Genomic DNA, 72,089 nt, shown 5'->3' with positions numbered 1-72,089 from the left:
GTATCAAAATTTGCCTCCATGGAAAAAAAACTTGTTGCGTGAAATCTATTTGCACTGTATATGAGAAATGTTAGTATGCTAATAGAAACCAAATTTAAATAAAGCTTCTACAAACTAAACAAAATTCATAAACTTCAAGATAGACTAAGATGAGCTCTCAATTGAGAATATGAGCCATTAATGGGCTCTCTCAATGAGAAGCTCTCTTGTCGAGTAGCTTTGTCTAAATAGATAGGATGTATGCTCAAGCTTATGCTTCAAAAAGGGCTTCAAATGGAGTTGGAATTTGGGTGTGAGTGTATGGTTTTGATGTAAAATGGCTTCTCAAAATGGCATTATGACTTTACTTCATGGATTCTGTTATAATGACTTGGGAGAGGATTCAATTTATAGGCAAGAGGCTTGAGGGATTGAGGGCTAAGATGCAAGGATGGGAAAAAGCTCATGGAGGGCTCAGATTGCATGAGAAGAGAGCACATGGATTGTGCTTCCTTATAGCCAATCAAGGAGTGACACATGTCACATGGTGAGAGGATGGAGGAAAGGGGAAGAATGAGTCAACAAAGGAGGCTCAAGGGATAAAATCTTCATAAAGACCCTCATAATGACTTGTAAGAACCATAAAAGGGCTTGTAAGAGTCATTTATGACCTAGTGGACTTCATAAAGTTTTATGGTTGAGATATTTTGAGGGTGATGAGAGCAATTTTGACTTGGACTTGATTAGGAAGGTTTTAAGCTTGTTTAGGCTTGTGGAAATGATTAGAGGATGGATTAGGATGATTTAGGATTAGCTTAGGGATAGGCAAGTGGATGGCATTTAATGAGGGTGGGTGAAGGAGGAGATATTTTGTTAACTTTGGCTTGCGTTAGTAAGTTTTAACCCATGTTTAGGGAATGTGACAAGGTTAGGACGGGATTAGGATTAGTTTTAAAGACATCTTCTAGAAGAGTCTAGACTTTGGATGAGGATAAAAACTTTCTAGAATAGTCTAGAATTTCCTAGGATGAGGATGAAGACTTTCTAGAAGAGTCTAGAACTTCTTAGGGTGAGGATAAATTAGATTTTAGGAAATAAATAAAGTTTTATTTATTTCAAGGGTTTGGGTTGAAGAGATATTTATTAAAACTTTTTTAATAAACATGAGGATTAATATTTAATCTTAATTAAATATTTTGAGTTGGGATTAGGGGTAGGAAATGATGGGATTAGCCTTTAATTAAAATTAAAGAAGGATTAGAAGATTTTGGAAGAGGTTAGTGGTCTTAAGGAAATTGGCCAAGTTTTGGGCAAAAAATAAATTTTTTATTTATTTTAGGATTTTTGGTCAATTTATTAATTAAATAATTAATAAATAAGGAAATAATGTTTAAATAAGATTTAAACATTTTTGGGAGGGATTCCTTAATTAAATATTTTTAATTAAGATAAAGGGATTTAATGGCATAAAATTAATTAATTAATTAATTAATTAATTAATTAATAAATGATGATGTCATCAGGACTTTTTCAGAAAATAAAAATACTTTATTTTCTAAAGGTTTTTAGGTGTCTACATGCACAATTTCATAATTCCACAAGAAATAGAGTGGAATCCCCTGCTTTACATAGGGGATGCTCACTTGAGAGCCCTAATGTCATGGATGCATAATGAAACAAATTATGATAGACAACTGAATACCTATAGAGACCTTGAAAAGTCTAAATCACTACCACTATGGGTTGAATCCCATAAGCCTTATGATCTCTTGAGAGATTGGTTCAAATTAATTTGTGGAAGGCCAAAACTAGAAATCAGAGAGAAAGTGTTCAAAGAAAGGGAAAAAGTTTATAGAGAGTATTAGAAAATTCCTAATTTCACACATCAGTGAGAAATTGTAGGGCTTAGAAATAGATGGAGTTAATTTCCATAATCTTTCAAGAAGGCTAAACCACACAACCCTATTAATTTTGAGGTAGCAATAAATAGAGTGGCTAAATATATGAAATTATGAAGGAAAGTCAAGAAAGAGTTATGGATGCCACTAACCTTCCAACCTCCTACCCTTCTCTAGCCCCTATATGAAAGTAATGCTACCAGGTTAGATCCATTAGTTGAAGAACACTTGGGTGAGCATTGGAGATGATCTAGAGGATATTTCCACACCTTTAGAAGTGGGAAATGGAAGATAATCGTAAGAGATTACAGAGCAATAAAAAAGAAATACAATGCTTGAGGACAAGCATTTGCATAGTGGGGGCCAGATGATGAGGCATATTAATGTCTCAAATTTGATGTAGTTTTTACATAGTTTGGACTTACTCTTTGAGCCATGTGGAAAAAACATTTCCAATTTATTTGTTTTAAATGTCTTATGAACTTATGCTGAATGTAGCTAGAACCTATTAAACATATAGATAGTGGATATAAAATATCTTGCTTAATATTATATATAAAGTGCAGTATTTCATATGTTTTAAGCTATGTTTTAATATTTGAATGAGAGTAGACATTTTTTTGTGCATATAGTTCAAATGTTTCTAATCTTCAGGAAACGGAGAAGTGGCACAAAGAGTGGAGAGCACCGTATTAAAAAGGAGTAATGAAGACTGGTCATAGCATGAGAAGTATAGGTTAGTTCCAGGTGATAAGCCATGTCTACAAGGGGAGTTATTCCAGGAGACCCAACTTGTTACATTATTTCCAGACCATTATTCTATGGCTTAATAATCAATGTTCTAAAGTCATGGTTGACATTCTGCCTTTTTCTTCTGACAAAGTTTGCTCCCAATTTCTTTTATGTTATGTTTGTAATAAGTTCCAATCCTCTATATATATGAGAGAAAAAGGAAAAAGTTGAGAGTTAGTTGAAGAAAAGGATTTTGAAGTTTTTTTTTTCTTTTTCTATTCTCTACAAATTATTTAGTCATGTAGCAAAAGAAGAATTTTAATGAAAGAGTGATTTTGGACTACCTATTGTGTTCTTAGGTAGCTAAAGCCAACCAAGGAGGGCCACTTGGGAGGTGGAATAGATTTAGGTAGAGTAGATTCATTTATTGCAATTTCCTATTTAAGATAGATTTATTGTATTAGTCCTACAAAATAACTACTATGAAAGTTCCTACAACACTTTTGGAAAATGATCATAGTGCATGTTTGAATTGTTAATTAGTTTAGAATTCTCTTTTTTGTAGTTTTCATAGTTCTTTGTAGATAGCCTAAGTGTGTTTACTATTTTTTGTTAGTAGTATAGATTCCTTTCATGCATTTTACTTTCCTATAGCATAGGTGTTAAGATTCTTAAATGAACTTAATGCACATACTGTGCTGACCCATTTCAAGTCTTGTGTCCTTGGTTTGACAATTCAAATGTATTTTCATAATGGAATAGATAGTCCTTAAAATGGATATAGTATCCTTGTGAGAAGAATAGTGGTGTTATTATCTTGGCCTATTGTGGAAACCTACCAGTATTAACCAAGTTCAACTTGTGTTAGTAATAACCAATAGTGTTAACTAAGTTCCAGTGTTAACTAAGTTGTCCAGTATTGACTAAGTGTTCCTTCATGTGTCGAGTGAATCTATTATTTGTTGATGCTCGGGTCCTTCTTTGACTGAGTTTATTTGTGTTGATTCTTATTTTGAGCTCACTCATGTATTTAATTTGGATCATGAAATTAATGATATGATCTTGTCTTAGGATTAGTACAAACCATTTTGGGGTTGGCCTTTCTACTATGTAATGTTCTAGAATCTTCTGTAAGTTATTTTTGGCAAGTATAAGTAGAGGTACATTTGGTTTAGTTTAGAGGTAGATCGAGAAAGTTAGAGAGGATGTTTTTGGAATTACAAATTTGAAGTTGGATTGTAGATCTTGAAGTTGTTTTTTTATCTAGTCATACCTATAGAAGTTGTGAAAACTAACTTCATAGATTGCCAAGAACACCTACATGCAAATAACCTATACTAAAGAGAAACTAGAAAAGAAAAAAGTAGAGCTTGGAAAATCTCAACAGTGTGAGAGAAAAATTGTATTCCAAGTTATGAAAACAAAAAGTACAAAATTTCAACCTTAAAGGTGTAAAAAACCCTAAAGGAAAAGAAAAATAGGTTTGCACATTATAATTAATATAAAATATTAATTATATACACCTAAGAGAAAGCTTAAGTAGACTAGAGTAATGGATGACTTAATTAATTAAATCAACATGATTTAATTAATAAGTGTAAATAAATAATTACTCTAACACCCCCCTTAAGTGAAGCTCAGAAGGTAAGCTAACCTAGCAAAGCTATGAAAGTAGGAAAATGGGTTCCAACAACAAGGCCTAATCAAGTACCCAAAACAAGGAAATCTTTGTAAACTACAGACAAAGGAGAAAACCTACTGGGAAAAACCCCTGTCCAAAAAGAGATAAAAAAAACATGCTGAAAAAAAATGAAGGAAAGAAGGCCTCAAAAAGACTTGCCAAGGACAACTTCTATAACCCCAAGCATAGACCAAAACTAAAGATAGCAAGGTGATGCAAACGACTTGGTGAAGATGTCGGAAATCTAGGCATCAATGGAAATATACTCCAAAGAGATAAAACCATGCTAGATTAACTAACAAATGAAATGCATATGAAGCTCAATGTGTTTAGTGCACTAATGATCCACCAGATTGCGAGAAATGTGAATAGCACTCTGATTATCACACCACAAAATAGTGGGACGATCAGGAGGAAAACCAAACTCAGTCATCAACTATCGAAGCCATAAAATCTCCTAACAAGCAAGCATTGCTGCTCTATACTCAGCCTTTGTAGATGAAAGTGTGTGACCATGCTACTTCTTACATGACCATGTGATAGGACTAGAGCCAAGACAGAAAAAAAGAAGCTAGAAATAGACTTCCAATCATCAACATTACCAACCCAATTTGAGTTAGTTTAGTCAACAATGTGAGGAGTCCTTGATGTGTAATGAATGCCATACATAAGGGTGCCTTGAATGTATGTCAAAATATGCTTGGAAACTTGCAAATGACTCTCATGATGCTCATGTGAAAACTAAGAGACAAGACCAACTACAAAGGAGAGATCAAGACGAGTGTGGGTCAAGTACAACAAGCTGCCAACCAATTGTCAATACAATGTGGGATCCACTGAAAGTGAAGTGCAAGAGGTAGACAAAATAACACCTAAATGAAAAGGTGTCGGAGCAAGCTTGCAATCAAGCATGCCAAATCATTAAAACATGTCAAAAGCATACTTTTGTTGGTAAACAAAGATTCCAGAAGAGGAATAAACAATCTATAGACCAAGAAAATAGTGTAAAAGACCAAGATCAATCATCTCAAATTGTTCCATCAATGCTTGCTAAAAATCTTGAATATAGAGGACAAGCTATTTGTGAGAAGAAGGTCATCAACATAGAGCACAAGTATCAAAACCTCAACCTCAAAATGTTGAATGTAGATTGTAGGATCATAATGGCAATGGCTGAAGCCTATAGAAAGCAGAAAGGATTCCATCTTCTCATACCAAGCCTGAGGGGCCTCTTTGAGACCATACAATAAGAATCAAAGTCTACAAACCAAGGAGGAATCATACACAAAATCCTAAGGTTGTTCCATGAAAATCTCCTCAATGAGATCACCATGCAAGAATACACTCTTCACATCCATTTGAAAAATGGGCCATCCCTGTGAAGTTGTGAGGGATAAGACAAGGTGAATAAAGTTCATCTTGGTGATAGGGGCAAATGTCTCAGTGTAATCAATACCCTCAACCTATGAAAAACCCTTCACAATCAGACAAGCCTTGTACTTATCAATTGAACCATCAACAATAAACTTAGTATGATACAATTATTTGCATCGCACTAACTTTCTTTCCTTAGGAAGAGAACAAATATCCCAAGTATGATTCTTCATCAAAGAAAAATAATCCTCCTCCATTTCGCTATCCTACTCAAAATATCTTTTCACTATTGTAAGTGTTTGAGGATCATCACAAATAGCATGACTGAGAAGACTAGAACCCGTAGTATGAGATTGGGTGCGACGAGAACTGGAAGGGTCACCAACTAGAGATCATGTAGCCTCAACTATAGCTCAAGCCCATTTAGGCATTTGGGGAGGATCCTATGGTGGAGGTAAATAGGGATCACCAAGATCATTATTCTCATCATCCAAAAAAGAGACTAGAAAGGATGCGGGAGTAGTGGTAAGTGAAGTAGACTCTAGAGATAGGGTATCTACTGTAGGAAGGCGCTCATCAAATTGGACATCCTGTAGAAATAGGACCTCTTTAGAATTAGGATCAGACAACCTATAGACCTTAATATCCTTATAGTAGCCAACTAAAATGAGGTGTCATATCTTTCACTTTATTTCTCTCCTCTAAGCATCAGGTACAAATGCCCATGCTTCACTACCAAAAACTCAAAATGATGATACATCAAGATTGACATGAGATGAAGCCTCCTTAGGAGTCATATGTCGAACAACCTTATGAGATATCTAATTCAAAATATAGTTGGCATAATTGACTACCTCTACCCAAAAAGATGAATCCATGGACCTAGATTGAATGATACAATTAGCCATCTCCTAAAGTGTTATGTTCTATCTCTTTGCCACACCATTTTGTTGAGGGGTGTAGGGCTAGAAACTGATGCTGAAGACCATGTTCAAAGAAAAAATCCCTGAAATCTTGGTTCATATACTTTCCCCCATTATCTGTGTATATCTGCCAAATAAAATGACCAGATTACTTCTCTACAAATGTCTTAAAGACTCAAAATGAATCAAAGACATCAAACTTGTACTTCAAAAAGTACACCCATGTATGTCTGGAGAAGTAATCAATGAAAGTAAGAACATATCTGGCACTAAAAAAAGAAAGAGTGGGAAATGACATGAGGTCACTATGAATCAACTCCAATGGTGCCAAAGCATGAGTGGCTTGTCCATGTGGAGAAGGATCCCTATGTTGTTTTCCAAGAGCGCAACTTTGACAAACACCATCTATGCAGGAAATTTGGGGAAGCCTAAGAACAAGTGACTATGTGCTCATCTACTAAAGATATCTATAATTGACATGGCCTAAATTCTCATGCCAAAGTGTACTTATTGAATCTGCAAATGCTACAAGATAGGAACCTATGTCATCAAAGGACTCAAATCCATCAAATCTGTAAAGATGAGATGCAAAGTCAACACTCTTAGTAGCCAAGATCAACTCAAAATCAAGTAAGTCCTAAATAACCACATCATGTCATGAGAACTCAACTATCTTACTAGAGCTAGAGTGAAAAATTTAATAAATAGAAAATAGGTTCATCAAGATGTCAGGGACAAAAAGAACATCTTGAAGAGAAGCCCCATCTAATGCAACATAACCAGAACCCATGATTGAAAGATGTGATGAGTTCCCAAAAGCAATCTGTGAAGTAACACAAGGGGCAAGTGAGGTGACCAACTACTGAGTGTTTTTCATATGGTGAGAGGCACCAAAATCAAGAATCCAATTAGGCATAGAAGTCATAGCTCATGCAGTAAAAATGCGACTTTTCCCTATAGTGGGGGATGAAGACTTAGGAGCTGAAATATGATGCTCCTGCATGGCTTCCTCTAAAGCCTCAAAATGTTTCTGACACCTAGAAATGGAATGTCCATCCTTTCCACAAAAATTGCAGGTCTCAGTTGAATGGTTCTTAGTCTTGGAGGTAGACTTAGTAGACTTTGAAGCAGATTTACCTTGGAAGGGTTAGCTAGAGGTTTGGAATCAATTTTTAGTATATCTTTTTTCAGTTTGGCTTTCTGTTTTAGTTTCCCCTAAGAAATTTGAGAAAACAATGCTTGGCTAGAAGAGCCAAAGGCATCCACCTATTAGATCTCTACCTGTTCCTATGTCAACCAATCACAAAATGTCTCAAAAGAAGGCATCCATAGTTGAGTAGAAAGTGGAAGAAAAGATCTCATACTATCCTCGCAACATTGAGAGTATCAAAAAAATATACTCATCATCTATTTTATTTTTTCTACATCCCTGCAAAATTGTACGCAAAGATTTGAACTTCATCAAGGAGTCCTCAATGGTGGGGAAGCTAGTAGGTGTCAAAAAAGTCAACTCTGCATCAAGATGTAGTGCTCAGAACTCATTTATTGTGCCAAACAAGTTCTAAAACTTGGTCTAAATAGCATGAGGAGTGGTCAAACCATTCAAGTAAAATAGTAGACTATCAGAGATCTTTAGTGCAATCAATCCCATGGCTTCATCCATTTTGTTCCTATGCTAACTGCTATAGGATAGGAAAGTGGCAAAAAGTGGAAGTGTTTTTCCTATTTTTGAATTTTTTTGTCAATTGATGTCAAAATTTGAGGCATTTAGAGATTGAATATAAAAAAGCTATAGAAATAAAAAATTTAGTGTTTGAAATCTAGTTTATGAATATGTAATTTATTTGTGTACCCATATGATATATTTTATTTGTGGTATGGATCTTTAAAAACTACTTTTTCAAAATGCCTATTTCAAGACCATACCACACATGTGTACAGACACCATAATTTGACACAAATAAATAAATTTTTGTAAATCATTTTAAAGGGTGTTACCTAATACACATAAGATTGATGATAATATTTTTCCTTAATTTTTTATTGAATAATTTTATTATTATTAATTATTAATTGGCTATAAATGTAAATTTTAAAACCTCTCGTGTACAGACACCATAATTTGATCAAAATTTCATTTTTTTCAAAAATTATTTTTCTTAATCTCAAAAGAATTGTATGTAGATTGATAGAATATAAATTAATTTAAGAAAAATTATAAAATAAAAAAGTTATTAAATTTTAGTGAACTTCACTATTTTAAATTTAGGTACCACCTTTCATTTAAACATAATGCAAAAATAGTAAATAAAATCATAGCACCATAAAATTTATATTTATGAAATAAAGACAATGAGAGCTCTATGGGTTTTTGTTTCATAAAAAAAATTGATTAGGAAGACCCTCTATAAATTATGGCATGTCATGAATTTGTTAGTTCAATGCCTTAGCCAAATCTTGCGAGGACGAGGCATAGGTTGGTCTCACCAAGCCTATCTCAAAAAAAAATTTGAGGTGGGAAAAAAAAATCCTACCCAATGTTGTAAGAAATGGGCACCTATTATTTGAATTTCAAAAAATGGGTAGCCATTTTGAAAATGTCAAATCAGCATAATGTAAGGCCTTGCCTCAAACCATCATAGCATAATTGATACATTATTATTTTCATACTCATGACTTGATATGCTTAGACATTGTTAGATACACTAGACATTATTATGTTATTTTATGTCATGTGATGTTTTACTTTGAGATGTTTAATTATGTTATTTAATGTTTCATGAACATGTATATTGATGATGTAGTGCAGAAAATGAATATAGAATTAACACTTTGATTATGCAATTTTAGTGGTTAAGTATATGAGTAGAAATGAGATAAATAGTTAATTATTTGAAAGATTTATGTTTTGAGTTATGTGATTATCCTAATGAGTTATATATACGTATGTGATTTTTTGAGCTATTGATGTGTGCAATGAGTGTGCAAGATATTTTAGCCAAGAAATCTAATAGAGAATTGAAACTAAACCCTATGTACCATTTGTGAAAACTAGGGTTGAGTCTAATAAAAGATGCAGAACCCATAGTTCATATTTTATTTGTATTGTGAATTTGAATAAATGTATCATTCTGTAATCATTAAGTGTTAATGTTTTGTAACAGTAATTTTATAATGTCACTTGACACCCGTGATTTCTATATGCATTTCAGCATGATAGTTAGGGTTAAGTGAGTAACCTAAAGATCTAAGTGGACTAGATTAGTGACCTAATGCTAATATGTGAGTAATTGAGGTTAATTACCCTAATCAAGGTTTAGTGATAATTTTGCATTTTTTAAAGAGTTTTAAAAAGTGAAAAATTTTCAAGCATTTTATTAGGTCACTAAATAGTCCTAGAGGCCAAAAATAATGAAAACTAAGTACCCAAGGGTTATGTATATATGGGTTGGGGGCATTTTCCACCCCTCTAGCCCCTTTTGTTGACTTTGGTGACCACTCAAATATTCCATTTTTTCTTTATTGCAAAAATTGAAGTTCCATCATGAGTTTGATAAGTTAAACTCCACCTTGAGGTTAGCCTTAATGTCAGGATTGGGTTAGAAGTCTCTACAAGCCCTTGGTCAAGTGGGGGAGTTATTGCATTTTGAAGGTGGTTGAGTTGGGATATTATTTAGGGTCAGATTTGAGGATGGAGGAGTGTTCACCCAACCTCTAGTTTTAGAGAGAAATTCAAGATTGAAGGAGAAGGAAAGGAAGCTCATCTCAAATTTTAGTTGTCATGACCTTATTGTGAAGGTAGGAACCCTTCAAGCTCATGTGTCCATGTTGTATTCATTCTTAAATAGTTTTCTTTGCATATGTATGTTTGTGTGTTTGATAAATATGTTTGGAAGGGATTGAAATGAGTTTTCCTTAAATTTTTCCTTTGTTTGTTTTTTCACTTTTGATTTCAAAGGGATTGTATGGGTTGTATTGGCATTACTCACCTTCAGATAGGAAAGAAGTGGCCATGTATAGGAGGAGGTCTTTAGTTGGACTCCGACAGTGCATAGTCTCTCCTCAAGATGAGGAGAGGGAGAGAGTAAGGTGTTGTGGCCCTCTAGTCGTTAGCACAAACCATGTTTTGAGTTTTGGAATTTAATAAATGGAAGAAAGAAAGTTCTTGTAATTATAGCCCTAAGAGGGCACCTATTATGGTGTTGAGACCGATGTCTCTTGTTGAAAAAATCCACCTTCTCCCTAGTCTGGTTCAATGACAAACCTATTGTGCAATCTTGGATGGGAGTAAATGTTTGAATTTGTCTTCATGTTAAAATTGTTTGTCTCTTGGTTAGTTTCATAATGACTACTCTATTGTGGAGCCAAATAGAAAATTTAGAGCTGTTATTTAAATTCAAATGTATTTGGGAGTTTTCCCCTCGGGATTAAGATCCTATTGTTAAAACATTTTTTGTTAAATGTATTGTTGAAATGACTATGATCTTGGGTTTTCTTCCCTAGTTCTTTCCCAAGGGACTCCTCGAATCAGATGAATGAATTAAAATGGAGTACTTTCTATTCTTATGATATTCTATGTGATTAAATTTTTATATGCATAAGTTACTAAAAACTAGATGCGTTGATGTTTTACCCTTTTTATGACATTCTTAAAGTTGGAATTTTATTCATGGATTAAATCGTAATTTAAGGAAATAATGATAAATAGAGATATGCAAAATTGATCCCAAATTATGTTAAGGAAATTTGATTACTTGAATGTTAGATTATCTAGCATTTTCATAATTATTAGGAAGCATTATAATATTATTTGAACACTCAAACATAATATTTAATCTCTATGTTATATTCAATTTTTTTAAAAAATGTTTTCCTTACTATGTAAATTTAATTTGGAATCTAACACGTTGAAAAAAAATATAGACTCAAAAAAAAAATTTATTCCCTTGGCAAATTATGTAAATTGGAAATTTCCAACACTTACAAAAAAAATTTGCATCCTAAGAGTGAATGCTCTCTATATTTTGTATGGAGAAAAATAATCCCATTGTTGAAACAGAGAATATTCTTGTTGGATTCTCTTTGAAAATTCATTGCTAAATTTAATTAATATCAAAAAAATTATAAACAAAAAGAAAAAACAAAAAATAAATATCTAAATATCCTACCCTATGTCTATCCTAGCCACCCACTAAACTTTACATAGTCAATGCATTTAAGTGGGTGATGTCACCCCCTCACCCTCCAAAGTCATTGCATTTTCTTTTCTTATAAACCACCCACATTACATGGCAAGGAATGGGGGAAAAAATTCAATTTTGTGTTGAAAGGTTGTAAAGTGAGTGTAAATGCCTCCTCCTCATTATTGCAAAAGCCTTCAACAAATTCATGCATACCTTCCTTGGAGTAAAGGCTAAGATGACCTTGGACCATGTGCAACCCCCTTTCTCATGCGCTTGGGAAGCACCCAATTTTGGGGAAATAGAATCCCACTTGGTCACGCAGCCTAGGGAATAGGGGGTTAAGTCGGGTAAGGTTAGAAGTAGGGGTAGTAAATGTTTTTCTTGAAATTAGATTTTTTAGTAAATTTTGTTAGTAGGAAGTTTTAATGATTAGAATTAGTTTATTTATTAGATAACGTTTATAGTTTAGTTTTAAAATGTGTTTAAAAAAAGACAGCTTTAAAGTTAATATCAATTGTTAGTAAAGTCAGTTTGTATATTATATGTTAGATTTTATTTAGAATTAGTGAAGTTTAGTTAGTTAGTTAAAGTTAGATAGTTATTAGTGTTAGAGTATGTTAGATATTAGAAATTAGATAATATGTTATTTTGTTTACATATTTTAGTAAAATTTAAAGTTAGGATTTGTTAATTTAATGTTAAGTTAGTAAGTTAAAGCTAAATTAGTTAGTTAATTTCTTTGAAGAATTGTCATTTAGTTTTATTTAATTCTAACTATATTGTTATTGTTAGATATGTTTTATTTTAGAATAGATTGTAGATTTAAATATAATTTGTTTAGAATAAAGGTGAATAGTTGTGTTAGTTTTAAATAATGTTTAGTTGTTTGTATATTAGATGTTATATTAGTTAGTTAGTTCTTTGATTTCAATGTTTCAAAATAATTAGATTTATATTTATTTGAATTGTTATTCAAATAATTTAAATATATTGTTCATTAATATGTTGCTTAATTAATGTTATAGTGGTTAACGTTAATAGGTTTTAAATTAGTTGTAAATTATGTTTTCTAGTAGATTTAACAATTTGTTGGTTTAGTCGAGATAGTGACGTTGGATGCCATGAAGATGACGTTAGGCTAAGTAGTGGTGGCCAAGTGGCAGGTTGGTTATGCTCCATGGCAATGTTAGTTTGTGGTGACTGATCAACAAAGTACTATACATACTCCATAAATTCTTTGGGGAATTTTTTTTTGGGCCCTATTTTATCGAGATTTTAGGTTGACATGTAATTATTGATTATAACCCTAAAGTGGTAAAAATACTTGTATAAAAGAGCTTAGGGTTAGGGATTGTTTCATAGGTGATGCAAAATTGGTTCTTGCAGTGATATTGAGTTGTAAGGGATTATGGATTTTAATAAGGTTGTAATCACTAGATCATAAAATATTGGACTTTCTGTTTGGTGGACGTAGCCCAGGGTTTGGGTGAACCATGTTAAATCTTGGTGTCTTGTGTTCTTTTCTGTGTGATCTATTTTTTTTTCTGATATTGGTTATATTTTCATGTAATTGTTATTTCTATCTGTGGTTTAATCCTAACAAGTGGTACCAGAGAGAGGCTATTTTTTAGTTATCCTCTATAGGAAAGTCTCATGGTTGATTGGGAGTGATGGCAGATGAGGGTAAGCTGAGGTTTGACATGATTAATGGTTAGAACTTTTAGTTATGGAAGATACAAATGGAAGACTATCTTTATCAAAAGGATTTATGTAAGTCATTAGAAGGCAAAACCAAGAATCAAGGATCTATGTCAAATGATGAATGGCATATTTTGGATAGAAAGGCACTTGGAAGCATTTGATTATGCCTAGCACCATCGGTGTCCAGAGTAAATAATTATTTATTCTTTTACTTAAGTTTACTTAGGTTAATGCATTTATTTAATAGTTGTAGTTGATGAGTTGTTGACAACACGAGAGTTTGCTCCTATCTAGTCATACTTATCCTCTCACCTTGATCGAGGATATTTCACCTTTTGTGGATGTATGCTTAGTTGTCATCGTTATCTTCTAACACTTTCCAGTTTGTTGTACAAGCTTCCTTGAGGCCCTTATATTTGGTCTCTCTCATTGTAAATTCACATCATTCACATAGAAATTTTATTTTCTTATTGTGAAATATCTTTTCTTGCTTTTTTGAATTGCTCCAAGCTCTTGTTCCTTCTTCTTTAGTTTCTTTTTACCAAGCTATTTGCATGCAGGTGATCTTGGTGCACTGTGAAGTTGGCTTTCATCAACTTCTACACGATATCAGAGCCTCCCTGCTGCTTTTTGGTTTGAAGGATTTTTGAAGCTGCGATTTAGAGACACAAACCCTAGTTTGTTTGAGATTTTTTTCTTGAATCAAGAGGAAGTGCATTTATTTGGGGCAAATTTTTTAAAAAATAAAAAAGTTTTGTATTTATACTTTTTTTGTGAAAATTTTGTATATATATATATAGTTCATTAATATGTTGCTTAATTAATGTTATAGTGGTTAATGTTAATAGGTTTTGAATTAGTTGCAAATTATGTTTTCTAATAGATTTAACAAGTTGTTGGTTTACGTATGGGTTATTGAAAGGTAATTGAAAAATAATATATTGTTTTAAAATTAATGTAATACAAAACAAATGTTAAAATCAAATTAATAATGAATATTCAAAATTATGAGTGGACCCACATGTTGGTTATAAACTTAAATGGAATGTCAGGATATTGTTAGGAGAACCCGTATCTGTCTTACATTATACCTTTACTTTAACTTGTGAAAACAAACATATCTAAATTAGTGGATTTAATTAATTTTAAAAAAAACAAAAATTTGCCCTGTATTTTGGGCATGAAAATTTGATATCAGAGCCTGTGTTTTGACACTAGGAACCTAAATCCATTATGCTTCTGAAACTTAATTTAAACTTTAAACTGTGTAGGATGCCTCCCATCACATGAAGCAATCGATGAGTTAGAGGTCATAGGGTGAGAGGTGGTAGAGCAAAAAAGGAGGATGGATCACCACCTCCACTACCACCACCACCACCACTAAACCCAAATCAGGACATCTTGGATGCCCTCCAGACACTAAATGGAGTAGTTCAGCAAAGCCTACCACCCATAGTTTAGCCAGAGCAAAAAATTCCCAAAGAGGAAGCATAAGGACCCAGAGGAGGTAGGCTCGATGGAAGAGAGAGGAGTAGGAGTCACCCACCGAGGTAGGTTGAGGGACAGGATGAGCATAAGGGTGATTTGATACATCATAGAGGACCACCACTCACCAGACCTCCTAGACATGTAGGAGATGAGATTAGGGAGTTGATTCGACTCCAACCACCATTATTTACTGGTTCTATTGATGAAACAATATCAAAGGCTTGGTTATAGAGTTTGTAGTGGTGCTTTGGACTACATCCTTATGGGAGTAATATGAAGGCACATCTATTAGTCCATTAGCTAAGAGGAGATGCCTCCAATTGGTGGCATTAGGAGAAAACTATAGGAGGAGTGAGGATAGATAACCTCATATGGGAGACATTCTTGGTTAAATTCTAAGAGAGGTACCTTTCCAAGTATTTCAAGCATAAGTAGATAGAGGAATTTCATTCTCTATATCAGAGGGACCTCACAATAGCTTAGTATGAGAGTAGGTTTCTCGAGCTCCTTCCTTATGTTGAATACATGAAGGATAAGAAATAACAAGTACATCACTTCATCATGGGCCTAAATTTCTCACTCTAGGGCATAGAATGTTTGGCCTTCCCTACCAGCTTCAGATAGGTAGTTGAGATAACATTAGTTTTTGAGGATACTTGGGGTGGATAGGAGTCACATGATTAGTCTTAGAACCAAAACTCTACCTAGCAGAAACCTCCTTGGAAAGGAAATCAAAACTATACAATAGGGTTCTCTAAGGGCCAATAGTCTCACCAACGAAAACCATAAAAATAGTAGTAGAAACCCTCATAGGGTTATCAGGGCTCTAAGCCAAAGCAGTGGTAGTCATAGGGTCCCAAATAGGATCAGAAAGTATAGGCCCCATAGTCACAGTCAGTAAAGACTTAGTAGTCTTCTAGGAGTGGATAACATGGATCTAGTAGGTCAAGATGCCCATAGCAGTCTAGATCAAAAGGTGTATAGTCTTATACCCGAGGACTGTGCTACACTTGTGGTGGCATGGGTCATATAGCTAGAGAGTGTCCATAGGGACAATCATCAAGTGGTCAAAGAGGGGCTATTTTAGAGATGAGATTTGGTGATATGGGTAGATCCCATAGAGTCTTCGTAGTGGTTGACAACCACCAGACTGAGCATTAGGCCATAGTTATCGAGGCCATAAGTATAATGTAGGGTCGTATGGTTTCTATTTTATTTGATTCTAGAGCTATTGACTCTTTTATATCTCCATATGTAGTGGAGTGTTGCGGCTAGTGGCAGTTAGAAAAGATGTTAGTTGGGAAGTAGAGTTAGCCTCGAGAGCTAAAGTGTCAGTTAGTTCCATGGTGCATAATTGCCAGATTTAGATTGGAGACATGACCATGATGTTTGATCTATGCATTACCCCTCTAGGTTCTTATGATGTTGTCATTGGAATGGATTGGATTTATGCCCATAGCACCAAGATGGATTATCAACAGAAGAGGGTAGAATGTGTGGATGAATATGGGATCTCTAGAGTGATCTTCGGAGTAAAGATACTAGTATCCCTTCATATGATTTTTGCTATGCAACTTAGACAGTGCATTTGAAAAGGATGTTAGTTGTTTGCTATCACCAATAGTGATAGAGAGGAAGATCTAGAGGGAGAGCCATCCCTCAATAGTTTTCCAATCCTCCAGGAGTTTGCAAATGTTTTTCCTTTAGAGCCCCTTGGTATCCCTCCGCCTAGAGTAGTGGACTTTCACATAGATCTTGTGTAAGGATCCAAGATACTATTGAGAGCACCATACAAGATGACTACTTATGAGCTCACTGAGCTAAAGATTTAGTTGGGGGAACTCTTGGAGAAAGGGCATATTCGACCTAGTGTGTCACCTTGGGGTGCACTAGTGATCTTTGTAAAGAAGAAGGATATATCACTTAGGTTGTGTATTGATTATCGATAGTTGAACAAAGTAACCATCAAGAATTGATACCTGCTTCCTAGGATTAATGGTCTCTTCAATTAGTTATAGGTTACCCAAGTATTTTCAAAGATTGATTTGAAGTCCAGTTATAATCAGTTGAGGATTATGCATTATGATATCCCCAAGAGTACATTTCGTATGAGGTATGGTCACTATGAGTTCACTGTGGTACCATTTAGCCTCACAAATGCTCTAGTTGTATTCATGAGCCTCATGAATGGAGTATTTTGTATCTTTTTGGATAATTTTGTGGTTGTATTCCTTGATGACATTATGATTTATTCTCATAAGAAGAAAGAGTATGAAGAGCACCGAAGACAAGTGTTGTAGAATTTGAGAGAGAATCAGTTGTATGGTAGCTTGTCGAAGTGTGCATTCTATAGACCTAAGATATATTATTTGGATCATATCATATTAGGTGATGGAGTCTCAGTAGACCCATCAAAGATTAGGGCCATAATGGATTGGCTATCACCCACCAATGTCATTGAAGTGAGGACCTTTATGAGACTAGTAGGATATTACCGACGCTTTATTGTAGGATTCTCTAGATTGGCACACCCAATCACATCTCTTCAAAAAAAGGGAAATAATTATGACTAAACAAAGAAGTGTCATAGCACTTTTCAAGAGCTCAAGAGAGCCCTCAAAAGTGCGCTAATCCTAGCAGTGCCAAATCCTTCTACAGATTTGGTGGTGTACACAGATGCATTTTTGGATAGTATAGGGGCAATCCTTATGTAGGATGGATGGAATATTTCCCTCAAGTCTAAAAATTTGAAGACTCGTGAACTCAATTACCCTACTCATGAACTAGGCCTTGCAATAGTTGTTCATGCCTTAGTGAGGTGGCAACACTTCCTTCTAGGTCATAGATTCAAACTTCATTCTGATCACCAGAGCTTGTAGTACATATTTACTTAGATGAACCTTAATGCTAGGCAAAGAAGGTGGATGGAGTTCCTTTGTGAGTATGATTTTGATGTTCATTACATCAAGGGAAAGGAGAATGTGGTTGTATATGCTTTAAGTAGAAGGTACCATGAGATTTTATCTATGACTACTTGCACTAATTTGAGAGAGCGAATCCTACATCATTTTTTAATGGATGAGCTTTATGTAGAAGTTAATCAGATAGTTCATTCTTAGAGACCCTTGGAAGGGAAGTGTTTAGAGTATTCTTTGGAGTATGATGGACTCTTGCATCATAGAGGACATATGTATGTACCTTCGATTGGGGGCTTGTGCAAGCTCATTGTATTTGAGGCTCACAAAGCACCTTATGCAGCACACCTCGGTGTTAAGAAGTTACATGTAGATTTGAGGCAATTATTTCATTGGCCAAGCATGAGAGTGCAGATTGCTAACATAGTTGTGAGATGCCTCGAGTATCAAAGGGTGAAGGTAGAAAACCATCATCTTGGCAGGCTTCTTCAACCTCATGAGATTGCAGAGTGGAAGTGGGATGTTATATCTATGGATTTTATTGTTGGTCTTCCCATGTCTTCTTGCTACCATGATGCCATTTTTGGTGATGGTTGACACATTGACCAAGGTTGCCCACTTCTCACCTATGCGTACTACATACACAACACAAAACATAGCCTAGGTGTTTTTTCAGGACATTGTCAAACTTCATGGCATTCCTCATAAGATCATGTTAGATAGGGACACTCTATTCACTTCATCCTTTTGGAGAGAGTTGCAAGAAACATTGAGCACTAGGATTAGTTTTAGTATAGCGTACCATCCTTAGATTGATGGTCAGACTAAGTGAGTGAATCGAGTTTTGGAGGACATGTTACATATGTACGTGATGAAACATCAGGTCAAATAGGAGGAATACTTACATCTTGTCAAGTTTGCCTATAATAATGGGCACCATTCCTCTATAGGTATGCCACCTTATGAAGCCTTGTATGGAAGACCTTACAAAATGCCCTTGATTTTGGATAGGATCAAAGATCGAGTATCTATTGGCCCTCAATTAGTCAAAGAGATGAAACAACAAGTGACCCTGATTAGACAACATTTGAGAGAGGCACATGATAGGCAGAAGAAGTATGTTGATGCAAAGAGTATAGATCGAGAGTATCAGGTTGGAGATAGAGTTTTCTTGAGGGTGTGACCGCACAATAGTCTGATCTGATTCAAAAAAGGCTCCAAGTTGGCACCCTAGTTTGTTGGACCATTTGAGATCCTAGAGAGGATAGAACTAGTTGCATACCATCTAGCTTTGCCACATAGCTTATTACGCATCCAAGATGTGTTTCACATTTTAGTACTTAGAGGATACATTTATGACAAGTCTCACATTATATATTGGAATGCCTTGCAGGTGGAGTCGGATGGGCAGTTAGCAGTAGCACTTATCCATATTATTGTCTACCGAACCCTAGCTCTTCGAGGCCAAGAGCTGGACCAAGTTAGAGTCTAGTGGGATTGTTATGATGAGGTCATAGTTTCATGAGAGGATGTAGCATAGATGCAATCTTAGTACCTATATCTTTTTTATGAACTCTAGGAGGATGTTCATGCCTAGTGGGGGAGGATGTAAGGGCTCACCTTGAACCATCATAACATAGTTGATACATTATTATTTTGATACTCATGACTCAATATGTCGAGACATTGTCCGATACACTAGACATTATTATGTAATTTTATATTGTGTAACGTTTTACTTTGAGATGTTTAATTAATGTTATTTAATGTTTCATGAACATGTATATTGATGATGTAGTGTAGAAAGTGAATATAGAATTAACACTTTAATTATGCAATTTTAGTGGTTGAGTATATGAGCAAAAAAGAGATAAATAGTTAATTATTTGAAAGATTTATGTTTTGAGTTATGTGATTATACTGATGAGTTATATATATATATATATATATATATATATATATATATATATATATATATATATATATATATATATATATATATATATATATATATATATATATATATATATATATATATATATATATATATATATATGTGACTTTCTCAATATTGGACTTGCTATTTGGTGGACATAGCATAGGGTTTGGGTGAACCATGTTGTAGAAAAATTAAGATTAAGTTGTAGAATGGGAATCATTGGCTACTACATGAGGTAAGACGTGTTCCAAGGCTGAGTAGGAATTTAATTTTGGCAAGGCAAGTCAGTGATGAGGGTTGTGTAGTTACTTTTAATAATAAAAATTGGAAGGTTTCAAAAGGTTCCCTTGTAGTAGAAAAATGTGTGAAATTAGGCACCATATATCTTCGTATAGGTCATATTGTTCCTTCTACTTTAATTGTTTTAGAGAAAAATGAATGTTTAGGAACAATTTTTTTAGTTGATCAGGGAGAACAAATAGCTGCTATAAATTTTGATACAGTGTTGTAGCACAGTAGAATTGGGCACATGAGTGAGAAAGGTAAGAAAGTACTTCATTCAAAGAATGTTTTACTAAGTCTGAAATGTGTTAATATGGATTTTTGTGAAAGTTGTGTTTATGGAAAGCAAAAGAGAGTGAGTTTTATGAAGACTAGGAAGGAAAACAATAAGGAGAAATTAGAGCTTTTGCATACTGATTTATGGGGACCAACTCAGGTATCTTATCTTAGAGGCTCTCATTATTATGTTACATTTATTAATGATGCAACTAGAAAGGTATGGATTTATTTCCTTGATGAAAATCTAATGTATTTCAAACTATTAATAAATGGAAATGCTTGGTTGAAAATGAGACTAGTAAGAAATTAAGATGTCTCAGATTTGATAATGGTGGTGAGTATTACAATCATGAATTTGAAGATTACTACTCCACTAATGGTATTTGTAGATAGAAAACTATTCCAAAGTCTCCACAGGAAAATTAAGTGGCTGAATGCATGAACAAGATTATAATGGAGCATGCAAGGAGCATGAGGTTTCATGCTAGGTTTTGCTTACACATATACTATTGTATATTTGATTAATAGAGGTCCCTCTATTTATTTGGGTTGTGGTATTCTAGAGGAAGCATGGACTGGTATGAAGGTGAGTTATTCTTTTCTCAAGACCTTCAGTTGTGAAGCATTTGCTCACATAGATTTTGAAAACACAACCAAGCTAAAAGTTAAGTCAAACAAATGTGTATTTTTTGGATATGGCATTACTAAATTTGGTTATAGGCTTTGAGATTTTGAAAATTATAAAATTGTAAGAAGCAAAGATGTCATATTCAATGAGAAAGTGTTGTACAAAGATCTGTTGCAGCAACATGAGAAGAAAGAAGATGATTATGTAGTCTTGGATGATACTCCAAAAGATGATGTTCTAGCCATTCCTCATGATTAGTAAAAACTACAACAACAAATACCGCACACACTAGTAAATGTTAGAAGGTCAACAAGGAAAATTAGACCTCTAAAAAGATTTTCTCCCTCTTTGTGTTCTATTTTATTAATAGATGCTGGTGAACCTAAATTTTATGATGAAGTTGTGTAGGTGGATACTAAGATTCAGTGGGAGTTTGCAATGAAAGACGAAATGGACTCTTTGTTGAAGAATAAGACATGAGATTTATGAAAGTTGCTTATAGGTAAAGAGGTTTTATAGAATAAATGGGTTTACAAGTTAAAAGAAGAGGATGGAGGTGAAAAAAGATTTAAAGCCATGTTAGTTGTAAAAGGATTTGCATAGAAAAAGGGCATTGATTTTGATGAGATATTTTCTCTTGTTATTAAAATGACTTCTATCCATACTATTTTAAGTATTATGGCTACTGAAGGTTTGCATTTAGAGAAAATTGATGTTAAAATAGTCTTCCTTCATGGTGATTTGGATGAAGAGATATATATGGCTTAGCCATGGGGATTTGAGGTCAAAGGTAAGGAGAACTTAGTTGCAAATTGAAGCAAAGTTTATATAGCTTGAAGGAAGCACCTCGGTAATGATATCTAAAATTTGATAGTTTTATGCATGAGCATGGATAAAATAGGTGTCATTCAAATCATTGTGTTTATTTTAAGAGGTTGGATGATGACAGCTATATTATTTTATGTTTATATGTTGATGATATGCTTATAGTTGGGTCTAACATGGATCATATTAAAGGGCTAAAACACCAGTTAGCACATGCATTTTCTATGAAGGATTTGGGGGTAGCAAAATAAATCCTTGGTATGAAGATTTGCAGAGATAGGAAGAAAAAAATATTGACACTATCTCAGGCTAATTATGTGGAGAAGGTGTTGTAACATTTCTCTATGGAGAATGCTAAAGTTGTTAGCACACCTTTACCTAATCATTTGAAGTTGATTAAGGAGATGTGTCACAAGACACAAGAAGAGGAGGATAAGATGTCTAAGGTACCCTATGCTTTAGCTATAGGAAGCTTGATGTGTGCTATGGTATGTACAAGACCAGATATTGCACATGTGGTGTGAGTTGTTAGTAGGTATATGAGTCATCCAAGAATTGAGCATTGGAATGCAGTCAAGTGGATTCTCAGATATTTGAGAGGAACATCCAATAAGTTCTTACACTTTGGGGGCTCTACTACTAATTTACAAGGCTATGTTGACTTATATTTGGTAGGGGATATTGATACTAGGCGAAGTACTATAGGTTATGTCTTTACTATTAGTGGGGAAACCATGAGCTAGGTTTCTAGGTTATAGAAGGTTAATGCTTTATCCACTATAGAGGTAGAGTATGTTGCTGCTATAGAGGCAACAAAGGAGATGATATGGCTTCAGTTCTTCTTGGAAGAGTTGGGACATCCTCAAAAGGATAATTATTTTTTTATAGATAGTCAGAGTGTAATTCATCTTGCAAAGAATTCAGCTCTGCATTCAAAGACAAAACACATAGAGTTGTGGTACCATTTCATTCGATTAGTTTTGGAGGATGGACAGTTAAAGTTGGACAAGATACATATAGATGAAAATCTAGTAGATATGTTTACTAAGGTAGTGACAAGAGAGAAGTTGAATTCCTCTTCAATTTCAGTTGGTCTTCTAGACTAAACAAAAATCAATGAACAACATAGTCCAGGGTGGTTTGATCTAGTGAGAGCCCCATGTGGTAGCGATATTGCTACAGGATCAGTCTCCAAGTGGGAGATTGTTGTCTAGTGTGGAGTCTAATTAGTCCCCAAGTGGGAGATTGTTAGTTTTTGGTGACTAGTCATAAAAGTGTTGTACATACTCCATAAATTCTTTGGGGAAATTTGTTTTTTGGGCCCTATTTTATCAATATTTTGGGCTAACATGTAATTATTAATTATAACTCTAAAGTGGTAAAAATAGTTGTATAAAAGAGCATAGAGTTAGGGATTATTTCATAGGTGATGCGAAATTGGTTCTTGCAGTGGTATTGAGCTATAAGGGATTGGAGATTGTAATAAGGTTGCAATCACTAGATTGTAAAATATTGGACTTGCTATTTGGTGGACTTAGCCCAAGGTTTGGGTGAACCACGTTAAATCTTGGTGTCTTGTGTTCTTTTTTATGTAATCTATTATTTTTTAATATTGGTTATATTTGCATACAATTTTTATTTTTGTTCATGGTTTAATCCTAATAGGTGGTGATGGCTAAAGAGGGTGGCGCCATCGGTGTTGGTGGTAGCTAGGTTGAGCAAAGGTGGCTCGAGGGTGGGTTGTCGGTGGTAGCCAAGAGCAGGCTACATTGTGGCTACGTGATTGGTGTCAACTGAGCATGGGCTAGGTGTGAGTTGCATTCCAATGGTGGTGGGTCACTGGGCGGTGGCCACCGGGAAGAGCGGCCTGTGCAACCGCTTCTTAATTTTTTAATTTTTTTGATTTTCCATCTGCATGATCCTCTGGGAGGCTAGATGTTTTTTTCCAAAAGCTACAATGGCCAAAAATCAATTATTTTATATGATTTTTGACTGTAATGGGCCTTTTGAGCATGATGGAAATGTCCATTTTGGCCTAAAGTGAGCCAAAAAAATGACCTCCTCCTAGTTGTAGGAGAAAGCCTCAAAAAGATGGGGTTTCTATCTTTGAATCATGGCTTCAAAAATCTTCAAAATAGGAAGCAATAGGGATGCTCTGATACCATACAAAAGTTGTGAAAACCAACTTCACAGATTGCCAAGAACACCTACATGCAAATAACCTATACTCTAGAGAAATTAGAAAAGGAAAAAGAAGAGCTTGGAAAATCTCAATGGTGTGAGAGAAAAATTGTATTCCAAGTTATGAAAACAAAATGTAAAAAAGTTCAACCTTAAAAGTGAACAAATCCCTAAAGGGAAAGAAAACTAGGTTTTCGCATTATAATTAATATTTTATATTAATGATAAGCACCTAAGAGAAAGCTTAAATAGACTAGAGTAATATATGACATAATTAGTTAAATCAAAATGATTTAATTAATAAGCATAAATAAATAGTTACTCTAACAATAACCCAAAAAGCTTTACAGTTAGACATGTATGCTGATAATTTGATGAATCAATAAAAGTGATTTGCTCTCTCTCTCTCTCTCTCTCTCTCTCTCTCTCCCTCCCTCCTTGGATTTTTTCTCTGTGTTTGTTTTCTTTTGTTGTGTTTACTCAGCAAGGTGGTTGGATAGTTAGGTGTGCCTTTGGCCCTAGCTGTTCGATCCCTCCTTGCACTGGCTTCTCTCTTTCTATGACAGGTGTTTCATCCATGTGATTCTTGGGAGCTTTGGTGTTGATCTTTCATCAACTTCAACATGGTATCAGAGCTCCAGATCTTCATGCCCTTGTTCTATTTATGAGAGGTTTGTCTTGACTTTAAGATCTGTATTTTTTCTTTCAAAGGGTTTCATTTTTCAGAGGTTTTTCGTAGTGAATATGGGGGCCACTAATTTTTGGTGCACTTTGAAAAAAAAATGAACCTAACTATTGAACTCATAGCACCCCAAAACCTCTATTTTCATTTAAGGAACATCCAATCTAGACATAATTAGAATCTAGAGCAAACAAAACCTACTCCCAAATTGGGCACATTTCCTGAGGTGTCGATCTATGCATTCTAGCTAAAAATCAAGACTTTTCTAGCACAGAAATTGAGGTTTTTTGCAAACAAAATTGAGGTGATTTGTACATGTTGGAACATAAATCAAGGCATGTTTGCACACAAATTGAGATTTTCTGGCATGGAAATCAAGGCGATCTATGCACATTGACATAGAAATTGAGGCATATTTTCACAAACACCAAGATTTTTGACATAGAAATTGAGGTGATCTGTGCATTTTGGCCTAGAAATTGAGGCACTTTGGCATGGAAACTAAGACATGTTGGCAAAAAAACTAAGGCATTTTGCCTCAACTTGTCATTCTAACTCTGTTTGGCCAATAGATTTTTCTTCTGACACCAACCATTTGATCCTACATAGTATTTTTGGCAACTAGATTTTCTTTTTTCTGGTAGGGGTCATTTTTCTAGCAATTTTTTGCTTCTTCAACCATTTTCCCATCAAATTTATGCTTCTCACATGTTGACATCAATACTGCATCAACATATCCTATCACTATTTTTGCCTCTGTTTGGACTTACCTTCACATTTTTGCTCATATCTTGAGCATACAGAGTCCATTTTTCTGCAAACAAGACATTGTTAGAGAGTTATTTTTTAGTTTATTATAGTGGTATAAGTATTTTTCAATTTTGATACCTTTTATGCCTTTTTTTGCTATCAAAGTCAGGGGTTCTATTTTGCACTCTAGGAGACATATCTTGAGTATCTGATCTCCAATTTGGGAATTCTTTATATCCTTGGAAATCTCTTTTAGAGCTCTTCCTAATTATGCTAATTATTATTTTAGATTTTTCTCCAAGTGGTTTTTTCTTTTTGCATGTTTGCATTTCAGTGGATATCTTGGTTGTTTTAGGTCCGGAGATTCATTTCATTGCTTCAAATGATTCTTTATGGGTTGTACTATCTATTGTATCATTTTTATGTATCTACTAGTCTTTATAGACATCATTTTTATGCATTCTTGCAAATACACTAAGATAAAGTATTTTATTTCAACTATATTTTCATTTCAGTTATTTTTCTTTCTAACTCAACCAGTGTCATTTGAGGACACTCATATAGATTATTGTATTCTTGAAATTCATTATATCTTGTGTCTTATTGTACATGCACTACTCTGATTAAAGTGCCATGAGGGGTGTATGTTTTTCCTTTGTTTTCCATCATTCTTAGTCCAATGAGTTTCCCTTATTTGAAATTAGCCACATGATGTGTTTGAGATTGGTCACCTTAGTACACACATATGTATTCTTTTAAACATCTTGATTGTGGTTCCTTGACATGTTGTTCTTTTGGCCCACTTTTCCAATTTCATATCACCTCACCCTTGTCTGCATAAGGGGGGTTCTTCTATTGTTTCTTATGCTTCCTTGGTTCAATGGAGTGAGCTAGGTATTTAGTTTTCATTCCTCTATACTAGGCGGGTGCAGTGGCTAGGTACATATACTTTTTGGTGATATGGATCACTTACCATATAGACACTTTTCTTTTTGTTCCTACTTTGGTTATAGTCTTCCATGTTAAATTAATCATCTCTTTAGGCTTTGGTGTTTCATGCCATATGTATCTTCAAGTTTAGTTGTTTTCCTTTGTGTACCTCCTAATTCGATGCAAATTATAGTTGTTTCTACCTAGTTAGGTTCTATTTTAGTGGAGGTTCTTCATATTAGCAATTACTTTTGACAGAGCTTTGCAACTTCTACATGTTCCTATCTTCTGGGACATTCCCTAGTTTGGAGGCTTCTTCAGTCCTCCACTAGTTCTTTTCAACATTATTTCCATCTCTTTTTGGTGTAGGGTTGTTCTCATGTAGTTTTCTTTATTTCTCCTCTTTGCAGAGATTTGGTTGTGCTTGGGTATCTCATCAGGCCTTATTGTCGAGACCTAATTCTATTTTCAGTAGGAGTTTTAAGTTTTTAGCTACTCCCTAAGTTTATCTTAAGGGGGGGTGTTAGAGTAATTAGATCTTTCCTAATTAACTCTATTTTAGTTAAGCTAAACTTTAGGCATATAATAATTAATTATTATCATGCAACCTAGATTAGTTACTTGTTAGGGTTTTGATCTCCTTTATAAGGATGATCTCTCATTGTAATTATAACATTAATTCACTTTTGATTATAACAATTTTTCTTTTTTCTTATCAAGAATATCTCATCTATAGATCTGAGAATTCTAGTCTCTATAGCATTTGTTTCTCTCTTTCTATGACAAGTGTTTGCATGAAGGTGATTCGAGAGTTGCGGGGTTGATCTTCATCAACTTCAATAGGATCCACCTTCCTCCTCCTCCTCCTCTATAGTTCCTCCTTTTGCAGTCACTTGGGCAAGGTTGATCATTTCCTCTACAATTCCTCTTGTATTTGTTAATAGAGCTTGTCCTATTGCTTTAGACCTTGGTACCTCAAGTGGCTAGTCCACTCTCACTAATAAGAGATGGTATTTCAGTTTCTAAGTAATTTCTCACTATAATATGATGATGTAATCCATGATATAATGTATATTTTGGTGTGTAGCTTTCATGGTTATATTTTGTTTTTTATCATTAAAAATAACAAGAGATTACAGGCCCATCACACAAACTAGCATATTAATAGCACATTAATTACACTAGTAACTTTCATTACTGACAAGTCTATTCAATACTTTGACAAATGTATATTTCTAAATTATATAATCAATAAAAAAATTTCTGTGGAAAATAATATAAATTATTTAACTTTATTGTTAGAATTTTCAAAGAAATGTGATAGGCTTGAAATATCAATTGTGGAAATCAAACATAAAGAAAGGTAAAATATAAAATATTTGGTGTTAGATAAATGAAGAAAAATAAATTATCTTGAAGGATTATTCTCTTGAAGGAAAAAACATATCTCCCTATGTAATTAAATTTTTTGAGTAACACTTTTTGAACACAAGACACTTTTACAATTAATTTTTTAAATTTAAGTTTAAAAAAATTATAGTCTTGTTTAGAAAGACAATTTATATATTTTAAAATGATGTGATTTTTTTAAATAAATAATGATATATACTCCAAAAAATCATAAATATGTATTTAAGAATATTAATAATAAGTTATAAATATTTCATTTTAAAAATATTCAAAAAAATATTATACATAAATGACATATTTTTGTAATTATTCAAAAAAATAGTAAAAAATAGTAAATAGTGAAAAATAGATATTTTAATTTAAGAGATATCTTTTAACTAATATAACTATAATAATTTCTACAATTGACTGAAGTAATAATTTATTTTTACATGATAAATATAAATTCTAAAATATGATTATTTTATTCTCAGCGTTCTAATTTAATTCCATGGCACTCCAAATTTAACTTAATATTTTTTACTAAAAAAAAACATTTATCTTCATAAAACAAAATTACATAAAGTAGAAAAGCACCAAGAAAAAGTTATTCTTTAACATATAGCTATTATAGTATTTAATTCCGTCTCATTTGTTTTAGAGGAGTCATTGGAAAGAATTGTCTCCCTTGGAACAAGAATGGTTCAACGACATACACCAAATACCACACTTGCTATGTTAACATAAATACATGCAGAGTCTTTGTTTTATATCGACATCCTCACTATAGATAATCTGGGCATTATTTATATGCTACCACTTAGGTTGGTGTACCTATTCTCTCTTTACGTATAGAGACACCCTCCACTTCAAACCAGAATCTAGAGAATTCACTCTCCTCTCTCCCTTCCACTTTGCTTTTGAATGTCAGATTATAACTTGCCTATTCGCTCCTTTACATTTGGACTTCTTTGCAACCGCACTTTGTATACCGCATTGTCGCCACCCACGTTGGTCAACGTCCTCCTCTTCACCTAAACACGCTCTCCATAATTCAATATGATAGAGAAAGACAGGTAATTATGATCCGCATCTGATTCCACCAGTTTTGGGTAGGGGGTCCATTTGTGGGTGAGTAGTGTGAAAAATCAACTATTGCAGTCACTGATTATCAATCTCCTATCGTAAAGGATTAATAAATTGCTGAAAACAAATTCCCAGCTAATATTGAAAAATAACACAACTGCAACTTCACTTATATAATATGGAAAGAAATGAACAACATAATGAGGAATTATATTAAACTTCAGCAAATCAAGAGATACAAAATTCCTTGCCTCTCACTGGCAGAACTCTGACAACCTCCTAATTTCTCTTGTTGATGTTCTCCACTGCTATCCCCACGCTAACACTGCAAGAAAATTTTCTATCATTGCAAAATGCTTCTCAAAAAATTGTATTTCCAAATGACCCAATAACCCCTTTTTATACTACCCTATTGGAAAAACCAACGACCGAGATTAAATCAAACCAACGGTTGAGATGAAGACAACTCGACAGCCAATAATAGAATTGGTTGCAAGGTGTCCAAAAGGAATCACTAAAATTAGTAAACAATAACCATTTACTAATTCTCGGCAAGTGGACAAACAACTATCATAACTACTGCTGCTATACATAGATAAGGACGAACAACTATCCAAGCTACCTATAAATACTACTGCTATTTTTGGGTCAGAAATAACAGTTGTCCAACTAACAATAATTAACACTCCCTCTTAGTGAGGAAGCTATTCTGCATGACACCCATCTTATCTCTGAAAAAGATAAATTTGGTCTTTCCCAAAGTCTTCGTCAGAATGTCTACTACCTGCTCATCTGTAGGTATGTATTGTAGTCGAACAATACCTCATTGTACACAATCTATGATGAAGTGATATCTAATATCTATATGTTTAGACCTATCATGAAACACTAGATTCTCAGGCAACTTGATGCAACTCTGATTGTCACAATGTATCACAGTAGTCTCAACCTTCTGACCAAACAAGGCTACTAACAACTTCTGAAGCCATATAGCTTCACATGTCACCATGCTAGCTGCTATGTATTCTACTTCTACTAAACTTAGAGCCATAGACTTCTACTTCCTATTGAACAAAGATACAACTCCTGACCCCAAACTAAAACAACACCCTAAAGTGCTCCTTTTGTCCGTTGTAATTCCTGCCCAATCTGCATCAATATAGCTTATCAACTTGATACCTTCACCTCAAATATTTTTGATCCCATACTTGACTGTACCATGCAAGTAACGTAGCACATGCTTAGCCGCTATCCAATGCATTATCTTTGATTCAACCATGAACTAAGTAAGAGAGTTAACTGCAAATGCTATATCTGGCCTAGCGTTGACCAAATACATAAGCGAACCAATCAACTGTCTATATAAAGTGGGATCTACATCCTTCTCCTTAGATACATTGTCATGCTCTGTGCTCACCTCTGAAACACCTATCACTATCTCACGAAGCAATCTAAGTGCTCCATGATGAATATGGCCCATCCTCCTATGCCATAGCTCTCCAAGATCTCTAGGATTACTGTTTCTCATGAGTGCCTTAGGAGTATCAAACTGCAATCTATAAAGGCGACCACTCCTAACTCCAATAGTTATGGGTGATTTCCAATCCTTGTGCTTAATCAACACATTTGTCCCTCTAAAGAGTACATTATACCTCCTATCCTGAAGAACAGATACAGAAATCAAATTCATACCTAAGCTTGACACATATAACACATCATGAAGTGGAATTATCTTTCCATTCTCCCTCTGAAACTGAATGGTCCCTTTCCCAATAGGGTTGAGTTTGGACAAGTTTCCCATAGAAATCTGGATGTTGGTGTTCTCCTCCTTGTAACTGGAGAAGTACTCTCTAACTCCTGTCATATGAAATGATGCCCCACTATCTATATACCAAACACACTGTGAGGTTGAGCTAACCATACAAGCTATAAGTCCAAACTAATCTTCCATTCTACTGGAGAGTTCTTCCGCACTTGCTGAAGCTACCACCTTCTTCTTACCCTTCTTCCTCTCTGGGCAATCACTGACATAATGGCCAAACTCGTGACATCCAAAGCTCTTGACCTTAGAAAGGTCCTTCTTCTTCTTCTCACTTTATGAATTTGATTCTTTGCTAGATCCCTTCTTTGCTTTCCCTTTACCTACTAGGGAAACATTCTTTTGTTCCACCTCATTTTTCTGACTCTTGTTAGCCCCATTGACAAGACTTAGTCTAAACTCCTTCTGAGTGAAATCAGTCCATAGTCAATCCCAACTTGGTAAAGTATCTCATCCACTGACAACTTGAACAAAGACACTCCATTGTTTAGTAAACCCATTTAGGGCTATTCTCACTATCTCGTCATCACTAGGGCTATCTCCAACACCTGCTAATTCGTCCTTGACAAGTCTGAGCCTGGTGAAGTAACTTGTGACGTCTTCTCCTTGATTCATTCGGGTATTCTTTAGCTTCTCTCTGAGAATCAATTTCCTATTGGTGGTAGCATTCTGGTATAGATTTAGAATGGCGTCCCACATCTTCTTTACCGTATCTAGCTTTGCGATATGTGAAACAATATGATCCTTAACACCATCAAGGATAATCCTCCTTGCTTTGGCATCGTCCTTTCTATATGTTGCAAGTTGGGTTGCATCCATTGGTATAGGTACAACACTGGTAGCATAATTCTTGATACCATTCTCTTCCAACAATAAAGAAATTCTGGCCTTCCAGACACCAAAATTTGGGGCACCATCCAATCTATCCTGATCTCTCAAACCAGCTGAAGCCATCTCAAGGGATTAAAGCAATAATAAATCTAAAGAGATCAAAATTTCTTTCCTAAGAAAAATCTCTTCTACCCTTAACAACGCTCTGATACCATGTGAAAAATCAACTATTGCAGTCATTGATTATCAATCTCCTATCGTAAACGATTAATAAACCGCTGAAAACAAATTCCCAGCTAATATTGAAAAATAACACAACTGTTGTATATGAGCAATGTTAGTATGCTAATAGAAACCAAATTTAAATAAAGCTTCTACAAACTAAACAAAATTCATAAACTTCAAGATAGACTAAGATGAACTCTCAATTGAGAATATGAGCCATTAATGGACTCTCTCAATGAGAAGCTCTCTTGTTGAGTGGCTTTGTCTAAATAGATAGGATGTATGCTCAAGCTTATGCTTCAAAAAGGGCTTCAAATGGAGTTGGAATTTGGATGTGAGTGTATGGTTTGGATGTAAAATGGCTTCTCAAAATGGCATTATGACTTTACTTCATGGATTGTGTTATTTTGCAAAGGGGAAGGATCCAATTTATAGGCAAGAGGCTTGAGGGTTTGAGGGCTAAGATGCAAGGATGGGAAAAAGCTTATGGAGGGCTCAGATTGCATGAGAGGAGAGCACATGGATTGTGCTTCCTTATAGCCAATCAAGGAGTGACACATGTCACATGGTGAGAGGATGGAGGAAAGGGGAAGGATGAGTCAACAAAGGAGGCTCAAGGGATAAAATCTTCATAAAGACCCTCATAATGACTTGTAAGAGCAATAAAAGGGCTTGTAAGAGTCATTTATGACCTAGTGGACTTCATAAAGTTTTATGGTTGAGATATTTTGAGGGTGATGAGAGCAATTTTGACTTGGAATTGATTAAGAAGGTTTTAAGCTTGTTTAGGCTTGTGCAAATGATTAGAGGATGGATTAAGATGGTTTAGGATTAGCTTAGGGATAGGCAAGTGGATAGCATTTAATGAGGGTGGGTGAAGGAGGAGATATTTGTTAACTTTGGCTTGGGTTAGTAAGTTTTAACCCATGTTTAGGGAATGTGACAAGGTTAGGAGGGGATTAGGATTAGGTTTAAAGACATCTTCTAGAAGAGTCTAGATTTTGGATGAGGATAAAGACTTTCTAGAATAGTCTAGAATTTCCTAGGATGAGGATAAATTAGATTTTTAGGAAATAAATAAAGTTTTATTTATTTCAAGGGTTTGGGTTGAGGAGATATTTATTAAAAAAATTTTAATAAACATGAGGATTAATATTTAATTTTAATTAAATATTTTGAGTTGGGGTTAGGGGTAGGAAATGATGAGATTAGCCTTTAATCGAAATTAAAGAAGGATTAGAAGATTTTGGAAGAGGTTATTGGTCATAAGGAAATTGGCCAAGTTTTGGGCAAAAAATAATTTTTAAATTTATTTTAGGATTTTTGGTCAATTTATTAATTAAATAATTAATAAATAAGGAAATAATGTTTAAATAAGATTTAAACATTTTTGGGAGGGATTCCTTAATTAAATATTTTTAATTAAGATAAAGGGATTTAATGGCATGAAAATTAATTAATTAATTAATAAATGATGATGTCATCAAGACTTTTTCAGAAAATAAAAATACTTTATTTTCTAAAGGTTTTTAGGTGTCTACATTTTGCCCCTCTTTGATGTGATGCTGCAAGTGGCATGGCATCAAAGATAAGAAAATAAGATGCCCAAGGCTAGAGCAGAAGAGGAGAGAATGGACTGTGAGATGCCCCCTCAAGAAGGTAGTGAGGAGAGAAAGCGAGGCTCAATGGCTTCTTGAAAAGTACAAGAATTCGAGATGAGCAAGGAGAGTCAGATTGGCAAAGAGAAGGGGTTGAATTAGCTCAAACTCTCACTATGGGAGAATGATAAAGGAGAATCAGATGCACAAGAGGAAGCAAGCTTAAGACCTTAGGGAAGGTGGAGGATGAAGGAGCAGAGCGCTATAGAAAGGAATCCAGGATAGGGAGATGGATGAGGGGATTATAAAGCTGATGCAACAGGATTTCAAAGAGTCAGATTGACGGAAGATGGGTTTCGGAGATCCCTAGGACTAGGATTGTGGATCTCGAAAGATGAGGCTTGGTGAGTTGATTTGGATTGGTGGATCCCTAAGACTAGGATTGTGGATCCCTAAAGCTAAGAGTGATGAGTGATTCAAAGAGATATTGATGCATCAGCTGGGGTAGGAGAGACAGATGCTGGATATGGATGGGGGATAATGGAGATGAAGGAAACCCATTGAAGCTTTTTGAGCGGGGGGATACTTCAAAGAGAAGTACCACCATGTAGTTGAGCACTAGATTTGCTATAGGACTGTTGGTTAATTGCCAAGGTTACCAAGAACATCAAGGCCTTTTCACCAACCGTCCAAAGGATTGACAAACTAACTCAAAACAAACATGCAAGGATTGCCCCAACATCACACATGAATCCTAGAGGAAGTAGCGTGGAAACGACATTGGAGAACCCACAAGCAGAAAAGAAAAACAAACGAAAAACCTGATCAAGACCTTACGCTCTAATTGCCCCATTCGCAGCATACCATGATATGGAAGATCGTGGCAACCTTGAGGAGGGAACAAGGAGATTGCTTGGAAAAGATACTTCAAGACCCAAAAGGGAAGATCCCAAATCAAAAGAAAGTGAAAATCCAAAAGAGAACCATTTGCCAATGAGATGGGTAGGATGAGGTACTAACAGACCAAGATCAGACATGAGGAAAGCTATATCCTGCAAGGACCTATCGGAGAGCACCTAAGCTGGTGGATTTGGATGAGTGATGCGTCTGGCAAGCTGAACTAAGAAATATAACACTTTGGTGATAGGAAATCTAGCTAAAGGATGCATTGGAATATCTAACCAAAGTGTGCGATGTGTGCAAGATGTTGACCAAGGACGAACTGACACGAACACTGGATAGATACAATGGTACTAAGCTAAAGAGGATGTACAAGCTGATGGACCAAGATATGTTACAAATGTACAAGTTTTTTCATGTTTTGGTTTTTGTGAGATGGGATGTCTATAATAGGTGATAGGTGGATAGGTAGATGGTTTGCGAAAAGATTAAGTGAAAATGGGGTTTTGTGTGTGCACGTGATAGTATACAAGCTAGGATACAAGATTATTTATAGGCTGGAATATGGTACAAACATTGGACAAGATTCGGATAGACAAGGTATGGTACAAGATTTACAAGGTATAATACAAGCTTTGGTATAAGATTTATAAGCTTTACAGGAGGTATTTACAAGCTTCATCAGATTTTGGATATTTGGTTGGAACACCAAGGGAACAAGCAAGTGTGTCTTATGGGATGGTGGGTAAATGGATGAGGGATAGGATAGTGATAGATAATGGATTAGTCTTTAGTACACAAGGTGCCTGAATTACCAGGTTTTCACCAAGGTACCTATCCAAGGTGCTTGAATTGCCAAGTTTTCACCATTGGACGCTTATTTCTCTTTACTATTTTTTTTCTTTTGTATTTTTCAAAAGCTTGGTATACCAAGGATCTTCAAGCATAGAACTTCTTGAGATGAATGATGTTAGTAGGATCATTCAAGAGTTCTCCTTCTGGTGTAGATAGCTGATAAGCTCCAGAGCCAAAGGAAGCAGTGACAACATAAGGACCAAGCCATGTAGGTTCAAACTTGCCTTTCTTTTCTCGATCTACTTGGACTTTCATGTTTTCTTTGAGGACCATGTCACCTGGCTGAAAGTGTCGTGGAAGCACCTTCTTGTTGAAATTTCTTTTGAGACGAGTTTGATAGACTGTGAGATGATCATAGGCTTGTTGCCGCTTCTCGTCTAAGAGATCTAGCTGGGTGAGTCGAGCTACTCTATATTCTTCATCTGATATTTGCCCTTGCAAAGATATGCGCAAGGAGGGAAGTTCAACCTCCATAGGTAGTACCGCTTCGGCACCATAGACTAGAGAGTATGGAGTTGTGCTTGTGGATGTACGGAAGGAAGTTCGATAGGCCCATAGGGCTGGATTTATTTGTAGGTGCCAATCACGGCCGGAATCATTGACAACTTTCTTTAGAATTTTGAGGAGGGTTTTGTTAGTTGCCTCTTCTTGGCCGTTACCTTGTGGGAAATATGGGCTAGAAAAGCGGTGATGGATGCGGAGGGAAGTGCATAATTCTTCCATGTTGAGATTTTCAAAGTTACCTCCATGGTCGGTGAAGATGGTGGATGGGATGTCGAAGCGGCAAACAATGTGGTACAAGATGAACTTGGAGACCTGAAATCCTGTAGCTGAGACTAGGGGGACTGCTTCCACCCATTTAGTGAAATAGTCTGTAGCTGTTATTATCCATTTATGTCCATCAGATGAGAGGGGTGTGATAGTTCCAACTAGATCAAGGCCCCAACAAGCGAGAGGCCAAGGTGGTGCAATAGGCTATAGATCCTGTGCCGGAGCGTGCACAAGATTTGCATGCTGCTGACATGGGAGACACTTTCTGACAAAGTCACAGGAGTCTTCTTCAATGGTAGGCCAATAGTAGCCTGCTCTAAGGATTTGTCACGCTAGGACAATACCACTCGTGTGGGCACCGCAAAGTCCAGAGTGTACTTCCTTTAACACCATCGCGGCCTCATTTTGGTCTAAACATCGAGAGAGAGTATCGTGATAACCCCGACGATATAGGGTATTGGCTATGATAACATAACGGGATGATTTTTGAATGAGGTTCTGGCGTTGGGTATGTGTGAGGTGAGGGGATATGATACCATCGTTAAGGTAAGCGTGAGTCTCATGGTACCAAGGGGATTGGGGACCAACCAAGATACAAACACGGTTTGAATCCTCATTCGCATAGGTGGGTGTGAGGAGCTGCTACACTAAAAACTCATACTGTGTAGCTGCTTGGGGAATTTCCAAGAGCGAGCCTATAGTAGCCATAGCATCTGCTGCTTTGTTCTGTATTCGAGGCACTTGTGTAAACTGAAGCTTTGTAAAATGTTGGGTTAGCTGATCAACTAGCTCTTTGTAGGTTAATAGCTTTTCATCTTTGGTTTGATATTCATTTAGGGCTTGCTTGATGATGAGCTGAGAATCGCCAAAGATTTGTAGCTCAACAATGTTCCATTCTATAGCTATCTTTAATCCCGCTATGAGGGCCTCATATTCAGCTATATTGTTGGTGCTAGGGAATTGTAGCTTGAAGGCTTTTGGAATGTAATCTCCTTGAGGTGTGACCAACAATATTCCTACCCCTGATCCATGAGATGTGTATGAGCCATCAAAATAAAGTTTCCATGGGGGTTGTTCTTCAATTAGGCAGATATGCTCATCTGGAAATTCTGTGATCAATGGATAAGCATCTATTAGAAGTGCATCAGCTAGGTGATCTGCTATAGCTTGCCCTTTGATTGCCTTTCTATCCACATACTGGATGTCAAATTCACTAAGGAGCATAACCCATTTGGCCAAACGGCCTGTAAGTGCTATTCTAGAGAGCATATACTTGAGAGGGTCAATCTTGGAGACTAGTTGGATGGTATGACTTAGCATGTAATGGCGAAGCTTTTGAGTTGAGAAAACAACTGCCAAACAAGCTTTTTCCATAGGAGTGTAATTGAGTTCATAACCAACTAGGGTTCTACTGATGTAGTAGATGGCTCTTTCTCTGTTGTAGTCATCAAGCTGTGCTAGAAGTGCCCCTAGAGCAGTAGGTGTTGCTGATATGTACAAAATCAGGGGATGACCAGGAACTGGTGGAACCAAGATAGGGGGATTGATGAGATACTGCTTGAGATGGTCGAAGCTGCGCTGACATAAAGGATCCCACCTGAAGTTCTCATCCTTCTTCAGTAAATGTGAAAATGGTGTACACTTATCTGCAAGCTGGGAGATGAAGCGCCGAACAGATTGGAGCTTTCCTTGAAGAGAGTGAAGCTGTCATAGTGTCTGGGGAGGAGGCATGTCTAAGATAGCCTTGACCTTCTTGGGGTCGATCTCTATACCTCATTTAGAAACTATGAAACCTAGAAGCTTGCCAGATGTGACCCCAAAGACACATTTCTTGGGATTCAGCATGAGATGATATTTGGCTAACCTATCAAAGACTTTCTCCAGGTCAGCAAGATGATCCATGAAGGTATGAGACTTGACCAAGATATCATCCACATAATCCTCCAAAATGTTATGGATGAGATCATGAAAAATGGCTGTCATAGCTCTTTGATAGGTAGCCCCAGCATTCTTTAGGCCAAAAGGCATCATGTTGTAGCAAAAGGTTCCCCAAGGGGTAGTGAATGTTGTCTTATGCTGATCCTCTTCTAAAATCTTGATTTGATTATACCCAAAAAATCCATCCATGAGGGACAAAATTTCATGTCCAGCTGTAAGATCTATAATCATATCTATGTTGGGCAAGGGAAAATCATCTTTTGGACAAGCTTTGTTAAGATCTCTAAAATCAGTGCAGATTCTGATGTCACCGGAAGGTTTAGTGATAGGGACCATGTTGGAGATCCACTCTGAGTAGTCGATAGGTCGGATAACCTTATCAACTAACATTCTTTCTAATTCAGCTTTGACCAATAATGCCACCTTGGGGTGCATTTTTCTAAGCTTTTGTCTGACGGGCTTGATCTTTGGATCAACTGCAAGATGATGAACTACAAGCTTTGGATCAAGTCCTAGCATGTCCTGATATGACCATGCAAATCGGCCAATGTTCTCTCTTAAGACCTCAAAGAGGAGGTCAGCTTGGTCTTGTGATAGGGATGCAGCAATGTGAACAAGTCTGGGGATCTCTGATGAACCAATGTTGACTTCTCGAGTATCCTCAATTAGAATAGAAGACACCTCTGGTCGATTATCTTGAGGAGGCAATGCTAAATCCTCATGTTCTTCAGGATTTTCTTGCTGAGGGGTTCTCTTCGTTGCCTTAGCTAGTCTTAGATTCACCTTAGTTCCAATTTTGGGTGTATTGGAACTAGGTTGGGGATTTTATCCAAAATACCCCTTGGGATCTAGCTTGTAGATATAGGCAGAATCTGGCTTTGTTTTCTTGTGAGGAGTTTTAGCTCCCATGAATCTTAGAAGTGCCTCCTCTGATGTGAACTCATCAATGTGTATGACACTTGGTTGGTCCCAATCTATGAGTTGTGGATGGGCGAGTGGTAGGTCAATGAGGTGGATGGATAGTTCTTGGAGAACAGAGTCTCCGAGGGAGATTTGGTCTAGGATATCGTCGTAGGCTCTCTTTTCAACTTCCTCAGAAATGTCTTCGATTTCGACAAGGTTGCGGTGAATGTTTAAAAAAGCGTGACCGTTCTCATTGGTGCCCCCAATTGTGGGTATGCCAAAGCCAAGACCTGACTTTGATTCCCACTTGTGTGTGTCGATGGGGCACTGCATGCCTCTTTCTTCTGGTCCTAGACCACCACCTTGATAGTTTCATTTGTCAGTGATGAGCTTATGTTCTTGGGGATACTTTTGGCTGAAGTGATCAAGGCGTGCTTGATTTCTTTGAGGTGCATCCTTATGTAACCATTTGTTGATATCTGGAGTGAGCTCCTCATGAAGAGGGATTTTTGAGGATACAAAGGTTGTTGGGCCAAACTGTTTGTATCGAGGAGGTGGAACCTCCTTAGCTTTGTGATATGTCAGTCGTCCATGGGCATGTGGATCAAGTGGGAGTGCCCCGACAACAAATGCATCTGACAGACTATACTCTCCACAACCTTTGTTATTGATCTTCACGGTAGACAGGGTAGAGGCGAGGATGGTTTCTGGGTCATTATAAGTGTGGGATGAGCTGGCGATGGATGTGCCGATATCAATTCCAGGGCAATGGTTTGTATATGAAGCTTCAACTGCATTGCAGTAAGCAAAGGGTTCTGGATCGGCATGGATGGTTACCTCAGTGCCTTGATGCGGAAATTTGATGCACTGATGTTAAGTGGATGGAATGGCTTTCATGGCATGAATCCATGGGCGACCGAGGAGGATGTTAAATGGTAGGTTTAGATCAATAACATGGCAGAGTGTCTCTTGGATGACTGGCCCAACCTTGATTGGCAGCAAAATAGTTCCTTCTGTGGTTCTTTCCAAGTTGTCATAAGCTTTGATGGTGATAACCTCACTGATGATATCTGCCTCAGTATACCCAGCTTGTTTTATGAATTTTAGGGTGCAAATATTCAAGGCTGATCCATTATCTATCATTACTCTTTTTACAGCAAAGTTGGATACCATGATGGCTATGCGAAGCGGAAGGGTGTGATCTGGCTCGAGCACGGGTATGTCGGTGGGTTTGAATGATAGGGCACATGAGGATGAGAGGTGTCCAACAAGATTATGAAAATCAGTAGCATTGATATCAGAAGGGACACGAGATTCTATGAGAGCACTGTCAAGGATGTTCTTGTACACAGGACTAGTGCGAAGAAGGTCTAAAATGGAGATTTGGGCTGGCATGTTCCCAAGGTGTTCCAAGATATTGTACTGGCTTTTTGATGGAGCTGATGGTGTTGGTGTAATAGGTGGGCCTGCGATGTTAAATCGCGCTCTTCGAGTGGTGACTGCACACTCATTGTTTGGTCCTTGGATATTGATAACATTGACGGAAGGCTCTTTCTCGGATATACAACCTATAAGGCTACCATAGTCTATATAGGATGAAGTGTGGTCATTGTTCTTCCCATGCTGTTGGTTTGGTTGACGGTTGTTGGTGTTGTTGTTGTTGGTTTGGATAGGTGCTTTTCCAGGATTTTGGTTGTGGTGTGGAGGAAAAGCATTTTGATAGATCTGTAAGCCTGCATTGGGAGAGGTTTGGGCACCAACAGTGATTTCCTTCCGATCAATGAGGTCCTGCACATAGTCTTTCAGTTTCATGCATCTGAGGGTAGTGTGACCTTTTACCCTATGAAATTTGCAGTACTCATTATCTTTGTACCATGCAGCTTTGGATTGGCTTGGGTCAATTTGCTGGATAGGAGGAAATTTGATAAGGTTTTCTTTGACTAATTTCTCAAAAATGACATCCAATGGCTCACCAAGGGGTGTATAGTTTCTAGGTGTAGGTTGGAATCTAGGCTTTTGTCCTGCAGCTACATTGATGGCATTAGCTTGATTGCTAGACCCTTGAAAGTTGGGTCTTGGATTTTGGTTTTGATAGCTTTGGTTATTCTGTTGTTGGTAGTTGATAGCTTGTTGATTTTTTGGTTGATATGGTGGGTTGGACTGGTTGTGAGAAGGACCAACAATATTCACATGTCTGGTGTCAGTGACGCCATCTGTTGCAACGTGCTTGTTTTTGTTCCAATACCTAAACTTGTCATTGGAATGTGATTGATTTTGGTTGGCTTCCTTGTAAAGCTTGACCACACCATCTTTAATGAGTCCTTGCTCAAGGATCATTCCTTTCTCTTTGATATCTTTGTAGGTTTGCAAACAGTTCATGGTCATGTGGTGAGCCAAGCTAGGATGGGCATTATCAATAAACATTTTCACCACATGGCGTTCTGGCAAGGTGCAGGATATGCGGGTGGTAAGGGTTTGCCATCTTTGTAGGTATTTGGCAAGGCTTTCTCCACCTTTTTGCTTGGTGTGGACAAGATCAACTATTGATAGCTCTGTTTCAACAAGATGGGCATATTGGGCTACAAATGCCTCAGATAATTCAACAAAGTTTTTAATTGTGCCATAGGGGATTCTATAAAACCATTCAAGAGCTGGTCCAGCTAAGCTTTTGGGAAAAAGGCGCAAGAGGAAGACATCATTATATGCTACGTCCTGGCAGTGCATGTAAAATTCTTTGATATGTGTGACAGGGTCTCCTTTTCCTCTGAATTTGTCAAATTTGGGTACCTCAAAGTGTTTGGGAAATGGTGTCATGGTAATGGATCTGTCAAATGGGTAAGGACACACATTCTCAAACTTGAATGTCTTCGGATCATTCCCTTCTTGGATGGCTTTCAGAGCTATCTTCATTTGCTCCCATTCTGAATTGATAGGTGATGGCTGGGGTGCCCCCAATGTAGGAGTGCCTTGAGTTAGGTATGTGCTGGATGGGGCCACTGAATATGGATGGCTATGAGGGATTTGCTGATAGGGATTGTACATTGTTTGGGCAGCTGCATGGTGGATGACAGGTTGCTGAGGGGGAGGTGGCGCATATTGCTGGATGTGCTGCGAGGCTTGCTGTTGATATGGGATTTGAGGTTGGGATTGAGGAACATAAGCTGGCTGTGGGATAAATGGATTGCTTTGTGGAGGTAAGGTATAAGATGGTTGAGAGGTTTGGGGAAAGGATCGGGGGGCTTGTGGGGTTTGACCAATATATGTGGGTTGTGCCCCCATTTGGGATGGTATCTGCAAATAATTGGTGGTTGGATGGGGTGGTGGATTACCTCCTAGAAGTGGCATTGAAAAGTAGTTGGTAATTGGAGGTAATGGATTAGTTGGTGGTGGAGGTGGTGGGAATTGAAAGCTTGGGAATGGAACTGATGGGGTTTGATAGCTTTGTGGTTGGATTTGGAAGCTTGGTAGAGTGGTGGCAGGGGCTGGGGTCACTTGAGAGTTTGGTAGAAAATTGGTAGTAGCTTGTGGGATTTGATAGCTTTGTGGAGTGAGGGTAGTAGCTTGTAGATTTGTGGCTAATGGTATTGAGCTCCCAAGACCTAATGGAAATGATGGGATTGTGCTTTGGGCTGCAGTGAACAAGCTGGGGGTGATAAAAGGTTGATTACTTGGCCCCATGGGTGGCATCCCTGTTGTATATTGCTGAGGTTGGCCAAAGATGCTAGCACTGATTTGGGAGATGGGTGGATTTGGAAGGCTGGGTTGGGGAGCAGCAGCAACAATAGTGAAGGGGGTGAACGGTGAGCTATTTTGGGTAAAGGGGGTTTGGAGCAGAGAGGTATGAACCAAGGATGGAGTGGTGGTGGATGGGTTGTCTTGCGGCATGGAGATTTCAACTTGGGTGGATGATGGTATGTTTGGGTCTGTTGGATCATATGGATTGGCTGGAGGCTCTTCTTTTGGCATATATTGAGGATAATTTGGATCATAAGAGCCTATGGGTGGTGGTAGCTGCCCAAACAATGGGTGAGATGGATCTGATAATGGAGGGGGTCTTCCAAAGTCAAAGGTTCTTACATTTTCTCTTCGAAAATTAGCCATGATTGTCTCTTTGTTCTTGTCTATAATGGCATTTACCAATACTGCATTTCCTGGTTGGTTCATGAAAGCTTCAATGTCAGTACATGATGGCATAGCTTTCTCTGGGCTGAAGGATGGTTGAGTGCTCAAGGGGGGTGAGGTTGTTCGATCCAAATGATAGGGCTCCATTGTTTCTTTCTTCTTGGCTAAGCGAGTGACGGGTGGCATGAAAAATGCTCCTAGGGATGAGATGCAATAATGCTGATGGATGCAAAAGGGGGAAGGCTTCTCTATGCAAATGATTTCCTAGGTTAAAGCAAAGCTATATGAAAAAACCTAAGGAGGATTGGGTTGGAGATTCTAACTTCAAAGATATGTTGCCAAAGCACGAAAGGTCTGCTTTCCTATGTGCAAGCTTGGTGGTGATTGTGTCAACTTAAGGATAGACTGATGATCCTTTAGGAAGAACACGAGATTGACCACTTGTGGATCCCAACCTTTAGCTCAAGGTGATGAGGGATAACAAGTGACAAAGCTGGATTACCCTAGACAAAGCTCTGTCAATGGGATAACGTTGGTGAGATTGATGGATTTGGAAGATTTTAGGAGTGGCAAACTTTTGGCAAAAGTGACAACAATTTTGAAGGCTTGGATGTGAGGTTTTGATTGCTGGCTAGATGGTTTGATTCTAAATGAGATGGATGAGCTAATAATGCTTAAGGGGATAACCTAAGATGGCTGGCTTTTCTACAAAGATGACTCTAAAGTGAAGCTAATCCAAGAAGATGTGGAGAAACAAGGGTGTCTAATCATAGAAATCATGCCTAGTTGGTAAGGCATAAGTAGGATTAACTCCTGGATGTTGGCTAAATTTGATGGTGCGCTCTAACCAGGCCTCTTGAAGTGCTTCGTCGGTAGCTTTGTCCTCTGCTTTGTGGAGTTTGGCAATTCGTGGGCTTGGTGTTATTTCTTTTCTCTTGGCTGAAAGTTCTTGGTATGCTAGAGATGGTTTGAGTTTAACTTTGTGGAACTTCTGTTTGGGTTTGGGTTGCTCTGACATCAATTTCTGAATCTGCTTGGCTTTGAGAGATCTTGGTTGTTTTGCTTCAACTCGTTCAACTTCTGAAATATGCAGTGACTACGCTAAGTATGCCCTAAGCTAGGATTGACCAAGTTTGGCAAACATTCATTCAACAAATAAAAGATCAAGCAATAGATAGAAACAACCAGATAGAAGTTTTTGATTCTCAGAAAGTGATACTTGCGCCAAGGAGTGTGTATGTTCTACAAATGTTTCGATCAGTCACCTCAAACACATTAACATCCTAGATGGTTGTCTACAAGGTTGACAATTGGTTTAGCTAAGGAGTCCTCGATATACCCAAGGTACGTGAGGCCCAAATCCGTAGATGAGACCAAAAAGATGTCACACAGCCGAGAGGAGCGGTAACCCACTTCTCCTCTTTCACTTCTCAAGGGTATAAAGTTCCTTGAGGCTTAGCCCGAGTGACAAAATTTTGATCCCAAGAGAGGTGTCTTTCGATTCACCTCCCAATTCTTATACTCCGCCAGAACGCTGGAGTTGAGGTCGTCCAAGGGGTGATGAAATCCCCAAGCAGGCCTCCTAAAAAGAAACAAGGTTTTGGATCCTAATCTTATGCACCCAAGATGGCCTCGAAAGACGACAAGGGGAGAGAAGACTTGGATGACCTTGGGCTAAAAAACACGCTTGTTCTTTTACCAACTGACTCTTATGTGTGCTAATCTAGACTTTGCAAACACTCATGTTTAAAAGACAATGTTCAATTCCAACTTGAAGCGCCAACAAAAGTAAATCGATCGAAGAATGCAAACAATAAGAAGAGTTAGGGTCAACAAAAGCAAACTCCAGCGCCCAGAGGCCCTCCACGTCAAGTATCGATTAATTTTCTTTAAGGCATTCAAGATTGAGTGTGAGTTTGTTTTAAGCCCAAAACAAAAGTGTGTGAGATTCGATTTCAAGCGCGCGCCCGGAGGCTCTCCACGTCAGTTGTTGTTCAATTTTAGTGCCCAAACTTGAAGTGTGATCGATTTAATCTAGAGTTTTGATCATTTAAGAATTTTGATAAAGTTAAAGCAAACATTCAAAGACCAAGTGAGTGAGTTAGATTGTGGAACATTTAACACCTTTTTCAAGTAGACCCATCCCCATAAATGGCACTGAGATTGCAACCAATGGTTAATATTTGATGGGTGATTAGAAAAGAGGTGAGTCCAAGGAACTACTCAAATTGATTTTTGCAAATTTGTATTTTAACTTAACAAGGTTTCTTAAATGTCCAAAAATCAAACTTTACCTAGATTGCATGTGGAAAAGAGATTTGTTTTGTTCAATTTTTAGAAGCTCCAAATGAAGTGTTTGATATTGCAATGGTTAATTGATCCTTAGAATTCAAGATTGGATTTTTTGTTTTAATCATGCATTCAAAAAAAATTTGATTTTAATCCATGGCATTCAAGAGTGATTTTAGCAACATGCATTCAAAGAAAAGTGGTTAAACATTCAAGTGTTTTCTTTTGAGCATTCAAGATTGAGATTTTGTGTGTTGTTTTAAGAACTTTGAAGTGCTTTGTTTTAACCTTAGATCATTCAAGATTGTTTTGGACTCAAAAGTGAAAATGAATCTTTGGACTTTGGTTTTCATTCAAGATTTTGTGTTCTAGTTTGCATATTTTAAGCCCAAAAATGATATTCCTAGATTGTTTTGATGCATGAAAATCCTAAAAAACATTCAAGATTTTGCAATAAGACATTTGTTTGGAACAAATAACAAAGCTTTTAGGACAATTTTTGGCAACCATTTAGGACTCTTAGTTTTCATGAGATTTTTTAAAAGAACTTTAGTGTGCACTTAGTGTTGATTTTGAACCTTTTGAAATGGAAACTTGAAGTTCTTTTTAAATTCTCAAAAATGAAGTGTTCCTAATTTTGCATGAATGCATCTAAAACCTTGATGTTGCAAGGATGCAAATTATTAGATTGGTTTAGTTTCACTTGTTAAAAGATTTTTTCTTTCTTGCAAATTTTTAATTTTTCAATGGATTTAAGTATGATTTGGGGGTTCATTTTAAGCACTAAAAAGAAGTGTGTATGATTTTGCTTCCTTAAAAAAAAATGGCCAAGATATCCCACAAGAAGAAGAAGAAGAAGTAGATGGAATAAGAAGAATATAGACAAGAAGAGGAAGAAGAATTTCAAGTTCTTTGTCCACCTATAAGCTTGAAAAATCTACAAACACTATGAGATAGATTATGAGTTCCTTTGTCTTCTTCATGCTCATGTGGACCTACAAAACCAATTTATACAATCCTACCAATCAAAAAACAAGAAAAATTAGCTAAAATTAGCAAATAACATACAAAACTTGACTGAAAAAGCTAATGAAGATGACTCATGCGGGGTCCCACCGGGCATGCCAAAATGTATATGAGCAATGTTAGTATGCTAATAGAAACCAAATTCAAATAAAGCTTCTACAAACTAAACAAAATTCATAAACTTCAAGATAGACTAAGATGAACTCTCAATTGAGAATATGAGCCATTAATGGACTCTCTCAATGAGAAGCTCTCTTGTTGAGTGGCTTTGTCTAAATAGATAGGATGTATGCTCAAGCTTATGCTTCAAAAAGGACTTCAAATGGAGTTGGAATTTGGATGTGAGTGTATGGTTTGGATGTAAAATGACTTCTCAAAATGGCATTATGACTTTACTTCATGGATTGTGTTATTTTGCAAAGGGGAAGGATCCAATTTATAGGCAAGAGGCTTGAGGGTTTGAGGGCTAAGATGCAAGGATGGGAAAAAGCTTATGGAGGGCTCAGATTGCATGAGAGGAGAGCATATGGATTGTGTTTCCTTATAGCCAATCAAGGAGTGACACATGTCACATGGTGAGAGGATGGAGGAAAGGGGAAGGATGAGTCAACAAAGGAGGCTCAAGGGATAAAATTTTCATAAAGACCCTCATAATGACTTGTAAGAGCAATAAAAGGGCTTGTAAGAGTCATTTATGACTTAGTGGACTTCATAAAGTTTTATGGTTGAGATATTTTGAGGGTGATGAGAGCAATTTCGACTTGGACTTGATTAAGAAGGTTTTAAGCTTGTTTAGGCTTGTGCAAATGATTAGAGGATGGATTAGGATGGTTTAGGATTAGCTTAGGGATAGGCAAGTGGATGGCATTTAATGAGGGTGGGTGAAGGAGGAGATATTTGTTAACTTTGGCTTGGGTTAGTAAGTTTTAACCCATGTTTAGGGAATGTGACAAGGTTAGGAGGGGATTAGGATTAGGTTTAAAGACATCTTCTAGAAGAGTCTAGATTTTGGATGAGGATAAAGACTTTCTAGAATAGTCTAGAATTTCTTAGGATGAGGATAAATTAGATTTTTAGGAAATAAATAAAGTTTTATTTATTTCAAAGGTTTGGGTTGAGGAGATATTTATTAAAACTTTTTTAATAAACATGAGGATTAATATTTAATTTTAATTAAATATTTTGAGTTGGGGTTAGGGGTAGGAAATGATGAGATTAGCCTTTAATCGAAATTAAAGAAGGATTAGAAAATTTTGGAAGAGGTTATTGGTCATAAGGAAATTGGCCAAGTTTTGGGCAAAAAATAATTTTTTTATTTATTTTAGAATTTTTGGTCAATTTATTAATTAAATAATTAATAAATAAAGAAATAATGTTTAAATAAGATTTAAATATTTTTGGGAGGGATTCCTTAATTAAATATTTTAAATTAAGATAAAGGGATTTAATGGCATGAAAATTAATTAATTAATTAAATAATTAATTAATTAATAAATGATGATGTCATCAGGACTTTTTCAGAAAATAAAAATACTTTATTTTCTAAAGGTTTTTAGGTGTCTACAACTGCAACTTCACTTATATAATACGGAAAGAAATGAACAACACAATGAAGAATTATATTAAACTTTAGCAAATCAAGAGATACAAAATTCCTTGCCTCTCATTGGCAGAACTCTGACAACCTCCTAATTTCTCTCGCTGATATTCTCCACTGCTATCCCCACGCTAACACTGCGCCCTTGCTAACACTGCAAGACAATTTGCTATCACTGAAAAATGCTTCTCAAAAACTTGTATTTCCAAATGACCTAATGACCCCTTTTTATACTACCCTATTGAAAAAACCAACGACCGAGATTAAATCAAACCAACGGCTGAGATCAAAACTACTCGACAACCAATAATAGAATTGGTTGCAAGGTGTCCAAAAAGAATCACTAAAATTAGTAAACAATAACCATTTATTAATTCTCGGCAAGTGGACAAACAACTATCATAACTACTGCTGCTATATATAGATAAGAACGAACAGCTGTCCAAGCTACCCATATATACTACTGCTATTTCCAAGTCAGAAATAACAGCTGTCCAACTAACAATAATTAACAAATAGTGCTATTTGCTTTCTGGTGTACACTTCTTGACCGCACAGATATTTGACGTAGTCTCGAGGGCGCAAATCATAGACCAACCCGGGCTCCAAGGCAGCCGTTGGATTTACCTCACCCGCTCCCATTGCAAACGGGTCCGCAGCTCGCAAGGTGAGCGCATCTTTGATGGGCTGCTTTGTGTTGTCCATCGTGCAGGCCATCGTCAGCAGAACCGCTCTGATTGCCCCGGGACTCCACGTCGGATGCGCGGCTGGTAGGATCCCTGCGATGCCGCTGACGTGGGGGCACGACGACGAGGTCCCAGATGCTATGATGAATCCTCCCTCCTTCCACGCACCCAAGATGTTGACACCTGGCGCAACCAGATCCGGCTTCAGAACGTCTGGATATAATGCGCTCAGATCCTGCGAAGAAAACACGTCGACGATGGGAGCGATTGCTTTTCCCACCACTGTCAATCCCGTGGGTTTGATTGCAGCCGTAGGCACCGCCGTGGTGTTAACATAGGTCTTTATCTTTTCCCCCGTCGAAAAGCTCACACTGGTGGCGGGCAATAATTGTTGATCGAAAGGCACATCCGCGGCACCGAATAATTCGGGGTTCACATATATCATTCCCGCCGTTCCAGCGTCCTTGAGAAGCCTGGCCATTTCCATGGAATTCTCATTGGAAATGCACATCACAACTTTATCCTTGAAAATGTGCGGATCGACACCAAGGTCGGTGCAATACTCGTAGATGAGAGGCAGATTTTGAATCCCGTCTCCTCTGTAAAGCGAGGATCCTTTCAATAGCTGACCATTCCCGAGTTTTACGAGAGAGAGAAACTCTCTGTCTATACTGCTGGAGCCCACGGTGGTTATCCACGGTGCCGCGTTGGTAAGAGAAGCTGAGAAAGGCCCAGAGTTTCAAGCAGAGGCGGAAACAAAGACACCCTTCTCCATCGCCCCGAACGCTGCCAGCGCAGTGTGATCTGCGTAAAATGGTTTCTCCAACGGGAAGCCAATCGAAATAGAAATAATGTTGACACCATCTTGGATGGCCTTTTCCATGGCAGCAGCTATGTCGCTCTCATCGCAGCTGACTTCCACTCCCCAACAAGCCTTGTACACTGCCACTCTCGCCGCTGGCGCCATCCCCATGGCCGTCCCATTACCAAAGCCATTGTAGCTCGCTCCTTTTACGGCGGAACCCACAGCAATAGAAGCAGTATGCGTGCCGTGGCCATAGCTGTCTCTTGCTGATACGCAATCCTCGCCAACGTGCGACTTCCAGCCCACAGAAAAATTGAATCTTGCTTCGATGAGTTTTCTGTTGCACACGGATGAATCGAATCCATCTCCGCTTTCACACTCGCCCTTCCATCTGGAGGGAACAGGGACTAGACCCTCGTCGTGGAAGCTCTCACTCTCGGGCCATATTCCCGTGTCCACCACGCCCACTATCACATCGTCTCCCCGATTCAAGTCCGATACCAGTGCTCATGCAAACTGAAGTGCGGGGTTTTCATGGATTTCAACATATGGATGATGTGTGCCTTTCTTTCATTGCCACTTGCTGTGGTGGATAGGAAGAAGAGGAGCAATGTTGCCAGCGTGGCGATGGGCATGGCGATGGACATGGTGATGAGTAACCCAGAAGGAGGGGATGAATAAAGACGCAGGGATTGTATCTACTAGAAAGGGAGGATTCCTTTATATTAGCTATAGAAGAGACTTCGATGTCAATGAAAAGTCTTGGTCACGTAGATAATATGAAGGGAAAATTACATGGGTAGACATTGATCACAAGAGAGGATATCGGGATACGTTCACGCGGAAACATCTACTTTGCAAGCATTTTCAAACCAGTTTTTTTTCGAAGCAGCTGGGGTGCTTGACTTGAACTGGGAAATATGGTAGAGAAATGTTTTTTTTTGTTTTTTTGTTTTTTTGGTCTATAAAGATTTAAAATTTAAGGTCAGAAATCTAAAAAAATTGTTGGTTTGATACATACAATAATTTTTTGAAAATAAATTTCGTACATAAATAAACAAATTTTCGATTGTAAAGAAGATTCTAAATACTCTAGAAATAAAAAAAATAAAAAAATAAAATTTTATTCATAGAAAACATAATTTTCAGGCTGTCTAATTCTATTCTATTCCATTCTATTTTTAAAAAAAATTATAAAATTACTAAAACATCTCCTATTACAAATCCTACACTCTCTCATGGTTTCATAATGTTACTAGGTAAAATGTGTCAATTTGTTGTAAAAAAAATTTAATATTAGGAATAATAAGTTTTTATTGTCAAAGTCATAAAATGTCTATATTTTATTTTTCTACTTACAAATTCTATACACCTTTATTTCACAATTAGACATAAAATATTCTATATGAAATATATTTACAAACCTCCTCTTAATGAATTGCAAAGACCAAATGTTGATAATCTATAAAACCTCTAAAGACTAAAGAATACTTCAAATAAATCATAAAATTCAAACTAGCTCTATTCCTACAAAAAATTATGAACATACGACTAAATAAGAAATATTGCTCCTAAAAATGCCATTTTCTTAAATATGCAATAATTCATACTCACCATAACCATTTATTTTTAGAAAAAGGCCAAAAGAAAGAACACACACACACACACACACACACACACACACACACACCTCCCTCTCTGTGTGTATACTCACAATAACCATTAGTAAGTAATGAATAATGAAAAAAAACACAGTATAAACATTATTGACACATAAATTCTAAAAACTATAACAATTCCAAGTATGCCAAATTATTTTAAAAAATCATTTGCACAATCACCATTTATCGGGGAATTCTAATTTTTATTAGAATATTAATTACAAGTTTCACAGTAATAATAAAAGGAGAAAATCCTCAGCACAATCAATTTTTAGAGAAATTTCATAATCACAATAATCTAAATTACGAATATCACTTTGTTGAAGCCTTGGATAGCTTCATAGTTAACAAATCAATGAATAAGAATTGTCTGGACGCTGCATGCTTCAAAAATAAATGAATTTGGCCCTACAACATGACGATTTCCTCTGCTCTCAACCAACCCTTTGATGACAACATTGTTATCACATTCTCTATTCACCATAGAAATGATGGGTCAGTAGAATGCTTTGATAGACTTATCATGCTTCGTAGCATGGAGAATGACATAACCTTAAAAATATTAAGTATGTTTTTAAGAAAAATATAAAATTTGATTTTTATTTAATGCATGCCTTTTGATTTCATTAATTATATTGAATCAAATTCTACAACTCATTATTGGATAAGAAAGTAAGAAAAGGAAAATATATTATATCGTATAATAAAAACTCTAATTTTTAATTTCATTATTATCTATATTTTAATAATATTTTAAGAAAGAATACAAATGTTATGAGAAAAAATAGAAACAAATTTCAAATGTTCTCAATATGAGAAAATGTTGTAAATGAATTATAAAAAACTTATTTTCAACTTAGTCTAAGCTTATCCAACAAAATGTATTTATACAAATATAATTAATTTAGACTACTTACCTTTTTTTTTATTTTTTTATCAAGGCAAATGTGTTTTGAAGGGAAAATGAAACCCTTTTAAAAACAAAGATACTTCATAACAAAAGAAACTAAACAACAACAAGAACAAAAAAGAAGTAGCTAAATTGAAAAAAGATAAAATAGGGTACATGATCCATATCGAAACAAGGAAAATAGGGTCGTAGAGCCACTAAATTACAAAAAGAAATAATTAAGAACCTTGGTAAACTCAACATTTTTCAATAAAAAATCCTCACTAAATTCTAGAATTTCATGAATAATGTTAAATTACTTCCTTTTACCCTTGGCCTATGATGTAGTACCCAAGTACCTAACTACAACTAAAATGCATTCTACAAAAGGGAAACATATAGAAAAATACGGAAGCAACAAATATATTCTTAAACTCAAATATCTTTCAATAACTAACCTCCTTCTACATCAATTTTTGCTTCTTAAATAAATAAGAACTCTCTAAATTTGAAAAAAATAGAAAATTACCCTTTTTGGTAGATTTTAACAAATCTTCAATTTTTCCATTTTAGGTAACCTTTGAAATTAAATCCTAAAAAGTTGCAAATAAAACTATACATTCCTTAAGCTATGAAAACTTGACCTTCCAACTAATCTTCGAATTTAGAAATGTCCATTCAAAGTTATTACAAAAAAAAACTCTAAGTAATAGACAAAAATTAGAAAAATTAAGCTTTGGGAGTCTAAACGGATTTTCTAAGACCTAAAAAGTAAATTCTTCTAGACACAATGGAGCAGACCTAATTTGTCGAGCCATCAAAGTCCCCCTTTCAAAACCACTGTAAAAACTTGAGAGAAAACCCAAGTCTCAGTCAAAATTTATGACTCCCAAAAGTTGATCCATCATTCTCCCCTCTTGAAAGAAACATAGCTCCTGCAAGTTGTTGTCTGTGAATTGCTACACTCTTGTTAGATCTAACTACATTAGTGCCCACGTAGATAACCATGTACTCTCTATTTTAGGTAACTCGTACCACTATATTAGGTATCTGTTATGCTAGCCATGCCTTGTGGAGGTAGTTTGCTTGTCAAGAATTTGGGCAATCTTTTCCTTCTTCTTATTGGAAAGATGATGTTACTAATCCACTCCCTATACATCATCTGTATTTGGAAAATCTCCATGGAATGTGTATAAATCAACAACATTAAAAATAAGGGAGATGTCAAGATTTGTTGGGAAGCTAACCTCATAAGCAAAATGACAAGTTTGAATTGAAAGCCTATATAGATGTTGATTGGACTGGAAACATTAATGACAAAAAAAGTACAAGTGGTGGAGCATTTTTCTTAGGAAAAAGATTGATTACCTTGACTAGCAAGAAATAGAACTGCAGTTCACAATCTACTACTAAAGCTGAATATGTGGTGGATGCAGTGAATTGCACAAATGTGGTGTGATCAAATAGTTACTCAAAGGAATGATGGAAGAAATCACTGAACCTATGGTAATTTACTAAGATAATACAAGTGCTATAAACATACCTAAGTATCATTACTTGAGAGAGTTGGTTCAAGACAAAGAAGTGAGAATGTAATATGTGAATACAAAGGAACATATAGCTGATATACTCACAAAAGCTTTACCTAAGGATGCACATGAATATCTTTGAGGTAAGCTAGGGGTGATACCCCTATTCAAAGCTACTTAAGAAGCAAGAATAGTGCACTACATCAACTGAGTTGAATGACATATTTTTCAACTTGATGCAGTGGATATTACTTTAGGAACTACCCGAAGTAAGAAAGGAGCTAAAATAGAAGATTTACAATCACATGTAAGGTGACATAAGTAGAACTTGAATTACTGATATCTACATGAAAAGATGTCCAGCCTTTGGCATTGTTGTCGAAGGGGGAGAGTTTACTACAAGTTACTATAAGTATGAGGGAGAGTTAGTACCAAAAAAGAGAGAGATCAGAAAGAGGTAGAGTTACACTGAATATTTGAAGAAGAGAGAGATTGTAGCCTGTACAAAAGAAGGACATATACTGATAGATGGAGAGATCTCAATACAAGGTATTAAGTTTCATTTTGGTATTATTGTTGGTGTTGGTTTTCCATCAATGCCAAAGAGGGAGATTATTGAAATGAAGAATATTGCTGAAGCATAGAAACGAGGAAGATTGATGAAATCTATCATAGAAAAATCATTATTTTGTCACTAATGTCAGGCCTACTACTTGTTGTGAGATAATTGCTAATTTAGTGTGAATGATATCATTTTATTGATTGGTAAAGAGGATTTTAAAGAAAGGATAACACGAGTAACTAGAGAAAAGCTGAGTTATATGGTGTATAAAAGGAGCACTAAGACTAAGTAAGACATTGATGATATAGTGCATTATTTATCTACTTAAGGCTACAATGAAAGGATACTTAAGAAAAGATAAGAAGAAGGCTAAGAAGAAAAGATAAGAAGAAGGCTAAGAAAAAAAAATGTCTACCAAGCCTAACTAAGAAAATAGTGGAAGTCAAGCAAGTCAGTAAGGACGAGAAGAAAGTTAGTTGCGATCGAAAAAATTTAGTATGTGCTGAGCAAAGAGAAATCTAGTAGATGTCGAGTGAAGGAAGTTTAATATGTGTCGAGCACTAGTAAGACTAAGTGTATGCCTAGCAACCTAGTGTTGACCAAGCATCAAAAAATAATTATTGCCAAGTAAACAACATGTTATTGCTAAGTGCTAGTAAAATGAGTTTAACCAAAGATTTGATGAATATGAGCTAACAAAGTTGATTTCTTAAATTGTGTGAAGCATGTGGAAGATGAGTATGATGATATGGTGATATAGAATTCAAGATAAACCACTTTGAAATGAATTTGAAGAGGATTATAAGGGAAGATTCTTGAGGGAACAAAATGGAAAAGAGGGTAGATTCGATGAATCTAACCTAACCCTAAGATGGACAATTGTGGCGAAGCAGAAAAAGATCTAAATTCTCTATATAAGGAGATAACATGCCATAAGCAAAGTGTCATAGTGCAAGCTAGAGAGAGACAAGGAGTCTTGAGGTGTTGTTTCATTTGGTGGCCAAAGGAATGAACCTACATTTGGCATACTAAGCATGAAGGCTTAAGGAGGTGAAGCTTTGAAGGGTGAACAAGCAGTCAGAGACAAAGGAGATAGAATGCTAAGTAGAATGGAAAACTGAATAAGAGATTTGTAATTTGCAAGTGAGTTATTTTGTAATTAGATAAATTCATACTGTTATTTTCTAACAACTATATTAGTTTGGATAAATCCTTTGGATTAAAGTTGACCTAACAATCATGAGTAAATCCTTTAACATGGTGACATTCTAATGGAATGTTTTAAAGTCCTCTAACAAGGCTCACTCCTAACAAGGTGATTGAAATCCTTTTACCAAGGTCACATTTAACAATGTGAATTGTAAGCTTTAATAGCTTTGGATTCTCACAAAGCTCACATTAGAAGAGTGAAAATTGGTAGCATGTTACTCATGGTTTTTCCCAAATTGGGTTTCCACATAAAATCCTTGTGTCAAATTGTGTGAATGATTTTTTGGCATTTGATGCAGGAGCATCGAGCTTTGATTTTGGTGGATTTATGTTTTCATGATTAGGGATGTGTTGCAGACACATTGGAGAACCTTTCCTCATGATTGCATAGAGATTGGATGGATTGAGTTGAAGCTTGAGCCATTTTACCTTGCTGTTGGAACTGTGTTTTCTAGTTTCTGGATGTCTGTTGCGAGTTGTGTAACTAATTTCTCACAATGAGTTAGAGGCCATGAATTTCAAGGATTGAAGAGGGCCTAGAGTAATATCTTATTTTCATTAAGTAAAAAAATGTTTTAAAGGACCCAAAACCTTTTACAAAGTAACCCAAAGTCTAGAGAAAAAAGCATAAAGCTACCATCTAAGTCTAAAGCATAGTTCACTAAAAAATTCTAAAGAATAGTTTGCTAAAAGAGTACTATCTCTTGTTAAGGTATCTATTCCTAATTCATTATAAGTTGGGAGATATGGCAATTCTCCTGGAGTATTGATTTCTGGTAGTTTGTGTGATGGGTTTCTGTGCATGACTTTTAGGATGAATCCAAAGATATCCCTAATTAATCAAACTTAGTGAACTTAAGGGGTTGTAGAGGACCTAAAGTAATACCTTTAGTTCCAAGGACAAGTTCTAATTCAATTGGAGCTAGGAGATATTGCGATTTTTCTTAGGTATCAATTTTTGGATATTTAATTTTTGTTGGAGGCCGACTTGTGGCTCTTCAAGTATTTATTGTTAGGTTTATTTAATTTGTAATTTCTAGGCTTATTTGTGGCTTTGTTGGGTATAAGTATGGGGGGTCTTGTGGAGTCTTTTAGTCATTCATGATGGAGTGATTCATTCAAAGGAGGAGGAGTGAGTGTGGGACCAATTGAAGGGCAAGTTTTCCTGAGTCTATGGACAGAGTGCCAAATGTGAGGCAGTTTACAACAAGATTATGATGAAGTTGTGAGTGTGTGGATAGAGTACCCAATGTGAGATAGTTTACACTTGGATCTTGGATAAATTTGGAGTAGAGCTAGGGCTATGGTTGGGAAACAAGGAGATTGCTTGGTGGGCTTGTGAGCACAAGTTGAGATTTTCTTGGTGGTTTCTTCTAGATTGCTATTATGTTATAGTTCTAGGCTAGCTAGGATAGTGTTTAGATTGGATCTTGAGGGATCTTGGAGAACTATTACTTTCTTTATATTTGGCCTAACTAGGAAGGTCTTACAGCATGACAAATTGCATGTAATCAGTTATATCTATGAATATTTTATTATGATTCGATATCAAATCATGGTTCTAACTTGCAGTTATAGAGGGCTTGTAGATGGATAAATGGATGCAAAGATGGAAGTTTGATCTTGTTGAGGCATGATCAAAAAGAGTTTGTGTATTGTAGATCTATGGTCCTAGACTTGTGATGTGGTCCGTGATTGTTCATGTGAGGTGGTAGGTTGCGATCTAACTTGCAAACAATTAAAGGTTGTTACAAGGAGTGTGGGAAGGATTTTTTGTAGAGGGTTTAAGAAGATCTTGGGAGATGGCTCTGAGAGGATTGGACCCTGAGATGATTATGAATCTTTGTGATGTGGTGGAGGGGAATTTTTCTAAGATGTCTACTTGGTTTGAAGCTAGTTTGGCTAGTTGAGCTAAGGAGGAGGTTGCTCGGTTTGAAACTAGTTCAACTGATTGAGATAAGGATAGGATGAGGAAGAAATTCCATAGATGTTTGTGGAGTTGGAGTCTACCAATCTAAAAGAGATTTTTCTAGACATTAGAAGACTTGTTCATGAGAGAAGATGGCATAGCAAGGTCAAGGTTGAAGAGTTTGGTATTGTTGATCAAATTGTGGAGTCTGATATAGAACTTTTAGAGCAGCTATAGGTTGTTGCCAAAGATATTCATATCCTTGTTGATGCTGGCACAGAGGTTGGTTTTCATGATCAGTTGGCTAATTCTAACATGGAGATTGTAGAGCACTTGGTCATGGATGATCTGATTGCTATTGGTGGTGAGTTATGTATTGCAGAGCATCTTATTGTGAGCAATGAAAAGGTTGGTTTTGAGAGTTTGGCATATGTTGCTGAGGAGTTACATGCTATTTGTTGATATGGAGTTTTTCATTTCTAGTGTGGATTCACTAGTTGTTGATGTGGATGAGGGTTTGCCAATGAAGCATTATGTTCAATTTATTGTTGGGTGTGAGCATGTTAATTGGGTTACTGATATGTATTTGATTCTGATGTTTCAGTGGATAAAGCATAGATGGTTGATTTTAAATTTTTTTCTATTGACTTTGATGAAGTTGAAGCCTTTGGTAAAGACAAATTCAGTTGCAGATCTTTCTTTGGGCATCAAAGTATGGGACATACATTTCTATTTACTTAGGGAGTTTGATGTAGGAGCATCGAGCTTGGATTTTGGTGGAGTTATGATTTTCATGGTTAGGGATGTGTTAGAGACACATTGGAGAACCTTCCTCATGATTTCATAGAGATTGGATGGATTGAGTTGAAGTTTGAGCCATTTTACCTTACTGCTAGAACTATGTTTTTTGGTTTCTGGGTTCCTATTGCGAGCCATGTAACTAATTTTCCACAATGATTCAGAGGCTATGAAGTTTAAGGATTGAAGAGGGCCTAAATTAATATCTCTGGTTAAGGTCACTAGTCCTAATTTATTATAAGTTGGTAGATATGGCAATTCTCTTGGAGTATTGATTTTTGGCAGTTTGCGCAATGGGTTTCTGTGCATGAATTTTAGGATGAATTCGTGAAGATATCCTTAATGAATCAGCCTTAGAAATATTAAGCGATTGTAGAGGACCTAAATTACTACCTTCATTGTGAAGCAGAAGTTCTAATTCAATCGAAGCTAGGAGATATTGCGATTTTTCTCAGGTATCAAATTTTGGATATTTAATTATTGTTGGAGGCCGCCTTATGGCTCTTCAAGTATTTAATGTTAGGTTTATTTAATTTTCAATTGCTAGGCTGAATTGTGGCTTTGTTGGGTATAAGTAGGGGGGTCTTGTGGAGTCTTTCAGTCATTCATGATGGAGTGATTCATTTAGAGGAGGAGTGAGTGTGGGAGTAGTTGAAAGGTGAGTTTTCCTGAGTCTATGGACATAACACTAAATGCGAGGCAGATTATAGTGGGATTGTAATGAAGTTGTGAGTGTGTGGACAAAGCACCAAATGTGAGGTAGTTTACACTTGGATCTTGGATAAAGTTGGAGTAGAGCTAGGGTTGTGGTTGGAAAGCAAGGAGATTTCTTGGTGAGCTTGCGAGCACAAGTTGAGATTTCCTTGGTGGTTTCATCTAGATTGTGTGTTATAGATGTGGACTAGCTAGGACAGTTTTTGGATTGGATCTTGGGGGATCTTTTAGAACTATTACTTGATTTGTATTTGGCCATAACCAAGAAGGCCTTATAGCCTGACACATTGCATGCAATCAGTTATATCTATGAATAATTTATTGTGATTTGGTATCAAATCATGTATTTTTATTCTATTTCTGTTGTATGGTTATTAGCTGGGGGCTAGGACATCTCCTTTGGGGATTCTCTTTCGTTGCACTGCATTAGTATTTCACGTTTACATTTCTACAAATTTCATTTGACTTTGGACTATAATATACTATGGTTTGAGATAATGGAAGATCAATGCACACACATGTATTTGTTAAATACTAAAAAGTTTTATCTATACATGTGGACCTTGGATAACTGATTCACCCCCTCTCTTAGTTATTCTAAAGCATTCCAACAAAAATAACATTTCTTTAAAAGTGTATAGTGTAGGTATTTGAGGTTGTGCCTCACTAGTAGATGGATCAATAACTGTAGAAGCACCTAGCTATATAATAGATGACAATCCATACAAAATCTGACAAAAAAATGCATTAGCACATGTTATTAAATTTGAGTTCCAATGTATATTATTTTTAATTTAATTCAAAGTGCATACCTAATGAGGGATGCCAACACTTGAAGGCCTCAACAAAAGGCTATATTGTCTCCTACGATGAACAATATCATTCATCCTCTATTCATTCAAAATCACTAGACGTTATGGTTCATACAATTATGCATATGTAGAATGTAATTAATTATGTACTTTATAAATTATATATAATTAAATTTTTACCTGATGCTCCTAATTGTCTTCCTCCACACAAAAAAGGTCAACATATTATGGAACATCAAAATCATCACCACCACCACCATGAGAAATATATGACTCATCATCACAACCACCACCATGAGAAACATACACCTCATCATCACCATCACCATGAGCAACATATGCCTCATCATCAAAATCACTACCCTCAATGGGTTGGGCATCCTATCTTGTATCTGGATCACTCTAAGAGGCCTCTAAATATACCCCCACAACTATTAAAAATGTGTCTAAGGGGAAAAATATCCCTCGCTGCATCCACTGCTATACTACATTTTCTGAAATGGCATTCAATGAACTAAGAGCAAAGAACATTGCATGATGATAGATAGGTGCTAGAACAATTGGTGCAGGAAGAGGAACAAGAGTCTTAGGCATGGATGATTCCTAGTATTAACCCTAAGATTTTCCCCAGGCCTATCCTGAGGTATACCTCTATTGACCCCCTTGAAATTGTTTCATATCAAAATAATTGGGTTTCAAACCAAATTCAAACTCTACCCATAACTTCCTAAGAAAGTACATGGGCACCTCATGATAGCATGTGGTGTATGGGAAAATACCATCAACCACCACTCCAAAAATTGCTCTCATATCCAAGGGTGTGTATACCATCTAATAGATATACATGGCTTCTTGTCACTTATCTTGTCAACAGTCTTCAAGTTCTTAAAATATCTTTCTAAATGACATTTATTTATTATCAAGTCATGGACCTATTTATAAGACATGCCATTAGAATAAAATGAATACATGTCTTTCCTCCATGCTCAAAAGCTATCCATCCCATAGTTTAAGTTTTGTACAAAGTGTACAATGCCTTGCATGTTATCTATAAGGCAAAGTAGTTTGGGGGGATGATGTGTCTCACGCTTAAGCGTCTCAATATCTTGCATGAGGTCACAGATGTTACTTCTCATGCTCTCATGTAACTCCCTGAGGGTAGGTGGTGGAGGAAGACTAGGTAGTCATTGAGTTCAGGGTGGAGGTGGGGGTGGAGATGGTGGGGGTGAGGGTGGGTCCCCACCAAATATGTCATCCATGAAATAGAATATGCATATGTATATATACATACATACATACACACATAGATACACACACACACACACATATATATATATACACACATATATATATATATACATATACATATATATATATATATATGTATATGTATATATATGTATATATGTATATATGTACAACATAAAAATTCACAAAATTACTTTTCATTAAAAAAATCTAAAACATAAATCTAATTACATGTCTTTAAAACTATTTAAACATCTTAATACATATTTTGAAAAAAGGGGAAGGGAGGAGAGAGAAATCTAGGTTAGCACTAATTTGAAAAATGGAAATCTATTTCATCATCTAGGTTGATACTAATTTAAGTAAGGAGAGAGAAAGATGATGGTAGTAGAGAGAAAGAGGAGGAGAAAGAGATGATGGTAGGAGAGAGAAAGAGGAAGAGAGAAACAAAGAGTGAGGAGAGAGAAAGGAAGGAGAGAGAAAGATGGTGGTAGTAGAAAGAAAGATGATGGTAGGAGAGAGAAAGAGGAAGGAAGGAGTGAGAATGCTGATGGAAATAGAGGGGAGAGAAAAAGGAAGGGAGGAGAGAGAAAGATGATGGTAAGAGAGAAATAGAGGAGAGAGAAAGATGAGGGGAGGAGAGAGAAAGATGATGGTAGGAGAGAGAAAGATGATGGTAGGAGAGAAAAAGAGGAAGGGAGGAGTAAGAAAGATGATGGTAGGAGAAAAAATAGAGGAGAGAGAAAGATGATGGTAGGAGAGAAATAGAGGAGAGAGAAAGATGATGGTAGGATTATTAGCTAGTTCTACGGATATGAGCTTTAGGCTTAGTTTTCAAAAATAGGGTACAAGGTTTGGGATTATGTATTAGTTAGTGTTCAAACTCGGATAAAGTTATATTTAATTAATCTTTAAATCTAAAGCATAAATATAATTACATCTTCAAAACCATCTAATCATCTAGTACGTCTTTAACTACAAATATATCACAAAGGGGAGGAGAGAGATTAAACTATAATTAACTACTTAAATAAATGAGTTACATCTTAAACATAAATTTAAATGAACATCAACCTTATATTCTTATTGATCTATATTGTTTAAAGAAACATTAATATATTATTTAATTTAAAATCAAAGAGATTGTAAGATAAATTTATCTTAAAGAATGGTTATGACAAGTGAATTTATTCATTTCTATACATGGACTTATATGAGAAGTTCATCTCTAATAATACATCCTAAGTAGGGAGGAGAGAGATAGGAAGGAGAAGAAAGATGATGGTAGAAGAGAGAGAAAAAGGGAGGAGAGGAGGAGAGAGAGAGAGAGAGAGAGAGAGAGAGAGAGAGAGAGAGAGAGAGAGAGAGAGAGATGATGGTAGAAGAAGGAAAGAGGAAGGGAGGAGTGAGAAAGATGATGGTAGGTGACAGGAGGAAGGGAGGAGGGAAAGATGATGGTAGGAAAGAAAAAGATGATGGTAGGAGAGAGAAATAGAGAAGAGAGAAAGAGGAAGGGAAGAGTGAAAACAATGATGGCACAAGGGAGAAAGAGGAAGGGAGGAGAGAGAAAGAGGAAGGGGGGAGAGATAAAGATGATGGTAGGATTATTATCTAGTTCTATGTATTTCAGGTTTAGGGTTAGTTTTAGAATAAGGGTACAAGGTTTGGGATTATGTATTAGTTAGGGTTCAAACCAAGATTAATCTATATTTAATTCATCTCTAAATCTAAAACATAAATATAATTACTATCTTTAAAACCATAAAACATCTACTACGTCTTTAACTAAAAATATATCAAAAAGGGCAAGAGAGAGATTAAACTATAATTAACTATATAATTAAATGAACATCTAAAACGTAGATTTAAATGAACATCAATCTTATATGCTTATTGATCTATATTGTTTAAAGAAACATTAATATATTGTTTAACTTAAAAGCAAAGAGATTGTATGATAAATTTATCTTAATGAATGGTTATGGCAAGTTAATTTATTCATTTCTATACATGGCCTTATGCGAGAAGTTCATCACTAATAATAGTTCCTAGGTAGGGAGGAGAGAGAAACAAAGAGTGAGGAAAGAGATAGGGAGGAGAGAGAAAGAAGAAGGGAAGGGAGAGAGGGAGGAGATAGAAAAAAGAGAGGGAGGATAAAGAAAGAGAGAAAAAAATGAGAGGGAGGAGAGAGAAAGATGATGGTAGGAGAGAGAAAGAGGAAGGGAGGAGTGAGAAAGATGACTAGTAGGAGAGAGAAATTGAGGAGAGAGGAAGAGGAAGGGAGGAGAGGGAAAGATGATGGTACGAGAGAGAAATAGAGGAAAGAGAAACAAGAAGGAATGAGAGATATATAACTAACTAAAAACTATGCATGGATATATATCTTTTCACTCTTTTCATAATTGTATATTTAAATATAAAATTTTCAAAAAATATGTATTGAAATATGTCAATTTCTTTTAGATGTTCCCTTTGCCTTAACTATTCATCAAAATTCATAATAAGGTTTGGTTTCAACTATCCTAGATAATTAAAGTGGGGATGAATATTTATTTTGGTGAAATGGAGGAAGACAATTCAAAAATAATATGACAAATATAAATTTTTGTAGAAATATAAACAAATATTAATCATTTTATCACAAGCTTTACATTCTTATTTGTCTATTTTGTGGATTTTTGCATTCTACTTAAATATGTCACAAGCTGCCCTAAAGACTCATCTTGTTTCAAATCCATATTCTAATGAGGAAATAGACAACTTATCATTGCTCAGTTTGTTTCTATGTTTCTAATATACAACACGAATATTTTCTAACCACTTGTTTTCTCATTCTAGGTTTGCATTTGCATGTTTGAAATGCTTGAAACATTGGAAACACAAGCATGGCATATGGATTGTCAAACAAAATGGCTCCAAGGAATATGGACTTTTGGGCCTCTCCACATATTGTTCAAGAAGCTAGTAAATTAGATTGGTCACTAGGAAAATCAGCTTGCAAGGAGAAAGTCATGCAAATTAGATTGTGTGGAGATTGATCATACCATAGTTCTCATTGTCCTATATGTTTTATATGAGAATTGTCTCTTTGGGAATGACAAACATCTATGAGAAAATCATTCCTTGTCCATTTTCATACTTGTGAGTCTTAATGGTGCATGGAATGTTGTGTAATGGTGAAATAGGGGATTGGAGTTGTAAATGGCACTCTAATCATCCAACTTAGCAAAAAATAAATATCATATGGGTTATGTTAAATTTCATGCAAACCTGCTATAGAATGAGTTTTACATGCCATTTGACAAAATATGGTAGTTTCAAATACTTAGGAGCTGAAGGAAAGTTATGTTGTATGCTAGGATTAGAGTGTTGAGGAAGCATTAAGGTTCATCTATACACAAGTAATCCACAAGTTATATATAAAGGCTAGTGAGAACAAGTACCTCTAGTACACATATCAATGCAACTATGCTGAATAATTGTCATTGCATAGTAGTGTTCTTATTGGGATTTATCTCTCTTATACAAAAATGTTGTGTGTGTACTTCTTTTATACATTTCAAATAGTTCCATGTAGTTTCTATAGCTATTTGACTTCACCAAAATTTAATAAAATAATATATTAGAACAAGAGCTTCTATTCCTCTTGTATTACTATAGCTAATTCAACATAAGGAACCCTCTTTCTACCACAGAGAAAATAATTTTTACTCGTTTAAAAAAATATATATAATGAAGTTTTCACTTGAATCTTACCTCAGACAAGAAGCACGAACTTTGATGCTTACACCCCAACATGAACTTTCCGCGAAACCAAATATGCTTTACATGCATCACATTTGACTCACTTTTATTTACTTTAAACAAAATTACTTAAAAGAAACCATTTTTTGAGCGCTAAGATTCGAACTCTTTTCCATCTTTTCTCGGAAACCTCGAGGCAAAGAAGTCTTGTTACGTTGCTCTGTTTTTTCTGCCTTGCTTCCCGCTTTCGTCGGATGCTCAATTTCCTCGTTCCTTACCGTCGGATTGTAGACTTTATCATCCTTTACAAAAAGTATTGTACAATTTTATCTCCACATTTTCTCGGATGCTCAATTTCCTCATTTGTTATCGTCAGACTGTCCAACTTTTTATCTCCACATTTTCTTCTCCACCAAGACTTTGCTTCGGCCCACTAGAGCCTGCTACTTCTGTTAAATAACCCCTCGCGCCCATGTAATTCCCTACACCCAACGTTTTTCTTCAATACTCAAAATGAGTAGCCCGACCTCCCCCCTCTCCGCGCTTCTAGCGTTTCTGCTGCTTTTCCTATCCACCGCAGCAAGTGTCAACGGAAAAAACCCATACATCGTCCATATGTTGAAATCCATGAAACCCCCGCACTTCAGTTTGCACGAGCACTGGTACCATTCAATCCTCACCCAGGCCACTTCCAATGCCTCCAAATTAGATCCAGGTGTCCTCTTGTACACCTATCACACAGTCCTCCATGGCTTTGTGGCCAAACTGACCAGTGCGGAGGCTGCAGCTTTGGAGAGCGTTAATGGCTGTCTCGCAGTGATTCCATCGGCTCTGATTAAACTTCATACCACGCACTCACCTCACTTTCTCGGCCTTACCGATGATAGAGGACTGTGGGCGAAGCATTTGAATCGGGGTGAAGATGTGATAGTGGGCGTGGTGGACACGGGGATATGGCCCGAGAGTGAGAGCTTCCATGACGAGGGTCTCGGCCCCGTTCCCTCCAGATGGAAGGGCGAGTGTGAAAGCGGAGACCGATTCGATTCATCCATGTGCAACAGAAAACTCATCGGAGCAAGATTCAATTTCTCGGTGGGCTACAAATCGCATGTGGGCGAGGATTTCATATCTCCAAGAGACAGCTATGGCCACGGCACACATACTGCTTCTACTGCTGTGGGTTCCGCTGTAAGGGGAGCCAACTACAACGGCTTTGGCAAGGGAACGGCTATGGGGATCGCTCCTGCGGCGAGACTGGCTGTTTATAAGGTCTGCTGGGGAGAGAAGGGCGGCTGCGATGCGAGCGACATAGCTGCTGCAATGGAAAAAGCTGTCCAAGATGGTGTTGACATTATTTCTATGTCGATTGGCCCCCTGTTGGAGAAACCATTTTACGCGGATCACACTGCGCTGGCAGCGTTCGGGGCGATGGAGAAGGGTGTATTCGTTTCCGCCTCTGCTGGAAACGATGGGCCAAATTCATCTTCTGTTAAAAACACGGCACCGTGGATGACCACAGTGGGCGCCAGCAGTATGGACCGAGAGTTTCTCTCTTTTCTAAGCCTCGGCAACGGGGAGCACTTCAAGGGGTTGTCTTTTTACAGAGGACCCGGGACTCAAAATCTGCCTCTGCTCTACGATTTCTGCGGTGATCGGGGTCTCGATCCTCACATTTTCAAAGGTAAACTTGTGCTCTGTACTTCGCAAAGCGATAATTCGACGGAAAAAGCGAGGCTTGTGAAGAAGGCGGGCGCAGCAGCATTGATCGCTGTGGGAGACAATGATAAGCCCATCGATCAGCCATATTTGCCGGCTACGAAGGTGAGTTCTACAGCGGCGGAAAAGATAAAAGCATATGTCAACAGCACCGCTGCGCCCACGGCCACGATCAATCCCACGGGGTTGACCTCCGTGGGAAAAAAGACGGCTCCTATCGTGCCCGGGTTTTCTTCGAGAGGTCCGAGCCTTAATTTCCCGGAAGTTCTTAAGCCCGATATAATTGCGCCCGGTGTTAACATCTTGGCGGCTGTTGGCGGCGGCTTCATGATACATTCCGGGACTTCAATGGCGTGCCCCCACGTCAGCGGCACCGCTGCGCTCATCCGAGCTGCGCATCCGACGTGGAGTCCTGCGGCTATGAAATCGGCTCTCCTCACGACGGCCTCCACGCTCGACAACGCAAAGCAGCCCATCAAAGATGCGCTCACCCTGCGAGCCGCGGACCCGTTTGCGATGGGTGCAGGTCAGTTAAATCCAAGGGCGGCGCTGGAGCCGGGGCTGGTGTACGATTTGGGGCCTCAGGACTACATCAACTATCTGTGCGGACAGAACATGTACACCGAAAAGCAAATAGCACTACTCACCCACAAATGGCCCCCTTGCCCCAAATCGATCGAATCAGGTGTCGATCTTAACTACCCATCTTTCTCTGTGATATTGGAGTATGGAGAGCGTGCTCAGGTGAAGAGGAGGACGGTGACCAACGTGGGCAGTGACAATGCGGTGTACAAAGTGCGGGTGAAGAACAGTCCAAACGTGAAGGTGAGCGTGGAGCCAGATACATTGGTGTTCAAGAAAAGGAATGAGCGAGCAAGTTATAATGTGACATTCGAAAGCAAAGTGAAAGGGAGAGAAGATGGGGAGTCCGGAGAGATTGTGTGGGAATGCATCCAAGGTGGAATGCATATCGTTCGTAGCCCAATTGTCATCCTCTGGACCCTTTGAAGTGTAGCAGCTGTGAATTTCGGAGCTGATAAAAGTTTATGTGGCTTTTAACATATTAAAACGGATTATCGACCAAGCATTAGACTGTTTTCTCACTGGATGCACATTTGAGGCATTTTAATATATTGAAATCAGGCGTTGCCCATTTTCACTATTGTTTGCGCTTGTTTTCAGTTTTGTTTTCTAGTGTTGATTCACGATTTGGCTTATGTTTCAAAGCCACATAAAAAAACACATTTTTTTCCCTTCCATTTTTCATTCATTCAACTTTTACTTACTAATTTATTAATAAAAATAAAGAAGATGAAATTTTTGTTGTCCAAATATAAGTCATATTTATTAGTTTTTATCAAAAGCAATAAACTTTAAAATATTTATTATATTTATTTTGTTTATCATTATATGATATTTTAAAAAATTTAAGATAAAAATATTTAATTTTTGTCAAAACTAATATTATTTATCTAGTCAGTCTTTTTATAAAATTTTAAAAATTGTGTAAAAATTCTATAATTAATAATTTTTGATTTTATTATTTAAAAATGACATTTTTCTATTCTATTATTAATTAATGATCAAAACAACTAGAATATATGAAATTACCACTTAAATTCTATTGCATTTTTAATATATTTGTTTATAGAACTTTGATTATATAATTTTAATTCACAATTTAAGTTTATTGATATCTTATTATTTTAATAATATTAAATACTCACTTTTCTACCCCTTTAAGACATCCATCTCTCTCGTTATTATACATTAAAACAAACTCTATTATAAAATAATTCTTATTATTAATTAAATAGTATACTCTATTTTAGAAAAGCCTATTGAAGGATATATGAGAAGAATTTATCCTCATCCTTCTACCCTATCCCTTTTAAAAGTATTCATATTAAAGGAAACTGTTAAGCCACCATGCATACCACCACTGATGAAAATCAATGTAGTTTTCAACCCAAAACCAAAGTACAAACCCATTATCATTCATAGATATTCCATAAAAAAATCATTACTTTATGATCCGCATGAATCCTACCAATTTCGCACAATATCATAAGCTATGGGAATAAGAATATTGGTGCAAGTGGTAAAGCAATAAGACAAACTTGAGCAACTTTATTTTGATTTACTTCTGTCAGTACGAATAAAGTCGGCCTCTTTCCGCCTTGAATTCTGGCATAATTTTCAAGATGTCCTGAACAGTAGAGGAGGACAATTATGCAAATGTGGAACATTGATGGCTGTTGGCAATAATATCGATTTGCACGTGCCCTAATCACGTCTTATTTCATATGGACAACGTCTATAAACATATCATTTTCTTTACGACAATGACTTTACGTTGCAGTCAATGTCTCTCTTCAAGTAACTCGAAGAAATAATTTTTTATTATTATCGTTATCGTTATGACTACTTATTATTAGTTTAGTTCCTGCCATTGGCAGAATACTAACGCATCGGTCAGATGCAAATAAATGTCAACGACCTTTTCTATGATTTTTATTCTATACAGAAATTTGTAATGTTGACCTATTTTCTATGATTTTAACATATGGAAAAAGGCTAATTATCTTTATTGGGATTGGTGGGGAGTAAAAATAGTAAAGGGAAAAATTAATTTTTATTATATATTAATATAAAATTTTCAAAACTTTGCAAATAGATTGATTTATAAGAATTTTATGAATGCATTATTACAACCTTATCTTTTTCACATTTGTGACAAGTAGATTAACTTTTTATAAAACAATTATTTTTATCCTCCACCTCACAAATGAATGTCTAATCAATAAAAATTATTACTATTTATTTTTATTACTAAATTTTTTAATCCAATATGTCTAATCAATAATAATTATTACTATTTATTTTTATTACCAAGTTTTTAAATCAAATATAGAGTTTAGTATTTCAATTTTTTATTTTTAAAAAACTTTGATTTTTTAGTAAAAGTACTTGAATTATTACTATCATTTTACTTTTATAAATTGAAAAAAATTAAACAACATTCTTTTTTAAATATATTTTATAATAATGTTTGTAATAAGTATAATTGATTAGTGTTACAATTTAAAAATTATATCATTTATTATTATTATTATTTATTTAAACAATTTATCATTTAGCTTAAATATATTTAAAGCTTAAATATATTTTTTAATATTAAATTAATACTTATATTTTACATCAAAAAACATAGTGAAGGAAATAACAAAAAAAAAAAAGATACTTCAATTCTAAAAGACGTATAAATTATTATTAAATTTTCCTAAGCTATGTACTAAAATTAAATAGTTATATGTTATTTCTTATTTATTTTATTATATTCATTCATTAACATTAATTTATATGTATTACATCTATATATTATTTACAAATGTACATATTAAATTATATACATATTATTTCATAATTAAAAATTACTTTATTCTATGAAAACACATGAGCCATCTATCAGATGACAAGTGCAATTCTAGGCAAAAATCAATGCATTCACAATCCTAATTTACAACTATTTAACCTTATTCTCACTCACCTACACCTCTACTACACCTCTACAAGGACAGGAACTATGACGCATTGCATCTCTTGTATTATTTTCGCATCAATCGTAACTTAATTAATTGCCTTTCTCTAGACTGTGCTCTAGAGCATCTATAGTAAATTATTTTTTCATATTCGATGTAAATTATTTTGTCGTATTTGATGTATGCTCAACATCTTTTCTTTTATTGCATGTAAAGATGTAAGGTGGTAACTCTCTTGTCAAAGAATGTACCTTCACTCATCCTCATATTTTTATAGGACATGCTAATCTCCATCCAAAATGTATTAAAGACAAAATAAAGTCAAATTTCTTTTTTTCTCCTTTCTCTGGACTATGCTCTAGAGCATCTATAGCAAATTACTTTTTTGTATTTGATGTATGCTTGACAGCTCTTCTTTTATTGCAGGTTCAGATGTAAAGTTGTTAAGTTAATATTCTTCTTGTCAAAGAATGTACCTTCACTCATCCTCATATCTTCATGGGACATGCTAGTCTCCATTCAAAATGTATTAAAGAAAAAATAAAGTCAAACATTTTTTTCCTTCCACATTCACTAAAACATGATTTTTTTTCAATTTTTTTGTTGTTTTCGAGTACAAACTATGCAAATCATGAAGATCAAATGCTAAAATTTTCAGAAAAATCCATGATGTTTTTTACTTTTTGAAAATTGGTCAACTATAGAGTTTGGATGAAGGATAGTCACATCCTTCTTTCACACTATTCACTTGTTTATCATCTCATATTCATTTCCATGCACATGTTATCAACTAAGACTTAAATGTAAATCTATAATTTGTTGTTAGTTCTTAATGAAATCTATATTTTGAAAGTAATGTCTACTATTGTTCATTATCAAGATGTCATATATTATCTTCTCTTATTTGCATAAGTCTAATTGAAATATGGTAGTTGGATTTCAAAAGTGCAATAGTTACACCACTAATCTTATATAATTTGAATATTATCTTAGAAAGTACAGAATCATAAGTTATATAAACTACATTCATTAGTGATAATTTTTTGTAAATAGATTAATTTTATAAAAAAACTCAATAATGAAACATAGATTTAGAGTGTGAGGTTGGTATGATGCCACAATTATTATTTTAACTTATCTAAATAGAATAATCAAGATAAACTATAAAACTAGTATGACTAGGATGTAATAATGTGTTGTATCCAACATGGCCAATTAGATAATGACTAAATAAAATATTTTCATTGTCTACAACAAGTCTATTATAGTTATTTGAGCAAAACATAACTTACTATTTCATATCAAATTCAATAATAACTTACAATCAAGGACAAAGTAGTTGATACATCTTAAAATAAAAAGATAAAATAACTGTGCTTTATAAATAATTTTTTTTATCTATGTTCTATTTTTCTATTGTTTATAAACAAGAGGTTGAAGTCAAAAACAATATTGAAATTAAAAAAATTATACAACCCAACTCCCTCCGAGGGACACTGAAGAAGTTAAATAGAAGTCCTTCAGTATTACCACATAAAACTGCAAAGTAAATAGTACCCACTCTTATATTACTGATTTGCCATGGTACCCCAATTTCTATCCAAAATTCTTTAGATTTTCTTTTGCCATAATTCTGGTCCATGACCCGTATCACTAAAAACACCATCTTCCACAAATAAATTTTTCTTATACATAGATTGGTTAGTAATTTAAATAATTGAAAATGAATAAAATATTGTTTAAATGGACACTTTCTTTATTGAAACATACAAATATCAGATTAAAAATTTAACAACTTTTGAAATTAGAGAAGTTAAACGATCAAGAGATTGTAACAATTACAATTATAATTGGAATTAGAGAAGGATCAAGAGAGTTAACGATCAAGAGATTTTAACAATTTCAATTACAATTGGAATTAGAGAAGTTAAGGATCTGCCTTCTATTCTTAATTGGAATAAAGAGTTGTAAATTGTTTTCAATGATCTTAATCAATTTTACTATCAAATTTTGAAATGTCAAAATCTATTTGCACTTTGAAAGGAGTGTGAGTGTGGAATGGTTTTCCTATGAATAATAAATCACAAACTTCACAAATTCTACTTGACAACCAAAGGTACCGAGTGATAGTTTTGCTCGACACAAGAGGGTGTCGAGTGATAAGGAGCTGGTGTCGAGTTACTTGGCACGTGAAGGAGCCAAGTGAGCTTGGCAACAAGGGGGGCAACTCGGCATAGGGTAAAAGCACAAACCTGAGTCACCCTTTTACAAAGGAATAGGCTAACAAAAGTATAGTTGTTCACCTTAAATGACATAAAATTGATATTATTATTTAGAATTTGAAAATAAAGTAAACTAATAAAATGTGTAGAAATGGATGAAGTTTAGGATTAGAATGTTTAATAATTATTTGGAATAAGAAATAATATATATTCGTATTTTTTAAAGATAACTTTTAGTAGCTAAAAAATACTAGAAATTAGGGGTCTAGTTCCCACCACAAAACTACATGGAAATTGACTTATTTCCCTTTGATCTCAAATTAT

General features: G+C 36.0%; 2 pseudogenes across 1 annotated transcript; one reads left to right on the top strand and one right to left on the bottom strand.

The window, feature by feature from the left end:
* Positions 1 to 28,579: 28,579 nt before the first annotated feature.
* LOC149547061 (subtilisin-like protease SBT1.8) lies at positions 28,580 to 64,759 on the bottom strand (annotated as a pseudogene).
* On the top strand, positions 64,671 to 67,163 carry LOC149547060 (subtilisin-like protease SBT1.7 pseudogene; annotated as a pseudogene). The gene has a single exon (XR_016353813.1). The product of XR_016353813.1 is annotated as a subtilisin-like protease SBT1.7 pseudogene (transcript).
* The last annotated feature ends 4,926 nt before the right edge of the window (positions 67,164 to 72,089 follow it).

This window comes from Cupressus sempervirens, chromosome 7 (assembly GCF_028749045.1).
Source record: "Cupressus sempervirens isolate cs-2001-9-10 chromosome 7, ASM2874904v1, whole genome shotgun sequence".
Classification (NCBI taxonomy): Eukaryota; Viridiplantae; Streptophyta; class Pinopsida; order Cupressales; family Cupressaceae; genus Cupressus; species Cupressus sempervirens.
The sequence above is the reverse complement of the archived record's forward strand: the minus strand, read 5'-3'. Positions and strand labels throughout refer to the sequence as shown.